Source organism: Sceloporus occidentalis, unplaced genomic scaffold (assembly GCF_023333645.1).
Source record: "Sceloporus occidentalis isolate IW3139 unplaced genomic scaffold, rSceOcc1.0.p SCAF_1, whole genome shotgun sequence".
Lineage (NCBI taxonomy): Eukaryota > Metazoa > Chordata > Lepidosauria > Squamata > Phrynosomatidae > Sceloporus > Sceloporus occidentalis.
Window position 1 is genome coordinate 280556739 of NW_028316981.1, and position 72089 is coordinate 280628827.

Genomic DNA, 72089 nt, shown 5'->3' on the forward strand with positions numbered 1-72089 from the left:
ACTCCTCTATAAGTAAGAGTTTATTCTAAAATATTCTTTATAAACACAATAAATATAAAAGATTGTCATTTTCTGTTTGAGAGCCAGACAGTGGTGTAGTGGTTTGAGCACTGGACTATGACTCTGGAGACCAGGGGTCAATTCCCACTCAGCCATGGAAGCCCACTAGGTGACTTTGGGCAAGTCACACACTCTCAGCCCCCAGAAAAGTCCATGATAGATTCACCTTTGGTTGCTCTAAGTCAGAAACAATCTGAAGGTACAAAACAACAACAACAACATTTTCTGACTGTCTCTGAGTTTTCTCTAGCCCCCATATTCACAGCCTAAAAGTATTTACAAAACTCATTAGCAATAAAGGACAAATGAAAAATATTCATCAATATAGTTAATTTTCCTAATGATGAACTTTCAGTCAGCTCCTTTTTTCTCCATACATTGTTTTAAAATGATTTGCAAATTATCAATAAAAATTAGTTCTAAGACTTCGATGAAAATTTGTTGGGCAGCATAGCAACCCTATGGAATCTAAATTATATTTTTTTCTAGAGCACCTTAAGGATTTGTCATTGTTGTTGCAGGTTAAATTTACTATCCCTAATTTTAATGATGACTACATTAATATCCACCTATTATCAGTTAAGGTGTTTTTCTGCAAACATCCATAAAATCGTGCCTTGTAGAGAAACATTAACATAATACTGACAGGAATGACACCCAAAACTTGCTCTCTGCATGAAGAAAGCAGGTGTGGTAAAATGTCAGTGTTCCTTGCTCTCACTAAGATGTCTCACAGTACCCTGATCATGCCAGATGCATTGCATCTCAGAATGTCAGCCTCTTTCAAAAGAGGGTGACTATATGTAATCCACTTAGATATCAGTCCTCTATTTGAAATTATCTTTTCTTTGAAGGCTGTTCAGTCCACACCCAGTTTAAAGAAAACCCAAAGAAGTACCTTCAAGGTGCTTACCAACAGTTAGACACAACATCTGGATTTACTCATTGTGCCACCTCCCTTTCCAATCCAGACATGCCAAATAAAATTAACCATAGTTTAGTGTGTCCCCTGAACCCTAACATGGTTAGTTGAACTGATATACCTTCACAAAGTAAGGTTATGTTGTATGGCACAGGGGGTTGTAAGTAACAGTAATTTATTAATATACTCTAGAACTCAGTCCAACATTACCTTGAAATAAATCAGCTACTTATACAAAATATGTCCAGGATTGTCCTGGCCTTTGAGGAAGTGATGAAGTTTTCAATTGCTTCTTTTAACTTCTGCCTAAAATTGAAAGCTAATGCCATCTCCTAGTGCTGAGGTCTTCTGAAACTGCCTCTTACAGTGGCTATGCACACCAGTTTGTTCCTAAAATAGTTAATCTCATAGCTAAAATTAACCACAAATTATATGGGTTTGGAGGAGATGGTGAGCTTTCACTTAATCTAGAATGGAAGTGAGAATTTCTAAACTTCTTGTGACTGCACAGGTTGGGGAATAGGAAAATCCACAGCATTTGTTCTCAGAATGTGAAGCAAAAGTTTAGCATAATAGCTGAACAAACCCATTCATGTTATTTCTCTCTTTTTCTGTTTCTCTCCCCCTTCCACTCCTTCCCTCTCCTCCTCCCACTGCCTAGCCTTCCTCTTGGAATTCTTATCAGTTTTATATGAAATAATTCCATCTATCTATCCATCCTGCTCTTTGGAGGAATGGCAGAACACAAATACAATCATATTATATTACATTTGGCTGATGCTGCTGGTGAGTCACAAAGTGGAAGACGATGGCATAGAAGTATCCATTTATTTTCAACAAGGAAGTCTTCCCTGTTCAGATAGAACTTCATGCTGGTTTTATTTATGTACTGTGTAGATATCCCAGTCTTCCCCTAAGGAGCACAGACTAGCAGAAAAGAGGCTAGCTCACTTTATCATAGCAATGCCAAGAAAAGTAGGCCATATTGAGAAATACTCATTTGCTTAAGACCATTTAATGAACTTCATGGCTGTGTAGGGATTTCAAGCTAATTCTCCTCAGTACAAAACAAATCCATAGCATCATACCAGCAGTGGTGACTGATAGCTCTGATATCAATGGGACAGTGAATCCACTTTGGGATTAAGTCCAGACTTGAAAGGAATTGTCCAAGAAGCTGAACCCTACCCTTAAAACAGATTTTACAACAGCAGCTTTAATGTTCAGAATAAAATCCAGAGTGGGTTTACTCTCTTTGCCATAACATAGAACTCATCATACTAGCTGATAAAATAGGAAATTTATAGTAATTATACAACCATAAAGATACACTGCTATATAGGTTTACAATGGGGGGGGGGGGGGAGAGGTTGCATCTGCCAGCATTAATGCCCATTTGCTAGCAGAATCCCCTTCTGCTGGCTGATGTCAGAGATCAGTCAAAAATCCGCTAGAGGGACTGCTCTGCTGGCTAAAAATATGCCAGCAGAGGAGGCCAAAAATGGGTGGGTGGGTGGGTGGCAAATGAGTGGGACAAGGATAGGCCAACTGAATACCAGGTCCAAACTGCCTCCAGCCTCATAAACAGTCACAAGGTTAAGCCAGGATGAGAGGGGTTGTAAAAAAAAAAAAAAGTCCAGCATCCAAGACTGGGGGTAGTATGGATTCAGCACTGCTTCAGATGGCTTCCTGGCCTCCCAGTTGGCCCTGGATCTTCTTTGCCCATTAGGATTGCATTCTTAGGCTTCAAACATGCACAAATTTGTTTTCAAATATGACTGAATGTTGTGTGTGGCTTGCAGGCAGGTAAAGCTGCTCAGAGCTGGCATGATAGGTTGGAGTCCTATTGAGCCCTATTCTTACTAAGTAGATGTTGGCCAGGATCCTACAATGGATTTGCATAGAGTAAATCTCTGCATGAGATGTTATGCAGCAATAGCAAGTACATTTCTATACTGCTCAGCAGTGAACTAGCACTCCCTAAGCAGTTTGCAATGTGTAAGTCAATAGCTGGGTACTCACTTTACCAACCCACAAAAGGATGGAAGGCTGAGTGGACCTTGGAGCCCCACTCTAGTATTGAACGTACAGTGTTGTGGCTGCAGTACCAGTGTGCCACCAGGGGTTCTTTAACTGTGCTACACAACTCTTGTGTTGAATAACAACATTATGCAACTGAACACACACACATATGTTCCACAGATTGCATAATCAAATGCATCTGTGCATCTGTATGTGCGTGCATGAGTAGAGGGACATTTCTGCTCCTGCAGCTTTGAACATAACACTGACTTTCTACACTGAACTAAAATGTCCAACTAGTTTTGTAAAGGAACATACACTTCCATAAGATGCCAACAGGATTCTGTCCAGTAATTTCCATGGGGCTTACTTTCAATTAAGTCTGCTTAGAGCCAGGTTGCACAGATATTTCCAAATGGAGGTGTTGTAGTGTTTCTAGCATGTACATTTGATTCATCCAAAATCTGTTGGTCACATGAGGATTATGTGTGACTTATCCTTACTCTCTGTTCATGAGAATTCCCTCTTTGCATTCTCCTGTTTCCCTATTCCTTTAGGATCTGTTTACATATGCCCTAAAGAGTGATCTGGCAAAGGCAGAAGATTTCAATATACTGTTAGCAGCCGCCAGCTTCTGTAGTTTTGTTTTACATTTTAATTGGTTATTTCACAGATTTGTTATCATTATTGTGCTCTTGGAGGGGTGTGTGTGGATCTAACATCTGGGAACTGGTTTTACTTGGGGAATGAATTAAGTGGTTGCTGAGTGAGTAGGAGTGGGGTGTGCTGGTGGCAGGGTGGATAAGCCCTTGCTTAGTTTATTCAGTATATCAGACATCTTCAGGGTATAAAAGACTTGCCAACCTGGATGAGCAGGCCCTGACAAGAACTGTTCCTGGAAGATCTGTGTTGGCGATGGCATGCACGACTTATTTATGTCTTTCATTGAGATTGTCACAGGGACCAAAGAGAAGGCTTTAGACAATGAACATTTTTTTCTGGTAAAGAGATTGTGCTGTTTGCATAGATACACATTATTGAGCAGATAGTTGCAGCCCTGGAGAAAGAGAGCAGTGGCTTTGATTCCATGAGGCTGAGGAAAAGGGAGAGAAAGAAAACAGAGGATCTTTAAACCATGTTGAGAATATGCCCACACTGGGCTTTGCCTCTCAACCAAGCGTCATCCAGTGGATGTTATATTAGGAAAGAGGTGGGCAACTAAAGCATGTCTAGGGACCAGTAGTAAACTCCTCAAATTTTCTGGGGCCTGCAAACAAGTGCTAAATCTCTCTCTCTCTCTCTCTCTCTCTCTCTCTCTCTCTCTCTCTCACACACACACACACACACACACACACACACAGACCAATTTTGAAGGTCATTGTCACTTGCACACAAAAGCTTGCATGCACATTTCTCCAGTGCAAGGGTGGGCACCTTGTGTTGACTCAGGGGCACTTTTCTGTCCCTAGGACCCTTTGGGGGGACCACATGGACTAACAAAAATGCCAGAAAGGGTGGTATTGGGGGAAAAAACAAATTAGCAAGTAGCAGAAAGACCACTTTTGGTTTGGGAAAACAGAGACTTTTTAAAATGATAAACAGAGTTGTTTATAAAATGTTAAACAATGCAGGGAGCACCTGCAACCCAACTGAAAGGTGAATTGTAACCTCTAGAGTCTTTCCAAAGAAGGAATTCATTCTTCTGGGGAGGGGAGGCAGTAAAAGGGCAGTTTGTTGACCTTGGAGGATTACGTGTATCCCTAGGGTCATACTGTGCCCACCATACTGCCCATCAGGCCAGTGATTCTCAAACTTGATCCCCAGATCTTGTTGGATTTCAAGAATCCCTAGTTACTGGCTATACTGATTGGAGCTTCTGAACCAACTATATCTGGAGATACACATTTGGCAAATATTGTTCTGGGCTGTAGGAAAAAAAGAGATAGACCCAACAAGGCCACCATTAGCTCTCTTGAGCATCTGGGTTCACAGGTCTTTGATTCTATCACAACTGTCATCCAGTAGCCATTCCAGCAGGCTGAGGAAGGAAAGCACTTGAAAAATCGGCTCCATCAGAGTATACTATTCCCCAACTGTCATCCAGCAGCCTTTCTAATAGGCTGAGGAATCTGTAGCCAAATTCTATATAGGGGGATTTTACTTAGCTCAAATTGAGAGGGCGTCAGCTACAAGGACCCTACGAAATTGTCACCTGTATACTGAAGGGCCAGTGGATCTAAGAAATGATGCAGAGGCAGACTTCTCCAATTAAAGTATTTCTTTATTTAAAAGGGAAAATCATACAGCAATTCACTGTCACACACTCACTCATTCAAGGCTCAGGAAATGAGGGGTTATCGAGGCATGCTTCCGGAATCCAATTGGGTGAAGTAAGGTGAGACACAACTGTTCTGAGAATGTTGGTTGAATGGAAGTGCCAGAGCTAGACTAGAGATCACAGTGACATAGAATCCCCATGAAATCTAAACTAGCACACTGGGGAGAGTCCCGGGCTAAAACTAGTCCCTGGGCAAAGGTGTTGAATTGTCTGGGGTGAGGTAATTTGGTATGTCAATAATCAAGGGAAATGGGAGGGTAGTTAAGTTGATAGCCGGCTCATCAGGTGAGACATCTAGACAATCATTGCCCATTCTTCTGATTATTGGAGGTGATAATGATTCCATTAACTACTCCCAAACTGCTTGTTGGGTGAGTCTGAGGAGTATTGTTCTCAAGAGATCTCATGAGGCTAGCCTCACCAGGGTGTAGTGTGTACATGTCCCATCACTTTGGGAATTATGGCGGGCTGAACAGCAGGGTCCATCTGGGGTCATATGGAATACCACACTCCCCAAAATTCAGAAAAATGCACCATGGCTAACAAATTCCATACAAGACTATGTACCTGGGTTTTCTTGTTTTTCTTCTTCTCCTTGTTGCTTTTTTGATTTTGTGCTCTCTGGCGGGATATAGACTGCCCAAAAAGGGCGGTCTACCCATGCCTTGTTTTGCTGCACAAGGGAGCCGTAGCAGACAAACCGTGCGGCTCCCTCGCGCAACAAAAAGAACCCACAAAAAGCGGGTTTTTCCTGGGGCGTGATTGTGATGCCGGGATGTGCGGATGCTAGGCGTGTGATGCCGGGATGTGCGGATGATGGTGCTTGTGTGTACAGGGCACCGCCATTTTGATGCCTTCATCACGTGCTAGGGGTGAGGCACATATGGGTGGTGCGCCCTCGGCCAATCCCTAGCACGTGACAAGGGTGCATTTTAGGCCTGTCTGGATAGGGCCACATTCTCTCTCTCTTTTAGACTGGAAGCTTGAGAGCAAGGCTTGTCTTTCTTTTTTACTGATGTGTGGAGCTGTTCTGAGAGACCTTTGAGTTATAGAACTAGATATAAATGAAGAAAATCAGTAGATATATAAATATGAATGACTTAAAATGATTTACCTTCACTAATAAAAAAAAGGCAAAAGATATTTTAGTTAACAAAGACCTTACTTTAAAAAAGTCCACTAACAGGCTGCCAAGGTTTGGCTATACAAATCTATTATCATATAAAATTGTCATTTTGATAACACCCTGACACTTTTGGTTACAAAGAATACATTTTATTAAGTCATTCTCTGAACTTTTATGATGATCAAAAAGGAGTGTGGGCTGCATGCTGAGTAAAGGTTACATTCAATTTGTATTTTATCCAAATTGTTTGCTTCAGATTGTTTCATCTTTCCTCCATTTACCATGCACCTATAAAGTTTTATTTAGTATATCATTAAACCTACCTCTGACATTGAAGTCAACATTCTGAAAACTGTTCTATACTTGTCTCCCTTCCCCTTAGCACAATTCAATAAGCTGACTGCTGAATGACAAAGAAAGTATAAGGACTTCCATTTGGCAGTATTTTCTTATGAAGTGTGAGAATCACGTAGAAAGCCAAAGAGGAATACACTCACCAGATCTCTGATGAATTTTAATGCTCAGGAAAAGACCAATAGGAAAAGTCTGATTCTGCCAAATTCTTCTATTCATCTCCTGCCTTTCCATACTTCCATGAAGGCAGCATGTCACTGGAATGTTAATGTTTTGATTGGATATCTCAGCATGAACACCTGAAGAAACACCTGTATCTATCCAAGGGAAAAACAACAAATCCCATTAACTAAGGTTATTAATGAATTTATCCAACTTATGGCCAGTGGGGTTGTTAACAATTTGTGTAAATAATTTTTGATTTCTCATTATTTGGTTATCTAAAATTTGAATGCTGTGTCATGCCATCCCATGTTCATCCTGTGGAGCTGAATAGAGTTTACTCCTTCTATGTGTGCATGGGAATGCAGCTTTACAGTTGATGACATTACTTGATTCTTTCAGTCCTGCACGCAACAGCTGAGTGGTGAATCCACTCCAAGTGGTGAATATACAGCCGGCTCTTGGTATCTGCAGAGGATACATTCCAAATCCACCCACAGATACCAAGTCCCATTGTCCTCAGTGGTGGTGTGGCGTAATCTATTTTGTAATTTTGTAATCTATAATAAATAATATGAAGTACCATGCTTAAGGAAGTCATTCATTTTCTTTATCCTAGTGCTGCAGAGAAAACAGAAGTCACTAGTAAGAATATTAAAACCCTTCTGAACAGCTTTGTAAGATACAGCAGTCTAGACCAAGAGTTGAAAATCTTGATCTTCCAGATATTTCAAATGATGATTCCCAGAACCCCTTACAGTTAGCTAAGATGGTTGGGATTTTTAGGACCTGAAGTCTAAAACATCTGGAAGATCAAAAATTTCCCACTCTTAGCAATTCTCAATTGCTTTCTAATTCACAGTCTTCAATCCTCCATTCTCCTTTGCATACCTGATTTATTCCTATAATACACACATACCTCATGACCCTAAGTCCTCAGTGAAACTAGGAGGTTCAACAGACCATTCTGACAGAGTGGTGTCCTGCAACCCTTTTCCTCACTGGATTGGGGCCGTGGCCACCACATGCTGTGGCCCTGATCTAACACTTTGCCAGCACTAAAAGAAATGGCAAAATGCCATTCCTTTTAGCACTGGCAAAAGGGTGCCCTTGCCACTGTAGTGGTGATATTTCAGCGCTCTTTTGGTGCAGTGTGTCTAGACAGTGTGCTAAAGGAGTGCCATGATGCCCCTGCCATGCAGTCAGGTGTGCGGTGTGATGCTGGTGTCGGGGCGGCATCGAGGCATGTGGTGTGCAGACGCCACACCCCCACTCTGCCCTGAGGCTGGTGTTAAACACAGGCCTGTTTAGCCCCTTTATCTTGGTACTACTTTCTCTTGGGGCTGTTTTACATCATACAAATATAGCACTGTCATTTTTACTTTAACTGCTATGGTTCTATCCTAGGGAAGCCTGGGATTTGCAGATTAGAGAGGAGTATTTAGAATTCTCTGCTAGAGAACTCTTGTTCCAAATTACAAATCCTAGGATCCTATACGATGGCACTATGTCAGTGAAAGTGGAATAACAGTGCTAGAATTGTGTAGACTGAAAGAACTCGCTGTCTTCTCCCCTTTTGTTAAACCCTATAATAATAATAATAATAATAATAATAATAATAATAATAATAATAGGATTTATTTATATGCCGCCCAATCACTGGGAATCCGGGCAGCTTACAAAAGAGGGGATAATAGACGGTTCCCTGCCCTCAGGCTTACAATCTAAAAGACACGACACAAAAGGAGAAGGGAATGGTGAGGGGGGGGGGGGGAGGTGATCAGGTCCAGCACTCTTCTCTCCCTCTGAGGCCTGGACCAAGACAGATGGACCGGAGGGAGGGCTCTTCTTCTTCAGGCTAGCCTGGTGGAGCTGGGCCAGCCTATTCTCTCCCTCACAGGCTGAAGGATGACAGTTAAGGAGGGAGGAGCCTTTCTTCAGGCTAGCCCTGATGGAGCTGGGCCAGCCTACTCTCTTTGTCCTGACCACCCATTGTTCCCCATTGGCTTGTATACTTTGCTCTTTTTCTTTTTGTTACCTCATATAGTCCTTCTGTTTACCTCCAGACCCTCCTAGGTGCTATGAAATTTCTTCAGAAATTTCAGTTTTGTTTCACCTCAGTAGTATTTCCTTTGCTTCTTTGATTAAGCTTTCCCTTCTTCCTCCAACTTTTCTAGCTTTTTAGCTCATTCCAGTGTTTTATGTTTTGAGCTACCATGCTTCTGAATTTCTTTCCATATTTTACCTAACTCTGGGGTTCTGGCTCAAACTAGATCTGAAACATTAAAAATGAGATCAAATTAAAAATTTAATAGCAAAAATGTAATACAGCGCTGCTCCAGTCCCTAGGGTCTCAGGCCTAACCAAACCAACAACGTCCCTTTCTCTCACAGAAGTGAACTAGAAACATTCACACTTTCATTAAACTATTGGTTTGAAGCAGCTTTTCTATTGTAATCATGACCCAGAAAGTTTATTTTTAACAGAAGTTTGGAACTATAGTGTGGGTCTTGTTCATTCACCCATTCATTCATCAGAACACATAACGCACTGACCGTACTAATCAATATGTGAATTCAAGGTGGCTGTGCGCTTACAGGCATAGAAGGAGAATTTTAGCACATATCAAAAAGCACACAAAGGGACATTTCTGAAGAACACCACTGTGAAAGACATCTTTTTATGTAAAATGTATAAAGCATTTTTATTCTCCACTACACTTTTTTTTTTTTTGCTGATGGCTGCAACATCTTTCATTTCAAATTTTATCTGAAAGACATTTTTAAGGAAAGAAAAGGAAGAAATATATGAAAGCTAAGGAGTTAATTTGAGTCATTACATTATATGGCTAAAAATATCTGATTTCTGGACAATTGACCAGGGCACCTTGAAAAAGCAGGAAAGAGCCAATTTGTGTCATCTACTATTAGTTTCTTGGAAGCCATGTTGAGATACAAGGTACTGGATAAGATGGACACTTGGTCTGGGGATGGACAAATCTGTAAAGTTAATCTCCATAGACTTTGTATTTTTCCCACCCCAAGACCTTTTTGTGTTGGCTCTGTGCAGGTTTTTTTTTAATGGAAAAATAAATCCCGTACACATTTTTCATGTAGACATATGTCCTTGTTGACAAAAGAATATTTGTACATATATTAGAAATGTGTGTAGTATCTTTCTCACACATAATTTGGTCTGATCAATCAGGGTTTCTATTCAACTAACTTGCTGCTGGGTCTACACTGAGATGGCTTCTCATGGACTCTCTCTGTTTTCATGGCTGAGTTGGAAGTCTTTTATGTGCTGGCTATCTGAACCTGTGCAAACAATAGATAAGAGCCTTTTTCTTTGGTAGCTGAAGGAAAGCAGCAGAGAGAGCAATAAGAGACAGAGAATGACTGGGTAACTGGCCTTGCAGATCTACTACATCAACCCTGCTATGCAGAAAGGAGTGAAGCAGCTCCCTCTTTCTCTTTGGCAGACAGTGTGCAGCTTATGATGTTTGTTTCCCGCCTCCTCTGGATATTTAGGGAGACACTAGGCATGCAAGATGTGTTGGTAAGTGGTCTGCCCCAAGGTAAGAGTAAACAGAATGCCTTCAAAACTTTAAAAAAATATTTTAATAAGTGGACACTCAAGAGGAATAAGAGTATGTTTGCCATGCAATATATGTGCCCCTCAAAAAAGGTTTGCCATGCCATACAAACAGATTTACACTACTAGTTCTAGATTAATCTCTTCACAAAGAGGAAAACCATCCCATTCACATCAGCTCCCCTCCACATCCACATCAGCTCCCCTCCCTGTGTAAGGATCTGGTATCACCACCACCTTTCCTGAAACCAAATGATTCTGCAAGTTCCCAGCAGCCTTGTGATTGGGGTATCTGTTTTCTCAGTTTCCTCTGATAGGGATTGGGATGTCTTTCATTCAAATTTTATCTCAAGGATTTTTTAAGGAAAGAAAATGAAGAAATATATAGAAGGATAGATACACACACATACACATAGAAAGTTAAGATGTCTGATCAGCTTGCACCATGGGATCAGGATCCATGCCCTCTAAATCGTTTTTAGACCTTCTGTGGAGTGACTGCTATATAAACAAACAACAACAACAAAAAACAAAAAACAAAACAAGCTTCATTTATATACCGCTTCATACTGCCTAAGCAGTGTCTAAGCGGTTTACAACTGTAAGCTAATACCTCACCAGAAAGCTATGTGTCCAGTTTTATGGTTTTATGGAGGATAGTCTTCTGTTCAAAGGTATCCTCTTGAAGGGCTTGCAAAGGACTATTGTTATTTTAGTGGGTGGGAAGCTTCAGGTTCTAGGGCCAAACCTAGACTCCAGGATGCTGAACCAAGATCTCTGGGTTCCTCAGATGCCCATACCTCCATCCTCAGGATCCTATTGAATTCTTCACTTCCTGATTTTGGAAAGATAGAAATGCTTGTTCTGCCAACAGTTAAAATGCATCTTCTAAAGCTCAGTTCCTGGCAGTAAGATCCTTAATCTAAAATACACTGGAGTTTATCACACGGGAGGAATTTATCTTAATTTCAAATGAAAAGAAAGTGGGGCCAGAACGCATTCACATGGAGGACCTTATCACACATGGGGGGGGGGGGTTGCAGCTCAGATCTGTAGTCACTCCTGTTCTAGCAATGCAAAGCGTGATGTTTTTTTACACCAGAGAGTCACTCCTCTCTAGCAATTCGGACTGAGGTTAAAACGTCATGTTTTTCCACACCTGGTTGCCTTTCTGTTGTCCTTCCGAAGTGAGGTGCAAGCAAAGTCAGTTCGATTCCAAGCAAGTCATGTGATGCGGACTCAAGCAAAGGGGAGTGAGCGCACATTGTATTACCACACCAGAGCATACTTTGAGGATTCAACGATTCGAATCGGCACCCTTGGGCATGCTCAGTGGGGCTCTGGATGCTGTCCTCCTTCCCTGCCCCCTCCTCAGCTGTCATCCTTCATCGGGGTCTAGGAGCAGTCAGGGGATGATGGGATAGGTCGCTGGGGGTCCCTGGGGCCAGGATCGGGATGCAAGAGCAGTCAGGGGATGATGGGTTAGCTCGCTGGGGGTCCCTGGGGCCAGGATCGGGATGCAAGAGCAGTCAGGGGATGATGGGATAGCTCGCTGGGGATCCCTGGGGCCAGGATCGGGATGCAGGAGCAGTCAGGGGATTATGGGATTGGTGTCAGGGTGAAGGAGGGGAGCAGATCGGGTTCTAGGAGGACGCAGGGGATGCAGGGGATGATGGGATCGGCTGGTTGGCAGAGAGGAGGAGATGGCATGAAGGAGGAGGAGGGGGATGACGGAGCAGGACGCAGGGGCCAAGAGAGGTGGCATTGGAGTGCTTTTCCACATCAGAACAAATCACAGTGCAATCGAAGGCAGCCTGGAAGTGAATTCTCTGGAGCCACTTTTTTCTCATTTTTACCAAAATGAGGGGTGCCTTCAGAAACACTGCTGAAGCAATTTGCAATCAGCTCCCATAGAAATCAATGGCGTCTGATAAAACAGTCAGTTTATGACATGAAACCACATCATTGGAAGTGCAATCACTTCGGAAGTGAACTGGAACTGAGCCACAAAGCCACCAAAAAGCTCCGTGTGATATACTCCTAAGTCGCTAGTTCAGTGAATTTACGTGAATGGGAATTGCGTTCGAACTGGTTCCCATTGCCCCAAAATAGCTTATCATTGCCGAAATTGCGTATGGTAGTCTATCACGCAATAACGTGAAACCCCATGATTGCGTTTGGATTGCCATTGGATTATACTTCCAATTTCCCTTGTCTGATAAACTCCGCTGTTATTTTTGGTCCCACCATTTTGACGGTGGCCCTGCTCCAACAAGGCCTCCAACAATTATCTCAAACTGAAAGGGGGTTCCCCATCCTTGCTTTATTTGAAACTGTCCTCTATTCCAGGAGTGGGAATCACATAGATCCCCCTGCAGCTCCCAGTATTCCAAAACATTGGCTATAATAGTTTAGGGCTACAGGTCAACAACAACTGGAGTGCCTCATGATACTCATCTCTGCTCTGTTTGAAGCATTGCCCAGTTCCAGTCTGTTCTTTCTGAGATCCTTACTTCTGAGTTTGGGATGGGGATACCCCAGAGGTGGGGAATATGAGGCTCTCACCAGTCTCAGCCAGCATATTCAATGGTAAAGAATGATAGGAGCTGCAATACAACAACATTTGGAGGGCTACACATTTCCATCCCTCTGCAACTTGAAGCTCTCAATGCTTTACTGTTTAGTATCCCCTTGATCAGGCTTTTAAGTACCAAACTTATCCAAATACTAAGTTGTAGCAGTCTTCATGCAGCAAAATTTAGACTGAGATCCTACACTTGTATGTAACCTTCACAATAAGATCTGGCAATGCCACCTCTCCCAAACCACTTTTTTCAACCTGGCAGCATGCTAACCAAAGGGTTTCTGACGCATTGCAGATCAGGTCAGGGCACTGGGGACTGATGTTTACAGTACAGTCAGCCCTTCTTGTACACGGATTTTTTAATACATGGATTCAATCATCTACAGTTTGAAAATGTTCCAAAAAATATACATTTCAAGCCTTGATTTTCCATTTTTTATAAGGGACACCATTTTGCTATGTCATTATATTTAATGGGACTTGAGCATCCACAAATTTTGTTATCCACGGGGGATCTTGGAACCAAACCCCAGCATATAACAAGGGACCCCAGTTGCTGGCTATGTCTAGAACAGGCATCTGAAAAGACCTCTTGGGTCTTACCACAACTGCTTGTTCCAATGCACCCAGTGACTAGGAGAGTGCTGCCAACATCATTTCCCAGTGCCCCACTCTGTAGCATCTTGGTCAGCTTTTGGCTGGGGCCTTGCCAGGTTAAAAAAGTATATTTTGATGTTACATTCAGTCATTCACAACTATAAACCTGAATCTTTAGCAGTTACAATATTATAAGTCCAGTTTAGAAGAACAGGATGCCAGCTATCATCATCATCATCATCATCATCATCATCATCATCATCATCATCATCGCCGCCACCACCACCACCACTACCACCACCACCACCACTATTATTTAATATTTATGGGTTGAATATCATTATGAAAAGGAATCTAGTGTAATGAAAAGAGGCTTTGTTTATCCTGATGTAATCATGAAGCGGTAATAGTAACTTTACAGTTTTCTGCAAGAGTAAAGTTTAGTATCTTTCCTTTGCGATGACATCAGCTTATAAATAGAGTGATTGCTATTCCTGCTGTGCTGGAGGCGAGCAGCCTCAGAAGAATAATACAAATCATAAGGAGATGTCAGTGTCTCTAATGGAGGTAGCTCCAAGCTTGAGACAGCCTGCTGAGATCATTCCACTGTAAAGTAATAGAGCAAAGGCAGCCTGGGTAGAAAAGAAAAAAAAACTCATAGAAAAGGAAAGCTGGCAAATTTCAAGGTTTGAGGCAGCCTCCAGTAGGTTTTAGTGGACAAAGTGACAATACCTCCATTTTGCATCTGCTGAGGATTTGTGTCAGAAACCATGGCTCCTGAACACACATGTCAAGTGCTGATTCACTTCCGCTGGTTTAAGAAGAGAATTTGAGGTGTTTCAAGCTTGCTAACACTGCAGCCCAGAATCCTTTTGGTTCTGGAAATTAGATGATCTCACAGCACCAATCTTGTCTCACTACCTGATACAAAGCTGACATTTCCACTATACTTTCTCAGCCTGGACATCTTGTAGTTGAAAGAAGTCAAATTTGCTAGATTGGATCATGGCTAACTGCCAGTTATTTCCATTAATCACCTCAGTGACCAGCACTTTTTTTAAGACTACAACTCCCATAAACCTAAATTAGCATGTCTGATGGTTATGATTATGAGAGCTGTAATCCCAAACATATGGAGGACACCATGTTCCCTGCCTCAGGGTGAAAGTATTTGCTGCTGACTCAGTTCATTCAAGGAGCCAGGAAACTTTGCAAACACCTATACCTGGATACCTAATGTTGTTTTTAGCTGCCTTCACATCAACCTCGGCCCGAAACAAATGGGCCGAAAATGTGGCTTCTGGCTGCTTTGGGGGTGGAGTGTGTGGATGAAGCATGCCCCTGGAGTGGCTGGAAGCTGCTTTGAGGTACCTAAAGTGGACTCAGGCGGCTGACAGAAAGAGCAGGGGAAGTCCTCTCTTTGTTGACAGCCCATTTGGGGTCTGTTTGGGACTGCAGCATTGAAGTACAACAGCCTCAGGTTAGTCATCTTGGCTTTCAGAGAGAGTTCAGGCTTGATTTGCTCTAGGGCCCAATTGCTTATCTTTTGGGCCATCCACGGTATCCTCAGCACTCCTCCGCAAAATCACGTCTGAAATTAATTAATTGTCTTCTTATCTTCATTTCTTCATTGTCCAGCTCTCACATCCATACACAGTAATGGGGAATACAACGGCTTGGACGATTCTAACATATAGACCTAATACCTGGTCTATATGTTGCCGGAAGTTTTAGCTGTTAGTCAGTTACTTATGAAGAAAAAAGTAGGATGATTTGAGTTTTAGATAAATCATATGAAATATCTTTGGTTTTTTTTAAATATATAAAATATATGGCACTGCCTTCTATAGACAACATATCTAGATGGCACACAATGATATATCTATAATATAACTGTATATTATTGTTAAAAATACAAATAAACATTTGTACATCTGTTCTTTTTATAAAACAACGACACAACTTCCCAATGGGCCATAAATTAAACATGGAATAGTCAGTGAATTGATGTTGTCAATTGATGTTGCCTGGACTATAGTACAGTCTTTCTTTCTTCCCTCCCCCCACTTGTTTTGTGGGAGGAGATAGTGTAGCTAGAAACTACCACCAGAGAAAAGCCCCCACTCATTTTTTAGTAGCTACCAGACTGTCTTCTATCAGATGTGGCACATTGAGAAGGCCAGTTTTACATGGCCAGATCTTAGAAGGTAAAATGTGTAAAAAAACCACCTGGTTCCCCCAGGTGTTTTGGACTTCAACTCCCAGAAAGCCCCAGTGAGCTTGGACAATAGTCGTGGATTCAGAGCGATAAAGTCAAAAGAAATCTGGTGGTACAAAGACTGAGAACCACTGGTGTAGTAAATAGTAGATAGAAATGCATATTGTTTGTTGAGAAAAACTGTGATGGCTTTTGCTTACTTAGCAGAATGAGAAATGGCCTGTGTACACTGGATATGCTCTCTTTAAAGGAAATTATTCAGATTGCGAAGATGTAAATGATCTAAAGATTCTTCATTCTGTCAGTGTCCTGAAATCTGCAGATGTTCCTTCTCATTAGCAAGCTGAATGGTAATGGTTTCAGTCACATCTTCTCTCATTACCTGCTCAGATTAGTGCTTTCATATACCTTCTGTCAGTCATCTCTCTTTCGACAGAATATGCTTTCCTTTCTGTCTGTGGGATTCAAGCAAAACTTAAAACATCCTTAAGTGGCAATTGAAAAGCAGCAAAATGAGACCACATGGCATAAGATCAAAGTTAGAATGGCATATTATTAAAAGGAGAGAGCAATCCCCTCATCCCCAGCAAATCAGAGTTGAATAATCTTGATATTTTAGCAATTTGGTGAGGTCAGGAAAAAAATTCCTGTAGCCATCTTTCTTACAGATCTCTCCAGCCAGCCAAAATTACAGAGTTTGCAAAAGTTGTTTATTTGGACTATAGCTCCCCAAATTCCCAAGACAGCATGGCCAGTGATTATGTTGGTTGGAGGATTATTGGAGATATACTCCAAAATAGTATTTCCCTCCAAGGTTTGATTTTATAGTGAACAATGATCCAAGAAATACAAGAAGGAAACCCACACTACAAAAGATATACAGTAGATCAAGTGTATATAGATTACAGAGATTTGGTTGAGTTTGATTGAATGAACTATTCCTTTGTTATGCAGCTTGGATGTAGTAGGGAAAGGATTTGAGACAAATTCTGTAGGTTTGACAGAATGATTTTGTGTGTGTGTGTGTGTGTTGTGTGTATCACAAGAATGCCAGTATTTACTATCCACAGCAAGGCACAAAAGGTATAGATGTAGAATTAAAGAAAAAAGCTGTCTAGAAATGTATTTTCTGTGCCAAACTTGAACTGAGCTCCCACCCATTTCCTGGCAAAAATCCACTTTATCCAAAATTTTTATCTCAGCAGACTAATTCAGGTCTCCTAGGAAAAAAGTATTAAAGCTGTTCCTGTTGTTAAACAATTGGGAGTCAGAGACCCTTACTAATCTACTGCACATCTACTGTAGTTGTTGTGAATTTATTTATTTATCTATTTCATTTCTATACCACTTTTCACCCAGAAAGGGACCCAAGGTGGCTCACAGATAAAACCGTTTAAATTTTTTTACAATATATTATATTACATTTAAAAATAATAATAATTAAAACCATCTATTTAAAAGACAGTATAATATGACATAAACATACAAAAGTTGAAAAAACACAAGTAGAGCACACACCCCATATAAAAGTCTCCTTGATTATATATTAAAAGCCTGCTTGAATAAAAATGTCTTTGCTTGCCGGTGAAAACAAAGCAGGGGGTAAGCCTTGCTTTCTGTGGAAGGGAGCTCCAGCGAGTGGGAGCAACCACTGTGAAAGCTCTCTCTTGAGTCCTCACCAAGCGAGCCTGCAATGATGGGTGAACCAAGAAAAAGCCTTCCCCTGTAGACCTTAGGATCCTTGTAGGTTGATATGGGGAGATACAGTCTTTTGGATAGTCTGGACCTGAGCCATATTGGGCTTTATAGTTTATGACCAGCACTTTGGATTGTGCACAGAAATGAACCAGTACCCAATGGTGCTGTTTCAACAAGGGAATGTTATGCCTCTTATAACTGGCCCTAGTCAGCATTTTGGCTGCCACATTTTGAACTTGCTGAAGTTTCTGAACAGTTTCCAAAGGCAGCCCCATGTAAACTGTGTTACAGTAGTCAAAGTAGGATGTAATCAAGGCATGTATCATCGTAGCAGATCTGACATCTGAAGGAATGGGTGAAAATTATGCATTAGTTTTAGCTGTGCAAAGGCACTCCTGGAATACCCTAGCTGTGAGCCTGAGATTTCAGGGGGAGTGTAACCCTACCCAGCACAGGCAAATTCCATATTCACTGTTCTGCCTTACAACTATCTGGCCTGGATTAAGTTTCAGTTTGTTTGCCCTCATCCAGTCATTACTGACAGCAGACATTGGTTCAATACCCAGACAGCTTCCTTGGAACTGGATGGAAAGGAGACAGAATTGGGTATCAGCCACATACTGCTGAAACTGCACCCCAGAACTCTGGATGACCTCTCCCAGTGGTTTTATGTTAAATAAGATGCAGGACAAAACAAAACCTTGTGGTTTCAGCCAGGGAGTAGATGAGGAGTCCCACAACACCACCTTCCGAGTTTACCCTTCCAAGAAAGCCTGGAATCATTGCTTAATAATTTCCCTAAGTCTCATCTCAAAGAGGCAGCTCAGAAGGATACCACTCTAGACTTTGGTACAGAATTTACAATGGCCAATGGTATTGAATGCTGCCAACAGGTCCAGCAGGACAAACAGGGATCAACAGGGATACGCACATCCCCTGTCCAGTTCCCTGCATACGTCATCCACCAAGGTGACCAAAACTGTCTCTGTCCCATAGCCAGGCCTGAATCCAAAGAGAAATATGCCTTTTGCTTATGTCCACATCTGGCCACTATGCTCCTTTGTGATCCTGTAGATATTTGCACAAAAATTGCACATGCTCCATATCTAAGAAACCATGGACATATAGTTCAACTGTCCTGATTTAGCAGTGACATTCCTAATTAATCCTTTGTCATTTCACTTTTTTGTTGATTTTAATCACCTTCTCTCTCCTCTCCTTCCAGTTTCCCCCTTTGTCCTTAGCTTACTTCAATTGCTGCAAATTGAGTGCAAAGTGCAAAAATAGTGGGAAGCACAGATGATGGAAGAATCTTGCCCTTCCCAGCAGGTGCAGGCAAAAGCAAACTGCTGCAACCTCTCATAGCCTTTGTGTTCTTCCACATTAAGAACTTATTCCATCTTGACCACACTGCAGGATTGCTTGGCCACAGGTGTCCTGGTTTTCCTCTGTGAAATGATGCTGGGGTGGGGGGGGATGGAGGCAATATGCATGGAAGACTTTACTGAGATGCCAGCAGCTCCAGAAAGCCACATGATCATTGTGTGTATAATAGAAGAGTCAGTTAATAGGTAGGAAGACCAGTAAGACAGGATTAATATCTTACTGCCTGAAGTAAGCTGCCACCTCTCAAAGAGGCATCCCAGAAGGATACCACTCTAGACTTTGGTACAGAATTTACAATATCTGCCTAAGGTGCTGACCCTTCTCTCTGGAATAGCTCCTATAAAGTTAGATAGGTCCTTTAAAGTTCAAACTAAAACCCAGAGCAGATTCACTGCCACCTGACATCAATGTCACCACCAGTGCTGATCTCAGTTCTAAAATACTAAGCTTTTAAAACATACCAATAATCTGAGAGTATAGCAAAATGAAATGTTAACAGTATTGCCCCCAACTGGTATATTTCTTAGCAAGTTCCAATATCAGAAGTAAATTCAGTGTGGCTGGAACTGTGTTGAAGACTTGGTGCTGTACCTTCATGTCATTTCTGATTTAAGGTGTCCCTAAGGTGAACTTGTGTTTCATGGCCAAGGTGGAAATCAAATCCTGGTCTCCAGAGTTGTAGTCCAATACTCAAACCATACGTCAAATTATGTCTGAGGGAATTACAATTGGGCAGTTCCGTAATACAGTATCCATATCCAGTAAAGGGCTGCTGTTATGTTACTATGTAGGAGAGCCAGCAAAGTGACCAATGTGCATTGTGACCAATTCACAGTGAGACTGATGTGCATTTGTCCCATTGTGCATCTGTCCTGTTGTGCATTAGAACACTGACTAAGGAGTGTTGATGCACACTGAGTTGCACTCACTGGTGTCCCATTACACATCTTTACAATTTACTAACATAGCATCTTTGTTATGTAGCTAAGTATATGCAAAGTTATGTAATGTACACCATGATAAAGGATTGCGGCCCTTATTCTAGCAATCTGTACACAGGACGTGTGTGTGAGGGAGAATGTACATGTAGTTTACTGGGAAATTTTTCACCAGCAATTCAAGAACCTGTAGTTAAGGAGATTGGGCTGTATAATTTCCTCATGAATTGGATAGGGTATCTCTTAAATAAGTGTAGCTGGAATATATCTTATCTCTGAATTCATTGGACCTTACCACACGGGGGCTTTTTGAGCGTCAGTTCGCATTGGCCGATTCGTATTCGGGTCATATCACATCGTTCATCCACACTCGCGCTCTCTGAATACGCTTTGCCAATTCGTATTCGCGTCATATCGCATCATTCATCCATACCTGGGCGGCCTTCCGGATCGAGGTCTTGCGCGTCGGCCAATGCGTATTCACGCAAAGCGAGGCCAGTGCAGATTGGATCACCACACCAGCCCAATACAATGTGTGTTCGCCGATGCGCATCGGCAGCTTTGTGCATGCTCTGTGGGGCTCTGAACGGGGCGCAACATTTTTAACTTCCGGGGGTGAAGAATAAGGTCACTGCTTAGCGCGGTATATTGCGAGATTTGCTGCCTTTAGCCACTTACGAAAGGGGTATGCACCATCTGTATATGTGTGTGTGTATGTGTATATATGCACACACATAAATACATACATACATACATACATACTTATATATATATATACACATAGTGGTACAGCCAAAAGTGTGATGCCTTTTCTATGTGTACACACACATTTGTCTGTATGAGAGTTTATATATATGTGTGTGTGTGTGTGTGTGTGTGTGTGTGTGTGTCTTTTTAGATTGTAAGCCTGAGGGCAGGGAACCGTCCAATTAAAAAGATTGTATGTACAGCGCTGTGTAAATTTACAGCGCTTTATAAATAAAGGTTAACAATAACAATAACAATAACAATAACAACAACAATAATAATATACACACAAACACACACATATATATACAAAAACACACTGTGCCACAGCCAAAAGTGTGATGCCTCATTTATATGTGTACACACACATCTGTCTGCTTGAGTGTTTATATATATATGTGTGTGTGTGTGTGTGTGTGTGTGTGTATGTGTATACACACACACACACTTATAGTGTTACTGCCAAAAGTGTGAAGCCGTATTTATATGTGTACATACACAGCTGTCTGTGTGTGTGTGTGTGTGTGTGTATACACATATATATACATATGCACACTCACACATACACACACACACACATACACAAACTGTGGAGCAGCTGAAAGTGTAATGCTGCATGTATATGCTTGCACACACATCTTTGTGTGTGTGTGTGTATATATATATATATACACACATACATATACATATACACACACACGCATATACACACACACACACACAAACTGTGGAGCAGCTGAAAGTGTAATGCTGCATGTATATGCTTGCATACACATCTTTGTGTGTGTGTGTACACACACACACATACACACACACACACATACATATACATTCCCCCCTCCCCGGACACAAAAGGTTTCTGCTTTATCTCGTTCAGTGGAAATAACGCTCCCAGCCCCAGCGGTTGTGCTAAAAGGGGAAAGGGCCACCGGAAGGAGAAGGGGGAAATTCCAGCGCAGCATCATGGGAGATTTGTAACCGGTGGTCTTCAGGAGAACCAGCGGATTGGATGTACACACCAGCCAAAGCAGCAGAGGTTCCGCACTGGCCATCAATGCGGATCCAGCCGATCCCCTAATTTTGCGGACTCAGAAAATGGAGGAGCCGGCTGCCTTCAGTTCGGAACCCAGCCGTGAATACGCATTGGCCAAAGCGTATTCACGTTATATCGCATTGGTCAATGCGTATTCAGAGCTCACAGGTGTGGAACTCCAATGCTATATAACGCGAATACGCATTGGCCAATGCGAACTGACGCTCAAAAGCCCCCGTGTGGTAAGATCCATTGTCAGTTACAGCTCAACCATTCTGCTTTTCAGTGCTTAAGCTGCATTTCAGTTGTTTTTTTTAAAAGGGGGGGGGGATAATTTAATAGCACAATCTTATTCATGTCTATTGCTACTGAATTAAGTTGGAGTCATTACCAGGTAAATGAGCATAGGATTGCAACCATTCATCTAATTGTTTGTAGGTCTTGATGAAGCAGTTTGAAAGCAGTTTCACTGAGGGGAAATTTTTCCATAAAGGCAGAGGGAAAGCTGACTTTGAAAAGAATTTACTTGTGCCACCAAAGAAAATCACCAGGAGAGTAGACCTTCTTATGGATTGAATTTCAGGGTTTGAACTTAGTGGAGAGTGGAATGAACTTCCTGTGAACTCAAATGAAACCTGGAGGGCTCAAGCTGCCAGAAGGAAGAAGAATGACTGCTCGGCTTTCTTCAAACTTTGAAGTTGGAACAGAAAGTGCTCCAGGTAGAAGTTGGGCAGAAGGAAGAGAAACTGAAGTTCTGATGAAATAGTTGCTTTGTTTTGCGGGCTTGTAAATCAGCATGGTGATTTTATCTGCATTCTGCTTTGTCACTGAGAAAGCATGGCATGCATGAAGTAGTTCTTTTGCATTACTCTACAGAATTTGGAAAAAATACTTTTTTGTACTGAGAAATTCTGGGTGAAAAAAGTAACATTTCCAAGCTCTGCTCTTGTACTCATTTGTTCATACATATTTTTGTCAATGTCAGCTGAGACTTCAACTGGCTTTGGTGTTCTCACTAGAGTCTACTTGATGAATACTCAGTGACCACATTCAGTAAAACAGTCATTGCCAATAGCCTGTAGACATATTGCATTACAACTCACATCATCCCTGCTTATTAGCTATGTTGTATAGCACTCATGAAAGCTGTATTCCAAAATATCTGAAGGTCACCATGTAGCTGAAGGTTGTGGTAAAGTCTTCGGGTAACAAAATGGGAATACATATAATGTTATAAGACAAATATAAATACTCTTGGTGTATGAATGAGTCTATTTACTTATTGATTTAGCACAGCAGTTGCATAATACCTTCTCAGGGCATTGGTAGACCAACTCGTGATAAATCCGGTTGTATATCATGTTGGGGGAATTTCCCCCCTACAACTGCAGTCATAAAGCAATATGGACAGTGGTCTTGATCTAGAGTAGCAAGCCACTTTACCAGCTTAGATCTCCACTGGGAACAGGTCTTTTGTAAAGCTAATGGATTTGAATTGGTCTTTTGAAAAGGTTACCCAAAATACTTTGTATTATAACAGGGATAGCCAACAAATATGCACTGTTACTGGGGAAAAGATTCCCTTCATATTACTGGGAGGAGTTCAACTCTCAAGAGTCATTTAGATCTCTCTCTCTCTTTTTTAGCAGAATGATGCAAATAATCTCACTCACACATTCCTGGTTTGTTATTCATGCTATGGAACCACATCTCTGTGCACCTCTGTGAGTTTGGTTGGTCACATGTGCCAGCACTTGAATAAACATGGAGTCAACAACGTGAATATGTTTGAAACACATTCAAGACACACAGAGTTTAACCCCGGGTCTATTCCCATTGGTTATTCACATTGCCGATGATGCAAATCTTAAAAAACAAACAAAAAAAAAAACCCTTGGAAAACACCACCAGTATCGATTATCCTGGGTTCAGTGGGTATTTTTGGCAGCCTCCCCCCCCCCAAAGAAAACTTGATCAGGAACATTTGGGATGTATGTGAACAACGGAGATACATCCTGGATTATTTTCACCATCTGGATAATCCCTCAAAGGGATTAGGAAACCTGGAGGTCATCACCAGCCTTGCAGAAGCTATCACCATGCTTGCTAATCAAAAGTTTGGGCACTTTGATCCTGTGTTCCCTGACTCCAGTACACCACAGGATATGATTTAGACAGCCTTATTGCAGGAACATTCTTTAATTGGTGGGAACTCCTGCTGTTATGACTGCTCCATATATAGGTGTATCACTTGCAGAAGATTTTGCTTCACTGAACTGCTTATACCAGCATGTAGGCAATGGATCTCCATGGATTTTCATCTTTTGGTTTTAATTCCCTCATCTTTTTAATCTTCTCCTTCCCAAGTTTCAAAAGTATCTTATCGTCTTGCCATCAGTGCTACAATATGCAGGTTGTTCTTTGAGCAACTCAGTACAGCTATGGATACAAATTATGTGGCTCTCTGGGTTATGCCAATAGTCCATCTGTATGGCTAGTACTACTCTTAAGCAAAGCAAAGATGAGTGCTGAATGGTACATGTGTGCTACATTTTTATCTTTGGTGTATTTTAAAATTATTTTATACTTTTAAAATTTGTTGCTGTTAACTGCTGTCAAGTTGACTCAGATTTATGATGACCTTGTGAACGGGAGACCTTCAAGTCACCCACGTCAGGTCTTGCAGACTCAAGGCCATGGCTTCCCTGACTGAGTCTATCCATCTGAAATGTGGTCTTCCTCTTTCCATTTTTAAATTAACGGTGTCTTAATATGATCATTTATTTAACTGTATTTTAACTTTTTGAAAATTATTCTCATTTTTTAAAACTCAATCTTATTTTTAACGTTATTGTAAGATACCTTGATTCTCATATAAATATGATATAATTAATTAATTAATTAACATGAGAAACTCAGGTGGTCGGTGTGAAGAAAACACTCCTTTATCTTATTTCTTTCTCTAGATGGCAGTCCTATGGGGTTTTCATAAATCCCACCGCTGCCACCCATTTATGTGATGCGAACACTCTAAACTCTTAGTGTTCAGTAGTGTGTTTTGTGTTTCAAAACTCAGGCCACGTGTTGCTTGAAACAATAACAAAAGTTTAATTAAAAATAGAATTGTATAAAGTATCAATGATATGAAGTTGTTACTATAGTTTTTCCTTGTATTACTCAGCTACATTTGTACTCTTTTATTCTTAGACTTAGTAGTGGCTTAGATTTCTTAGGAACCAACTGTTTCCAACCATATGTTTTCTTTGTTACTGATACCCTTCACTTTCACGTTGTGGGCGGTGCTGCCTTCAGAAGGCCTCCTTTGGGATCCATGCAACTCCCTGGTAGTCTCAGACCAACGACACGTGAGCTTTCGAAATATGTTTGAATGAACGAAACTTAACTTTAGTACCTTCCGTCAGATTGCTAGTGAGCCACAACAGAAAGAAAACAATGTCCAACAACTTCAGGGCAGGGCACCAGTCGCTGCCCTGGTCCTGCCTCCATCTCACTCAGTTCAAGTCCAGTTATGGTGCCCCTTCTTCGGAAGCCTCCGCTCGCCAGGGCCTGAAGGATCTCTCAGCCTGTTCTCTCTTGTAGTCCTGCAACTCCTGTCAGTGAAACCCTTTCCTTCTTTCCCACCAAGTGGTCTCCTCACCCGCCCGAGTGGGCGTGTCGCGTTCCACGTCGGGATTGTAGGGCTCTCCCTTCAGCACCCCTTCCCAGTGGGGATGGGCCACTCGGTGGGGCCCCACCCGCAGGAAGTGAGGCATGCAGCACTTGTCCCTCGCCCTGGGTCTTCGAATTCCTCACCTTGCCTTCGTCCACCTGCCTCTCTGCGTCCCCTTCTTCCGTGTCTTCTCCTCCCCCCAGACGCCTCTCTCTCCTCCTTAAAAGAGGCCTTTTGCTCCACCCCCAACCCAGGGGTGGGGTCAGCTGCCTCCCAGCTTGCCTCCAGCTGTGCCACCTCCCTCTCTCTTCCTCCCCCAGGTCTCCTCGCCTGTCTTCTTCCTGCCTTGCCCATTCAACACAGGCCTCCTTCTCCATCTCCATCTCCCTACACATGTAGGACTTCCCTGCCCCTCTTTGGACAACTCTTATGACTAACTCAGTCACCAAAGCTAATATATCCCACAGGATAATAAATAACTGAAACCCTCTTCCAGAGTTCAGTTATCTCTTCAGTCTCTCAATTTCAGACTCCAACTATATTACTGCTCAGGGATGGGTGAGTTACTGGCCAGTTACTCACTGGTGTGATAGAGAGAGATCCTCATCCCATTTCCATTAGTGGAAAATACTTTTCCATCATCACCACTAAGCTAATGTTCAACTTCCAGTCAAGTCAGGAAGGAGCAGGCACAATCTTTTCCTTTGCCACAGGCAACAAAATACCTTAGGCTGACCCTGGATAATAGGATTTGGCTGTCTTTATGCTATTCTGAATTGTACGTTAAATGGGTGTGAACTGGGCATATACAGTTTGGCTACTAGGCACATTTGGGACAAAACAAAACTGAGATATCAGCAACCTCTATTTCTGCTGAGCAGTGCTAGCACACAAACTCCAGGAATAAATATTTCAGGGAAAGCTTTACACATTTTAGAATAAACTACTTCCTTTTGTGGGACATGCTTTGGATTTACTGTGGGAAATGGGGTACAACTGGTCTATCATTTAAGAGTAGTTTATAAGCATTTGATGATTATGGTTTCTAATATCATCCTTGGTTAAAATAAGTTTTAACTCTGTGTCTGTAGCCAGAACATTGTGTTCCTTGGGCACATTCCTTAGGAGACCTCATGTGCTGGGAATTGATTTTGACAGCCAAATTATCTCAGCCATTCTGTGCATGCATGTCCATCACATCACCTCGACTGTCAGCAAGTTATTAAGGGTCCAAAAGAGAAGGGGAGAAGTTGCAGGATGTTGCAGTGAGCAGTATATCTGTTGTGGAAATAGATGGCATAGCACGTGCTTCATTTTAATTCTTCCCTATGGTGGTATGCCAACAAGCTATGCCATGTCACCGCTCGCTTGTGGCATGCTATCCTTGAAAAACAGGTGTGGGGCATCCTGTTTGCATTTATCTCTTACATTCCACATGCCATTAACCCCCCACCACCACCTCCTTTGGAGTTTTGGCTGTATCTCTTGGGCTGTGTCCTGTCCTACATGGAACTCATTAAGCTATAGACACAGAGCTGACAAGTGGAATTTCCTCACAAGATACAAGCCCACACAAGCAATTTACTATATTAAACTTTCCAAGGAATTCTTGCTTGCTATAAAATGTTGCTTGCACCTAACGTTCATTTGGTCAGATTTGCATAGCCTGAGCATGGTATTGTTGCTAACTCTAAAGCATCACTTTCATGTTTACCACTGCTTCCATGTAGTTGCTACCAAACAGAGTTGGGTAAGTTTTTAGTTTCAGTTTGCTTTTAGTAAAGATTTACCAAAATTTATGTTTTTTCATATTCATGACTGAAAGAACACGAAGAATCAAAACTCAGATTTATCTAGCCAGATGAAGAACTTTTAGTTTTTAGCTCTTCAAAGTCTGTGTTTAAACCCCTAAAGGGGCAGAAATGGGCTTCAATGTCATGGGTGTGTTTCATCTACTCAAGGTTTTATTCCAGATTTTGAGGGAGGCATCCATAGTGCTGAATCTATTTTAGGAATATCTTAGCTCCTTTAAAATTCTGGAATAAAAAACAGAATGAATTCATCACACTCTTTAAATAGAAGTTACTAGATGCTCCTGAAGTGCCCCCCTCTCTTCCTTTTCTCATTTAATTGTTCAGTAACAAAAGATTCATGAGAAGTAAATGTAAATGTAAATCGCAGCATCTTTGAGACTAACTGAAAGATAGAGGTTGGTAGCATCTTTTGTAGACTTGAGCCTACTTCTTCAGAGACATTTGGTGGAGTGGAAATGGAAAGCCCGGGAACAGACCTATAGAACAGTCTCTGTGTGAAGATGTCCATAGGAAAGCAAAACTGTAAATATAAATCCCTGACCATAAATAATAACTATAACTATGTTCGTCCTGTATTAGAATAGCCATTTCTTCTTGCTGGGCTGCAAAGAGTAGGTTTAGGTCCCAGTGGAAAAAAAGGTGTGCTCCTCCAGCTAGGGCTGCCAGGTTTTTCAAACAATGATAGAGAATAGTCCACTCTCCTGCCAAAGTCAGCTGAAGACTGGCTTGTACATGTGAGGCAGGCCTGTATAAATCCCACTTCAAGTCTCACGAGAGGCAGGTCTCTTGGCAATATTCCCAGTTCCCATAAGATTAGAGATCTTACTGGAACCTGGAACTCCTACAAGAGACCCTCCTTTCAAGAGACTGGGGGAGTGATTTATATCAGACACAGTCTATGGATGGTAGAGGCACCCTGGCTGGCAGAAGGGAAGGCTGGGAGGGTCTTAGGATGGATGTGTCAGCAACTCATCTGAGCCCTGTAGCCAATGCTGGCATATGGCAGAGTAGACTGGCAAATTCAGAAACGTGGTTCTCAGTCCTCAGTTGAGATAACAGCAGCTGGATGTCTTCCAGGAACTGAAGAAATGCAGGAACCTCCAGGGACTCTCAGCAACCAATGCCAGGCTTCAGCTGATAAATGACCAGACAAGCCAAGTTTCCTGAAGTGCTTTATTTACAGTGCTATAATACAGATCACAAACTAATACCAAATCTCCTACTACAACCCACAAGCAATCACTGGAAGCTCCTGTGTTTATATAGCCTTCAGACCATGCGGTCTCCCAGACCCAATGACTTCCTGTGTTACATTCTAAAGTGTCCCCCTGTGCAATCCAGCTAGATGTTTCATCATCCTGGCTTAGTGCATGCAGGCACCAGGGTGTCCTTGAGGCATCAGCTGTGCTTGATCAGCCTTGTCCTTCCAGTGCTGGATGCTTAGGGTTGCCATAACCCGGTTGCAACCGGGTTTTTCCCGGTTTTGGCTGCACCTGCCCGGTCACGGCACGGGTGCAGCCAAAAACCGGGAAAAGCCCGGTTGCAGCGGGGTTGCTGGGCAACCCTGCGGCCTCGCTGCCCTCCTCCTCCTCCCCCACGCATGGTCGCATGGAGGAAAAGGAGGGCAGCGAGGCCTGAGGCGGAGGAGGCTGCAGGGAGGCGGCGCCTCTTGGGCGCAGCCGCGCCAACCTCCACGCCTCCCTGCAGCCTCCTCGCCTCCTTCCTGGCCTCCGCTGGGGCCAGGAACGAGGCGAGGCCGCAGCGCTCGCCGGGGGGCTCCTCGCCTCCTTCCTGGCCTCTGCGGGGGCCAGGAACGAGGCGAGGCCGCGGTACTCGCCGGGGGGCTCCTCGCCTCCTTCCTGGCCTCCGATCGCGGCGGGGCCCAGGCGGGGAGGGAAAGCCTACTTAAGTGGAGGCTTTCCCTCGCCGCTTGGCCTCCGCTCCCCGCCGCGATTGCGAGGTAAAATGTAGGACATAATTTTCAAATGTAGGGCACAATTTTTTGTGTGTCCTACATTTGAAAATTTTGTCCTACATTTTTCCCGGTTTGGAGGTCCGGCACTATGGCAACCCTATGGATGCTCATGGTCAGACACACACACATCTAAGCATTTCCCAGTGTGCTGACTTTAACCCCTGACAGGACGAGAGCAACTGTCCCACCAGGTGTTCAGTCCTCCTCTGAAATGTCACCCAGTGTGGTTTGAATCCCCCACACCTCCTTATTGATGCTCCTGTTGGGGTCAGTCTGATGTGAGCACAGGTGATGCCCACTTTTTCTGCTTTCACTAGATCAAAAAGATGGGATTTGGAAATGCTTTTCTCCAAATGCAAAAACATAAGTGGGTTGCTCCAAGCTGGGATCTGTTCCAAGCTGGAAATAGCTGGTGAGTTTGGCTGGCCCAAATGGCAAAGAAAAAGTCATTTTTTTTTAAAGAATTCCCCTAACACATGCTTAGACCAGAAAGAACTTCAGATTTTAAATATCTGAATGCAAGAGAATGTTAAACTGAAGCATTTCTCTATCCACGCTATAAGTCCCAATCCTGGGAAAAGAGTGGGATACAAATAAATATAATAAATAAATAAATATCAGCTGGGTTGTGGAACTTGGTATTCTCTGACTTAGTATAAAGTAGATTCTATCTTGTTGAATGGGAAAACCAATTATTATAGTTGTATAAAGACCGACCTGAAAATTATGTATGTCTTTAATTTTCAGTATTGCTAATTTCAGAAATTTTAAACAAGCCTTGAGTGATTAATTGGCTCAGACTTTAAGATGATTAATCAATCAATTTAACAGATTAACAATGAAATATTTAGCATACCCCACCAACTTCAGTGGTACTAGCTCAAACACGTTTACTCAAAAGTAAATTGGATTCAATGAGACTTCTGAGTAAGGAGATTATTACACATTTGTTTTCACCCAATCCAGGTATGGGATGGGCACAGGCTTGAATGGATGAAAACGGGTCTTATTGCATGCCTTTTGCCCAACTCAGCCGCATGGCATACCCAGTCCAGACTCCTGGTGTACTTTTCAAAGAACCGGAAAGTATCGTAGGTTCGTAAAGTACATCAGAAGTCCGGATTGGGTACGTGATGCATCTGAGTTAGGCAAAAGGTCTTGCAATAAGATCTGTTCAAGCCCGTGCCCAGGCCGTGTGATAATCTCCTTAGTGTGGATAGAATCGGAACCTTACTTTTGCAGTCTCACTTAGTTTAAATTCTCCCAATGCTTTTCATAAGCAGACAGTAGTATATTATAGGATTATCAAAGACAGTAAAACGATTGCGGGGAATACTTAACCAAAACAAATACAGGATATTTTCTTGCTGCCTAATCTTCAACCAGCTTTTGGCTTGTATCTAAATACACACACACATATATAAAATCATCAAAAGCCTTTACGCCTACAGGAAAGTGGAAGCTCCATTACTGTAATGGTTTTAATGGTCTAAATGGTGCCAGGTCAAGCGACTTAACTGTGTGCTTAATTAATCATTTGTATGCATGCAGCTTAAAGGCGTTCAGCTGTGCCATTTTATAGGGATTAACTAAGTGGGCAGTAAATCACCTTTGCTGCATATAAACGTATTTATAGAAGAACATTTTCTTTTTTTCTCTTTTTTTAACAGTTGCATGTGTGTGTACTGGCAGAGGTCAGAATGAGGACAGTTGTATCAGCTTTTCAGATGAAGAACACCTAAAGAAGAAATAACAAAGCAAGATTTTGTTGATGTGAACAAGCAGTATTGTTGCTTAATGCATAATGTTTTTTTTTTTTGGGGGGGAAAGTAAGACACAGGAAGGTTCATGAGGTTCTTGGCAGTGACATATATTTTGCAAGTGGGGATGAAACAGAAAGAACATGAACATCAGGTAGTCCAAATCTTGTTAATTTTACTGTTTAGACTTCAATTTCCAGACTCCTTCAGACATAATGGCCAAACTGGGAGTTGTAGTCTAAAAAGGAACTTTCCCAAGCCATCAGGTTCGCCCTCTCAGTTTTGTTGCATGAGACACAGAAATGACAACTGTGATATGGTTCTTTCCTTGAGTGATAGAAAGATGTCATAGCATAAAACAGGGAAATAAAATGGTGCACAATGGAGGCTGGTGGTTCCTGTATCAATGGGGTGGTGAATCTGCTCCAGGCTTTTGTGTCTACTCTAAAGGAGCTATTCAAGATATTGAACCTATGTAGGGCAGAGGTTTCAGCACTGCTCATAGCTGTTTGTTGTTGAACTAAACACTTCCATACATTTCACAGATGAATACTGGGACATAAAGAATCATAATATCAGAATTGCGAGAGACCACCAGGGCCATCCGGTACAACCTCTTGCCATGAAGGAACAATCAAAGCACCCCTGACAGATGGACATCCAGTCTCTGTTTAAAATTCTTCAAAGAAGGAGACTCTATCACTCTCGAAGGCAGCATATTCCACTATGGAGCAGCTCTAACCATCAGGAAGGTCTTCCTAATGTTGAGGTGGAATCTCTTTTCCTGTAGTTTGACTCCATTGCTCCATGTTCTGTTCTCTGGAGCAACAGAAAACAAGCTTGCGCCATCCTTAATATGACATTCCTTGAAATATTTAAACACGGCTATCATATCACCTCTTAACTTTCTCTTCTCCAGGCTAAACATAATCAGCTCCCTAAACCACCCCTCATAGGACATGGTTTCCAGACTTTCACCATTTTAGTTGACCTCTTCCAGGCACCTTCCAGTTTGGCATGTGGCCAAGCAACATCAGAGTATGGTCAAGATGGCAAAAGTTATTAATGAAGAAAAACACGCAGGCCAAGAGAGACTGCAGCATTTTCCTTTTGCCTGAGCCTACTGGAAAGGGCAAGATTATGCTCCCTCCTCTCCTCTCCCCGCTGGTGAGTGAGTTACTTTTGCACTTTGAACTCCGTTTGGAGCAGGTGAAATAAGCTGAGGACAAAGGGGGACAGTGGGAGAAGGAGAGAAAAATTGGGACATTTGAAAAAAAAAAGCTGAAAATGTAGGATGACAAAGATTAACCCAAACTCAAACTGTGAGAACTGAAAGGTACAGAACCCTGTTAGCCTGGGAGTTTTCTATATAAACACATTGAATTCAAGTCTCGTTTTTTGATCCCAAGGTAGCTTGCTGAATGGCCTTTTAAGGATGTTATAAATGTACAAAGATGGTTAAAATACTTAGGATGCTTACTAAGCCCCCCCCCCCCACACACACACACAACACACACACACAGAATGGAGCACATTACACATTTTTCTTCAGTGCTAAGCAGTAACATTAATGATTAGATCATGTTTTTCAAAAAGCAAGTATGATCTCACCGCTATGTTCTCCTTTTCACTGAATATTGATTTCTTGGGAGCTCCTCCTTAGCATTACTAATGCAGAATTATTTCATTGAATACCTTTTATTTTAAATGATGTAGGCAAAAGAGTTGAATTTATGATGTTGACTCTAGAAATAATGCAGCTGCCCCCTTTCTGTGCAGAATCTGAATTGGTTTTTTATTCACAAAATGGTCAAGCTTTCCTGTCAGGCATTGCATTTGCTTTTCTTAACTTGATAAGGGAATAAAAATTTGTATCGGGGGGGGGGGGCGATAATACAAGGTAAAGACATTATATGGCTACTAAGCAAATAATTACTTCTTAAGGAAGATATCTTTGCACCATGTAAACAACAACAACAACAACACATATCCATACATTACTTTGAATTACCAACAGGATTACAGCCTTCATTTGAGAACCACTTGGTTTCCAATAGCACTTTTTTGTACATCAAGGATATTTATTTAGAGTTTTTGTTGCATTAATTAGGACCAACTAAAACCCAGTGTCAAGCTGCTTTCCCCTGCCTGTCTGCTCTGGCCCTTACTCGCTCTTAATTTCTTTCTAGACTTTTTTCATAATTGTTTTCAAATAGTGAACTATTATTCATTGTGATTGTAACTCCCAAATATTTATTCCCCCCTTTCTACTTTAAAATTTGAAAGAGCTGTTAATTCATTTTCCTCTTCTGATTACCTATTTTACTTAACAATTTTGTTTCACCACAATGCCCCAAATGTCTCATTTCCCCCCAGAAAAGCCTTCATTGAGTCCAATGGGTTTTGTGTCATTACCACAAGGTCATCTGCACAAACCCTCAGTTTATACCTTAACTCCACAGATGCTGTCATTTTGTCTGATATCTCTCAGTAGGATTTCCAGTGCCAAAATAAACAGGAATGGTGAGAGTGGACAACCTTTGAATTTTCACATTCTTCATTGAATGCATATAGTTCCCAGAATTGCATAGCATAACTCAGCAAGAGGAATTTCTGGAAATGACTCAGTCGTCTCAAGTTCCTGGAGCTATGGTTGGCACTGGCTGGCTTACCTATTTTGTGTGTGTGTAGGTGTGTAAATAAAATTAACAACCTTTGCCTGCCTATATCCACTAATTGTTTCCTTTTAGTTTCCTTTTACTACATCTACTCTCTTCCTTCATTAATTTAACTGCAGCCATTTTCTTTTCCTTCTTTCTCCTTTATTAGACAATGTGTTTCATTATAAACAAGTAATTCGTATATAAAGCCACTTTTATATACCTTACAAAGAAAATTAACCTTGCTTAGTTTCTTTCCTAGACCCACTGTGTACATAGATAGCAATGGTACTTGTTATTTTGACTTTCCTGCCGTGTTGAGTTGATCATGCCAGTTGAAAGATCCTGTACTATCTCTCCCATTTCACAGCTTAGGCAGGGAGGTGATCAGTACTGTGTCCATGGCACCAAGAATCTGTTATTGCACAATATGGATTGCTATATAATTTGCAAGAGATTCACACAAATATTTAGTGGTACGTTGGCTCATCTTTTATAAACTAGATTGTAGGATATGCATATAATTTTTGTGCACTCATTCATGTATATACCCGTACACAAATTGCCTTTGCATGCACACACATATATTACTTTTAAAATATCAAGAAATATATCATACATGCTTGTTTTGGATCCAAGAAGAATGCAGTTGAGCACCCTTACACTTAATTACAGTGACTGACACAACAGAAATATTTGTATTCTAAAGCAGAATATTTTGGTTTCAGCTTCTGCGTCCTCAGTGGCTTCAGTGGAGTGGTTGGAATATTCCAGAGTGTGGTATTTACTGTAGATGGCGATGTCAAGTATTATGCTCCAGGCTGAGGTGATGTGATCTTAAAATGTCACTTCTAAAATGTCACACTTTTAGAGATGTTTTACAATATTCTTGGATCAGGTGATATTTCTAGTGCATTAACTGGTAGATTAGACAAGCTCCCTCCCTCCCTGTAATTTTTAAAAATAATATAAACATGGCAAGGGGATGGTGGTGGAGTATGGAATTAGTAGGGTGCTGCTGGTGACATTTAAAGCTCTCTGTGGCCTGGGATCTCAATATTTGAAAGAGAGACTCTCCTTATGTAGATCTTCCTAAGCTCTTAGGTCTACTGGAGTGGTCTTCCACTGTGTCCCATCAGTGAATGGAATACATAATGGGAAAATACAGAAGATGGGCCACTTTGCTGTGATATCGCCACCATGGAATGGATAGAGCCTACTCAACACCAACCTTTCTCCATTCAGTCATATAATGGATAATGTGGTAAAATTCATGTTGGCTGTGCAACTACAGACAAGTGAAAATAAATTCTCTGTGATCTTTAGTGTCCAAAAAAATACTGAAATACTGGAGGACAAATGCACCCCTCTTATTATTCAGAAGGTTGAGGACCTTCACAATTCTTTCAGAATTTGACCATGTGGTGTAGAGATGACAATTTCGCATGGACATTTATCTGGAAGTTTGATTGCATTATACTGAAGTCAATGCATTTTTTTTAAAAAAAAGCATTCCAATGTTAGGTGCTTTTTATTTTCCTTATGTTTATATGAATTTGAAAAATAAAAAAGTTTTTTTTTTTTTTAGCAGTGCCAACCAGTGCTGTGTTTTTGCACATTTGGGGAAGAATGTCTGCACAGCAGGAGCATTTTCTCTGTTAATTTCTAATTGTCTCCTGGAGAAATTACTCTGACTCAGAATGTGATGATGTTCAATTTTTATTAAATGCTTCCAAAAGAATGTGTGGGATTGTCCATCAGCCTTCAGAATTCAGTTTCTTTTTCCTTTGGGAGATAAGAAAACAAAAGCATTATTCTGAACAGGAAGCATTTTTAGTTCTTCTGATCCTTACATTCTCAGTTCCAGCCATTGCCATATCATACGAGATTTCTTCTTTAATTTCCCCTCCCCATACTTCTCCTTTCAGTGGATTAACCCAATTTCCCATCTGGATGGCTAGGATTCATGAAGATTTATTTCCAAATTACTAGAAACTAAGCCCACTAGCCCTGAAAGGGGCTGCTTGTTCCTGACTTTGCCATTTGGTTTTCCAGTTGCCTTTAGTAATTGGGGTTAATTCCTGATTCCGGCCATGTGAATATCAGCTAGCTGGCTTTGTAATGCTTTCATTTATAAAATGTTTCTGTATTATGAGTGGCCACTACCAGACAGGCACAATTATCACCCCAAAGGCACTATAGGCCATTTTCTTTTTAAAAAAACACCATTGGGTTTTGTTAGTCCTGTAGTGATGCAGGGCACTTGCTTGGCAAGGAAGTAAAATCAATAACAAACATTGAATGTGGTTTTTAAATGTGAGCAACACAGCAAGCATAACAAAGTTAAGCTCCCCAGGTAGATCTGCCAGGGGGCATCCTTTGCTACATCCATCTGGGAGAGTCCCATTCCTCCAACCAGCTAGCCTAGCTTCTGATTCTCCAGCCATTGCTGAGGAACCCATAAAACCACATATACTCATGGGAAAGAGTTTTTAGTGCACCAGAAGGAAAATGGCACCCTGTCTGTGTTAGAGTTGGCAACCTTTGCATGCTTGTACTCCTATTTGATAGTTTACATTATGGTGAGTTCCTGTTTGCTTGTTTTACTGTACCCACTTTGTTCCTCTGTCACTCTAATGTGTAATTTCTCTGTCAGTCCTTTTTTCTTTCCCCTCTCACATTTCATCTCCCCTCTCTTTCCTCCATTACACCTGTATTTGACTATGAACAAACATTTTTTAAATTAAAAACTATTTTTACATATTTATAACGAAAGACTGGTTTGCACTGGAAAATTAATGAGGTTGACACTGCTTTAACTGTCATGGCTCCATCCCGTGGAATCCTGGAACTTGTAGTTTGTTGTAGCAGCAGAGCTCTCTGACAGAGAAGGCTTAACATCTCACAAAACTACAAATCTCAGAATTCCATAGCATTAAGCCATGATAGTTAAAGCCATATCAAACTGCATTAATTCTGCAGTGCAGAATAGACCTAAGATTGCTTCTTTCTCTGCTGGACTGTGTGGAGGTGGGCAGGAGTTTTGTTGTTGTTCAGTTTCTGCCTTGCTAATTTGATTACTCTGCTTGTGGGATCCACTACTATCTCTCACATTTCCCAAGAGTCTGTGTTTCTCTCTCCATCATAGGCACAAATGGGATCCCCATTGACTATGGGCACCAATTTTTAAAGCTTCTTTTGAAGCTGAGAGAGAGTGACTTGGCCAAGGTCATCCAATGCATTTCTGTGTGTGAGTAGGGATTTGAATCCTGGTCTCTCAGAGTCCTATACTCAAATGACTACACTGTGCTGTCTCCCATGTTGCTGCTAGAAGGCATCTTGTACAGTTTTGTTCAACTTAAAAATGATTTTATTTCCCAATTTTTAAATATCTTATAGAAATATATTATATAGAAAGCATTATATATTTTGTTGAAAATGCAAAATCCCTACAGAAAATTACTGGGAACCATGAGGGAAACAGAGCAGTGATGGGAGAACTGCAGTTGGATGGCTGTGTAAAGAGACTCTAGATATGCCATGTACTTTTATGTGAACTTCAGAATTCCCAAGGGACTATGGAAATTTTTCCAGTGGCCAGCTGTAATCAGCTCCTGTGTTTCCACTGCAGACTTTGCAGTCATGGCAGATGTAGTGCATTGTGGAATAAATGCTTGAGTTATCCACAGCTGGAGCAAAGTGTCTTGGGAGCCATTACCAGCTGGCACACTTTGGAGAATGCATGGGCTGGTGCCAACTCAGCTAGAGAATCAGGTACATGAATCCAATTGTGTTGTGATGTCACCTCTACTGTCTCCACTGTAGCAAGCAGAGCTGTGACAAATGACAGGCCAATGCCTGTGAGGCTGGGGATAGGAAACCACAACCCCCTGGAACCATTTACAACCCATGAGCATTTTTTATTCACACAGAAGATGTCATCACTGCTGAATCATAATGGTTTTTCACCTTTAGCTTCTTTTAGACTGAAGAGAGTGCAAAATAAGCTTGTGAAACAAAGGTTAATTTGTTCCTTTTGGATTTTCAGGTGTGCAAAGTGTGTGGACTTCAATTCATGCTGACAGGATAATACATCTGTTGTTCAAGTCAGGCTCATGGTTAGGAACTAGGGGTTTGCTGCCAAATCCAAGCTGGCACCCCATTTTTAGACTGTTTTCTGTCATCTTCTGTTCCTAGCAATAGCAATAGCATTTACATTTCTATCCAGCTTAGTAGTGAACTCAGCACCCTCTAAGCAGTTTACAATATATAAGCTAATTGCCCCCAACAAGCTGGGTACTCATTTTACTGACCTACAAAAGTATGGAAGGCTGAGTCAACCTGGGAGCCCTATGGGATCGAACTCACAATGTTGTGGCTGCAGTAGTGGCATTTATCCACTGTGCCACTAGGGCTCCTATAAAAAACCGGTGGCCACCTGGAGCATCAATGGCCCTTGGAAGAGAATAAGGAGAAGTGGCATTCAGCTGGCTCTGGAAGGGGCTGCATCCCCCCTAAATTAGAGGTGTGAATCTTGTGGCCCACAAGTCACATACAATGCAATGGGAGAGGTGACTGTATGGCTCAGGAGACCTGATGGAGCACCCAAATTCCCCTCACTGTTTAATTTTTTGGGGACTAAAAATGATTTTTGATGAGTATCTCATCTTTATATGTGTGTTAATATATAATGGATTATATATATATATATATATATATATATATATATATATATATATATTATAGACAGGTAGAAATATTATAGTTTCAAATCTTTATTAAGAAAAAATGCAAGATAAACAAGTACATTGTAAATAATCTGCTTATTTTGAATGTAGTTAGGAAGTCAGTAAGTGAAATAAGAACTTTAGGACAAAAGGAAGAATGAAATGAAAAGAAGAAATATTGTGTGCAAGTGTCATGTAATGTATAACTATTTGTCTATTTGTTATATTGTTTGTTTGTCTGTTTGGTATGGCTGTGTTCAATAAAATTTATAATAATAAAAAAGCCACAAAAATGCTTTTTAATTTTTAACTAGGAAAAAACCCCAAAGGGTTACATTTTTGTGACAGGATGCTGTTTCAGGAAGCACCCCAAAACAGTAAAAAATCCACTCTTTTGTATGCCTGTATGAACTGTATGGCTGAGGTTACATAAATGGTTCACTGGCACATGCTCACACCTGACTGAACTACTGAAACAAGGCACACAGCTTCAGATGTGAAAATGCAATCCTATGCACATTTCCCCTAAAAGATCATGTTTGTAGTTTGGGGAAAAGTGTATGATTATATCTCACTTGCAACAAAAATGTTCTCAGTGGCACAGACAGCCTTTTAGCTGCTTTAGAATACTAACTATAAACCTACTGGGATGATGACAGCAGACTGGAACACTTTCACAGTACAGTTATGGCACTATTATTCCATATTAGCTACCTATGAAATTTTCAGAGATTTGCATGTTAGGAAAGGGTGTTCAGAATTCTCAGTTGGAGAGCTCTGGTGCTTAACTAAACTACAAACTCCTAGGATGCAGCTATGACAGTTAAAGTGGAATCCAAGCCTTTGGTGCCAGTGATCCATCATCTGCTCACCTCCCACTTGGTTTACTGTATTGCACTGAATGTTGGGCTGCCTTTGAAAAGAGTCTGAAATTTTCCAATGGCAGAGAGTATGGTAGTAAGAGGGCTAACTAGAACTGGCTGTTATGGTTGTATCATACTAGTGTTGCATCACCTGCAGTTCATAGAGGGGACATCAATCCAATGTTTAGCTTTTAAATATATAGATCTTCCTAGGTTGGGGGCCACAACATCTAAAGGACCTCCTCTTTCCATTTGGCATGTGTTCCAATACAAACATTTTGGATTTTTTTTCTAATACAAACTAGAGTGCACACCCTGGCCAAACCCCTCTCTCCCTCCCTGAGCATACACACACACAGCGTTATATAATGCACATATTGCAAATAATAATTAAAAATCTTATTACAAATGAGTCAGTTCCACACTGTAAAACAAAGGCTTTCTCTCTTTCGCACACCATGTGGCAGTCTTATTTATTTAGACTCTCTAAATACTCATCCTATGACTCCTTCCACCTTCTTTTATCTTGCCGACTGAATTACAAAAACAAGGCACACAGATTAAAATATGAAGTTGCAGTCCTATGCACATTTCCCAATAAACTCAATGGAAGATAGCAGGAGTTTGCAGTGGAGATGCACAGGTACAGAGAAAGACAGTCATGCTGACAAGGTTTGATCAAGCCATGGAATTATAGACCCACTGAAACAGTAACCAGTGGTTACAAGATATTTTACTCTCTGTGCAGTGGTAGCTCATGGCTTCCATATCAGTGGGGTGGTAATTTCATTCTGGGCTTTACTTTTAACTTGAAAGGTGATGTAACTTTTTTTTGAGGTGGGGGGGGGGGATAAGGCTTAGCACCCTGGAACCTCCTCATGGATATGGAAGCCACCAGCCACTACTCTTCCTATGGCTAACAGCTGAATATGCACTACAATGGGGGACAGATCCTGTCTTCTTTTCTATAGCACATTCTCCAGATATGGCTCAAAATTCTGAAAACAGTTTCTGTTCACAGTATCTGCTGAATGTAAGGAAAGAATGGGCAGGGCCACTAGGTACAATTCTCTTTCCCTTCCTTTCATACTTCCATGTGTACAAATATAGTCAGCCTGCCATATTTACTGATTCTGTATCCACAGATTCAACCATCCATGGCTTGAAAATATTTTTTAAAAATTCCAGACAGCAACCTTGATTTTGCCATTTTATATAAGGGATACAATTTTATTAAGTCATTTTATATAATGGGACTTGAGCATCCATTGATTTAGTATCCACAGGGGGTCCTGGAACCAAACACCAGCAGATACTAAGGGCCCACCATTTGCCATGTGAACCTAGCAATTAGTAATAATGTATTACCTAACAATGGTGGATTGCTTAGCTTCCATTATCAGTGGTAGAGTTGTGTAACTTTAGACTGTGGACTTAGTGATGTTGTTGGGGTTATTCCATTAGATTCAGGACAGTGAACCTTTTTTTTTTTTTTTTTTTTTTGCTGAGGAGAATTCAAACATGGATAAAATCTTGGGGATTGTGATACAGAAATTGGCAAGACAAATGGCAAAGGTTGGGGTCAAAGCAAAGTGCCAGGACTGAATGTAATTGATAGCAATGTGGGCATTTTCTCACCATGAACACAAAGCAGAGCTGAATTCTAAATATATCAGGCTGGGACTAAGCATCAGTGTAGCCATTTCCCAGGCTGTAAAGCAAGCCTCACTTCTTTGGAACAACTTCCTGGGTTTTTAAAATACCTTTTTATCTCCTGCCACCACATCAATGAAGCTTGCAGGCCAGACGGATGCCCTCTCCCAGAAGCATATGAAGCAGAGATTCTCCATACTTGCTATGTATAACCTGCAGATCTTGGGGGCTTTTCTGAGTCTTCTGTTTTATCCTGACATCTTCATATCAACTGCTTTTTTTCTGTTGCAGAAAGGAGGAAATGTAGTTCTGAATTTTTACTCTTGGATTATTTGTTTTGGTTATATTCACTGTATAACACTCTAGTATCTTCAAGGATAGTGGGGCAATTTAAAGATGAAGGAGACGGAAATCACTATTATCAATGATTCTGCTGAATGGGGCTCTAGACATCTGCCCCAAAGTCGTGGTGAGCACCTATGAAGGGAGCAGAGGCCATTTTATCTGCCTGCTCCCCAGTAGGGGGGCCAACAGGACACAACTTGGTGGCCCAACAGGAAGTGGCATCACATCTCTTCTGGTTTCATGTTCAGCTGATTTTGGGGAGGCATTTTAAAAAGACTGGGGTATGTGAGAGGCTTTGGCAGTTATGGGATCAAGCTGCTTTACAGCAATTTTGATGCATTAGAAGTGGGTTTGTAAATGAGAAATCAACTAAAAACTTGGAGAAAGAGAGGAGCTTTGGGGGGCTTCAAAGAGTGCACTTTGCTCACCCCTGCTTCACCCTGATGCCACTACTCATTATCAAAGACAACTTGAGATAGCACCAAAGTAGATAATTTTATGAACAGACTAAATGCCTCATGCTCAGGACTATTTGAAATGAAAGCAGGCAAGTGGTTCACCCAGAGTTCAGAAAGAATGAGAAGGAAGAAAACAATTCTTCAGGCAGAACTTACCCTGTGGCACTCATTAATGCTAAAAGGCGTCAAAGCCAGATATTAATGTGTATTTTTTTATATACTGATAATGCCTTTTGCCCCAAAATGTTCTGTATGAGAAACATTCATAGCACACAAAAAGGGAGCTGCAGATAACCAAATTTCATGCTTCTGAGAGTCATCTGATTGAATTGAAGGCAAGTAAAGGCTTTGTGCCATGCACAGGGTTGCCTGTTGCAGAAGCACAATGCCGCTTCTCATGTGCATTCCATGGCACATCATTCAGATGTTAGTGCCGGAGGCAACACAGTCCTTTACCTCTTCTGTCACTGGCTCAGTTCCATCTTCCATTGGTGCTTTGTGCTTGTTTCCTTCAAGATGGGTGGATTTTTTTTTTTTTTTTGTGAAGAATGTGGCAAAGTTACTCTTGGACTACAACACCCAGTCAGAATTTGGAGTTATAGTTCAAAAATGACATTGCAGGAGTTTGAAGGATCTACCAAAATATGTGATTCCCCTCCCCCCACCCCATGTATAGGCTGGAAAGAACTTGAAAAAAATTAAAACAATATGGGAAGAGGAGCAACATTGAAAAACTGGTCCATTCCCAGCTGTGTCTCGCCTTCTTTTTCTCTTTCTAAAATCCTCAGCAATGTGTGAATTACAGCTTCTAGTTTTTGGGGCTTATCACATCATGTGATAAGCTGTCTTACCTCTTCACGCTTCAGTTCTGGATGCCCTCTGGATGCTATCAGATCTAAATCACCACCATTTTAGCCTTGATGCTGCCACCTGGATGCATCCTGGGTTGAAGCCTTGCTCAGCCAGCACTTTTTCAAAATTGAGGAGCTTCTGACTTCAAAAACTGACTGACTGAACAAGGCATCCATCATACAGTTGGAAATGAGAAGGCTGAAAAAGAAGTGGAAAGTGTATTAAATAGTTGTGTGTTACTTTGGAAGCCAGTTCCAGGTGCCATTCCTGTGGAGATGCCCACTGACCATGTTGGTTGGATGGTTCTGGGATATTTCCATGTTCAGTTGGGGCCTATCCACCCATAGTTTCCAGCCTTAGGAAAGGGATCTTAAAATACATTGGAAGATGTTTTGTAACGCAAGTGATTTAAAAGGGAAGGTAATTTTTCCTCAGGTTAGAAATAGCAAATAGCTGGGGGAGTGCCATAATTTCTCCCTTCTCTGACTAAGTAACTTCCAAGATTTTACACCTTTTCCAATTAAGTTATTAAAACTATTTGGCAGAAATAGTCCTAATTCTCTTTTGTCCCACTTTTTCAACTGCTTTTAAAATGTCTCAGCTTTTCTCCTTCCACTTTCCTCCCTTTGTCCTCAGCTTATGGCAAACTGAGTTCAAAATGCAAAAGTTGTTTGTACTCAATTCACTTAGCAAGGGGAGAGGAGCGGAGGGGTTGGAGTCTTGCCCTTCCCAGTAGGCCCAGGTAAAAGTAAACTGTTGCAGCCTCTCCCAGCTTGCATTTTCTTTCTCATTAATACCTTCCATCATGTTGACCACACTCTGATGTTGCTTGCTCTCATATGCTCTACTTTTCATCTGTGAAATGGTATGCTGATATGTGTCTATTGTATTTCTAGGAGTTTATTTCATGCAATTTTAACACTGACCCGGACATGGGATGGGATCGGGCTGGAACAGATTAAAACTGATTTCACCACATGCAAGATTGCTGCTGTGCTGCCACCTGACCATCACCTGTCCTCCAGCAGTGCCCTGGTGGCTGATTTTAGTATTATGGAAAGCCTCCGTACTACCAAAATTGGCTGCCAGAGCACTGCTGGAAGATGGGTGATGGCCTGGTGGCAGCACAGCAGCAATTTTGCATGTGGTAAAATCAGTTATAATGTGTTCCAGCCTGATCGCTTCTCATGCCCGGGTTGGCGTTAAAATTGCATTCGATAAACTCCCTAGTGTGTTTAATATGCACAGTTGTTTTATACTTAGCATCACAGGTACCTGTAATTTCTATTTATTCTCACTAACATAATCAGAAGGAACTGGAAACATCCAGTGAATCAAACATAAAAGAGACTGGGAGATTTTTCACACTACACAAGTTCAAGGTCAACAGGTTTTCACATTATGAATTAATTTCTATGTTAGCTCAGGAGAGAAAGGGGAAGGTTCATCCTAGGATTTGATTCAGTTTCAGTTTGACTTCCCCTTTCTCCTTTAACATTTTAACTTGAGTATGTTTTGGAGGCCTTTTAAAAAAATGTTGCTTGCTTGTTTGTTTATCGTCTATATTTATATATCAACCAATAACAAAAGTTCTTTGGGTAGTTTCTGAGTAAAAAATAAAATAAATAAAACCTCACCATACAAAAGTGCAACATGACAATAAAAATTATAAAGGAATTAAACCAGCACAGATACCAAATCAGCAACAAAGAGTCACACCAGCAAAACAGATACAAAAAGTGTTTAAATATATTTTAAGTGCAGTGCATCAGGCAGGTTTTTATGTTATGAGCTGCTTTAACATTGTACTGGAATTTGGAAAAGTTAGTTTTTGAAGTATAACTCCCATAATACTTCAGCTAGCATGAGTACTAGGATTGTGTCCCCATAAGTAACATTTTCAATTTACTAATCTGATTTATCGAGCCAAAAAGATGCCCTGCTTGGACTTCAGAATAAATGCAGCTAGCTGTTACAGCTCACACTTTTCCTTGTAGTCAAGTTCACATTCAGAGCTGGAAGAATGCCTCTGTGCTCAAAACTGGAGGAAATTACTGTCTTGGACTACAGTTCTCAGGCTCCGTTCCCAATAGCTCACAGTAGAAGGATGCTAGAACTGTAGTCCAAAAACATAAATCTCCCCAACTCTATCTATGCCACATGGGAAGTGAGTGGGCAAGTCTATCATGCTCTAGTAAATATGCCATATGCCTTTTGGAAAGGAAACAGGAGTTGTCAGAAAGGAAGGTGCACCAGAAATGGATGTTTTGCCTGGAGGCAAAAATCAAACTTTTGCTCTCTGACCATTCATGTGGGGTTTATGTGACTATCAGCATAGCAGTTGAATAAATAATAAAGGAGCTCTCATTTTCTAAGATAACTGTGAAAGGTGATCCAGTGGGACATGAAGCAAGTTTTATACAGCTGAAAACAAAGATGGTAACAGACGCCAGCAGTGGGGTCTGAGTATTTGCAGATTTAGCAGTCTTTCAGACAGTTATTTTTTAGTTGAAACCTTGTCACCTTCCAAAGGGATTGACTAAGAATGTGGACTGCATGCAATTCTTGTTTATTCTGAATGCAAAACCTCCTGCTGAGATTTGTTCATCTGAGAAATTAATCCACTCTTAACTAGAACTGGGAAAATAGTTTCTTTTGGGACATGGCAAAACACCCTGTTGAAAAAATGGTTGATTGCTACGAGATTTTTTAGCCCTGTGCAAAAGCAACAAGACCAGCTACCATAGCAAAAACAATTACCTGAAACAATCACCACAAAAAAGGGGTTGCTGTGCCCAAAATTGTATTTTGTATGAAAATACAATGTTGTATTTTACACAAAACCTATTCTTTATTTTTATTTCATTTTTTAGGCAAGAAACACTTTTTAAAATTTTCACCAAAAGAAGACTAAATATCCTTGAAAAATGCACAAAAGCTCTTGTAAACTTGTGCACTGAAAGAAAACTTTTGAAAATTTCATTCTTGCATGTGAAAATAAAATAAATGAGTTTTTTGTCGGTTTTTCGGGCTATGTGGCTGTGTAAGTGAAGTGAAGATTTTACACCCCTGTTTTGGTGAGGGACCAAGAATTCTTTCAGAAAGAGTTTTATTACAGTGTCTTGAACAATAACACTAGAGCTCTATAGTACCTCATTAAACTACAAATCCCAGGATTGCATAAGAAGGTATTGTAGCAATTAAAGTGGAATCAAACTGTTATTACTTTGTAGTATATATAACATACACATTCTCCTCATTGTTGCCTCAAAAACTAAACTGCCAACTGAATCTTTTTGGTTACTTTTATAGTTATGGGCATGTTGCCTTCCTAAATGATGGAAACAGAGTGTCCCATAATTCAAATGCTGGCTCACCCTATGCATCATTGTTGCAGCTCTGTGTTATTGTGGTGGAGATGTACATTCAATTTGCATTATGATGCAAACATAATGGAATCTGCAGCTTTTAAAATGATATGTGAACTCAAATGCATTTAATAATAATAATATTACAGGGGGGAATTGTATATATTGTATTTTTAAAGGTTGTACGCTGCTTTGATTGTGGTAACAAAAAGCAGGATATAAATTAAAGTTTTATTTATTTTTATATATTTATATTTATTTATTTACTTATACCCCGCTCTTCAGCCAAAAAGTTATCAGAGCGGCTTACAAATTGTTAATTGGACATTTCCCTGCCCTCAGGCTTACAATCTAAAGAGACAAGATACAAAAGGAGAGCGGAATGGTATTGGGGAAGGCGAAAAGTCCAGCAGATCTTCTCTCCCTCTGATGCCTGGACCAGGGCAAATGGAGGGAGGGCCCTCCTTCTTGCTCTGATTAGGCCCAATTAGGGAAGGTGTTGGGCCTACCTTCTTTTCCCCTCAGAGGCCAGAATGGAGTCAGATGCCTTCTGGGAAGGGCTCAGTTTCTTTAGGGGAAACTGAGCCCTCCCTCAAGGCACATCTCTGAATCTTTTGATGCTGTTTTCCTATCCAAAGAATGCATGCAAAAGTGTTCCCAGTGAAGGAAAATGTGCATGATAAAGAAAATATTGGTAAAAATAACATTCAGTACTACTTTCTATTAGGAAAAAAATAATGTCTGACATCCTGTTAGTGACATATGTCATTGTAAGTTGAGCTTTTTTGGTTATTGCAGAGAAAATAATGCGTTAGCTCTATCCTGCAGTGACCAAAACCAAAACCATTGCAAGACTGACCTTCCTCCCATGGGGCCTTCACACGCATGGCCATCAAGTGGCCAGTGGAAAGCAGAGGAGCATTAGAGATATAGACAGATGCAAAATGACAGGGCTTCATCTGGGGTTTTCAGGTGGTCCTGTGAAGGTCCCAGAAGATGATGTTGCCATTCGGAATGTGGTTATAGGTACATGGCCAGATGCTTCGCCAATGCCCACTCCTCTCCACCAGCCACTAAATGGCCATGGATGGGAGGGCTGTAAGATGCACAGGATGAAGGTGAGTTCTGTGGGAGGGGAGGGATATGCATTGTAGTTCTCCCTGGGCAACTTCAAACACATCTAGAAGAGCCCAAACCACACATAGCTTGGCTTTGAGAATGCAATAAAAGATACAATATTGTGCAGCCCAATTCTAACTCGGGTTTATTCAGCAGTCAATCCTGGGGCTGATCCCTTCTAGGAAATGAGTATATGACCATAGTTAGGGTTAGGAAAGTCCTAGGCTCCTCTTCAAAAACTGTCTTTTAAAAAACACACCATAATTCATTGAATCCATTAACTGTTATCCATACTGATAAATAAATATATTGAAGTTTAGTGGTCTATCATAGAGGCATCTCCATTTTACTGGATAATTAATAAGAATGAATAAATACCACAAGAACTCTTTTGTCATTTATCAGTCAAGCACTAACTTATTTAAACAAATCTGCTGGGTTAAAAGAACACAGTCCATTAATTACTGTCCCAGCCGATCCAAGTGGATGTCTGACTGTCTGATTATATTCAATCATTCAGAACTGAAGGGATGCCCAAGGGTGGTTTTGTTTGTTTGTTTCACTTCTTACTGACTGAAGCCATTTGTGAGGTTAAAGATTTTTTGTTTTAGTCTTTAAATGAAGTTCAACTCCATTCTCTGATTTCCAAGAAAGAAACAGAGTTCACAACATTAGTTGGAGAAAACAAGACAAATAGTATGAGTTAGTTTTATAACTTGAAAGGTGATCTTTGGACTTTTTAATGACTTGCAAGATGTTTTAGCAATACATCCAACCCAGACACAGAACTTTGTAAAAGCACCAAACAAAAGAGACTTTTAGATGAAATTCTATTTTATCTTTACTAAACAAAGGTTGTTTGTTTCTACACTCTCCCTTTCTCTCAGTCTCTCTCTCTCTCTCTTTTTTTTTAGGAAAGCAAATTCAACCTGTCAAATAAGCTTAACCATTCTCTCTCTATTGTAAACCACAGCATCACGTAATCAAACTGTTTAAGATATGTCATACTGCTGAACAAAGGCAGAGTCTAGGCTTCACGCTTTGGTGTGAACTATTGCTGACCTGGGCAATACAAATACTGCAGCTTGGAAAGTCAACTTGGTGTAGTGGTTTTAGCATTGGACTATGACTCTGGAGACCAGGTTTTGAATCCTAGCTAAGCCATGTAAGCCCATTGGGTGACATTGGGCAAGTCTAATTCTCTCAGCCTCAGCACTACCAAACCCCCTCTGAAGAAATTTGCCAAGAAAATCCCATGATAGGTTTGCCTTAGGGTTGACATAAATCAGAAATGACTTGAAGGCAAACAAAAGGTCTGCTGTCCCAGCCCAGGATTTCCTCTGCCCCATCTTGGATTCGCCCCTTTTCACTCACTGCCCCTCACTCCTGGAACCTTCTTCCCCCACGAACAAGAGCCATCACTTCTTTAACCAGCTTCAAAACGGAGTTGAAGACCATCCTGTTCAGAGAAGCGTTCCCAGGCATTGCATGACTGTCACTTGCTATTTGCCTGTTTTATTGAATCATTTCCTGTATTGCTATGTATTTTATATGTATTATCCTATTAGAGAGGCAGGCTAACTCCAACAGGCCTCCCTGGAAGAAGTTTACCCATCCATTAAGAAGCCAAGCCCTCCCTCCAGTCCATCTGCCTTGGTCCAGGCCTCGGAGGTAGATAAGAACTGCTGGACCTCATCCCCTTCCCCACAACCATTCCCTTCTCCTTTTGTGTCGTGTCTTTTTAGATTGTAAGCCTGCAGGCAGGGAACCGCCTAATTAAAAGATTGTATGTACAGCGCTGTGTAAATTTACAGCGCTTTATAAATAAAGGTTAACAATAATAATAATAATAATAATAATAATAATAACAACAACAACAACAACAACAAATCAGCTGGGCCATTTCAGAAATCTGACTCTGCAGATGGGAAAAGAGGTAATTTTTTTGGTTAATTTTTTGAATGAGATTCCAGCAATTTCATTTTGATTTTTTGGAGCCAGAGGCACAGTACTTACCTCCCCGAAAGGGTGGGCTGGAGGCATCTGTTTTAACTCTGGATGGATGCCACAGCAGTAAAAAGAACCCAGAAAAAATGGGTTCTTTTTAAGGTGCTGGGCTCACATCACAAGTGCACCATGGTGCACCAGTGATGTAAGTGATGCACAGTGACTTCTGTATGCTGCACTTCACTTAGGTCATCATGGCAGTGCCAGTGTAGACGGGACGTCGCCATGATGCCACCACCATTGCACGCTAGGGTTCAGGAGCCTGCAGTTACTGTGCGCTCCTGAACCCTAGTATCAGCAGTAACATGCAGCTTTTGGCCCATCTGTCCCGAGCCAGAATCCTTCTGATTCTCAAGATGACCTGGCTTCCTAGTTGACAATAAAGTGAAGCTTTAGATAGATAGATAGATAGATAGATAGATAGATAGATAGATAGGCAGGCAGATAGTAGGGCTAGGCAGTGAGTAGCCTACTAGATATTTGGGCCTTGACCCCAGTCAGCCTTAGCTTATGTAGCTGATGAATAGAGATGATGGGAACTGTAGCATATTAATGCCTGGAGCCTCACACATTCCTATATATATACAGTATATGATGATGATGATGATGATGATGATGATGATGATGATGATGATATAAAGATTTATTTCTAGCCCGCCCAATCATGAAGAATCTGGGCGGGTTACAACAATAAAATACATCAGATTACAATAGAGTTAAAAAATCAAACCCTAGACCTACCCCCCCCCAATTCCCAGTACTAAAACAGAATTAAACAGTGATAGTATAAAAACATTAAAAACATTAAACAACAAAAAATAGGCAGAAACATAGGCGGGGAAGAATAGACAGGTGAGGGGACAAATATCTCTATATTTGGGGAGGGTAACTAAGTTGGAAAGGCCTGCCGGAAGAGATCTGTCTTGAGTGCTTTCTTAAAAGCTGTCAGACTGGAAATGTGATGGATCTCCTCTGGCAGGTCGTTCCATAGTTTTGGAGCATATATAATGAGTTAAAATACAGTACTTACATTGACCTGTGGATAAGTCAACTCAGGTTTTCTGGGTCAATTTTTTAACCTAAATTTCTAGACATATACATGAGTATATACAGTAAGTCTACAAAATCACATGTTGCCAACTTTTTTCAGTTAGTCGCAAAGGTGCTACAAAATTCCTCTACATAATGATTCTACAGACTAGCACGGCTGTATCTTTGAACAGAACATGGTGGTTAGTCTTTCAAAATACTGGGGGTGGGGGTGGGGAGAATAGTTCCAGATGGCAGGAACCGAATAGATTTCATCACTCTATGGGCATGTTGGCTAGAGGATCTCACAATTTTAGTCCCAAAAAACTAACATTTCCAAGCTGTGTAACATGATATTGCCACATTAGCTACAGGATTCTGGGAGTTACACTCCTGGGGAAAAAAAGACCCATAATGTTTTCCAAGCTCTGGCATGCATAGGTATTCTGTCATTCATATTCTCCCACCCACATCTATTGAAACAGTTTAGTCATTTTATTCCTTATGTACAAACTGGAACACTCAGCATGGGAACAGAAGGAAGAACTATTTTTCTGCTTGTTCTCCCAGGGAGAGAGACAGCCAACAGTGAGGCAGATGCAGCAGATGCCACCGCTAAGAGGCAAGAAAGTGAAAAGATAGCTTTTTCTTCCCTTCCAGCTCTGCAAGCCTGCTGCCACAAATCCAGGGCCCATTTCCCAAATGGCATGGCAATAGAACCGGTCACTCTAACCAGTGTCCAATACAAAGTGGAAGAAAAATTGTCCTCCCACTGATTCAGTAATGAGAGAAAATTCCAACCATTGTGTTGTTCTATTGGTGTACAAGGAAGACAAGCATGGGTTGTGGAGCCCATCAGAATAGCTTCCCAAAGTATGTGGGTGACTCAGGTTTCGAAGGACAGGTGGATAATGTTGTAAGAAGCATCAGACTTCTTTTTGTAGATTAATTTCTTGCTCTTGTTTTTATTGTTATTGTTGCTGTTGTATGCCTTCAAGTTGTTTCTGACTTATGACAACCCTAAGGCCTCTATAATGGAGTTTCTTGGAAAGATTTGTTCATAGGAGGTTTGCCATTGCATTCCTCTGAGGCTAAGAGCATGTGACTTGCCAAAGGTCCCCCAGTGGGTTTCATGGCCAAACTGGGAATCAACCCGGAGTTGCAGTGCAACATTCAAACAATTACACCATGTTGGCTTCCCAAAGTATGTGGTTGGCTCAGGTTTTGAAGGAGAGGTGGATAAGTGGTATCGGACTTCTTTTTGCAGATTGATTTCTTGCTCGTGGAAGCTACCATCTTAATCCTACCATTTTATTTTCAGTGTTTTCAATGGGGTTTGTCCAGGTTAAATATCATCATATCTCTAAAGGCTGCATATGTGAACACCTGGGGCTATCCAGACTGGCCTGAAAGCCTGGCCTGAAAGCCTGGCCTCGGGGCAGAGTCAGAGCACAGCATCTTGATGACACATGCCCAATTCCACTCCCCCAGGGCATTTGGATGCTGCACGTCACTCCAGATGGTGCCTGGCATCATGGCGCACCTCCAGCGCTGCATCCAAATGATGCAGCGTTGAAGGGGCACCATATAGCTGCTTTTTGTGGCTCCTTTTTGCACCCTTTGAAGGCTGGATCGTGCCCCTGATGCAGCTGAAGAAGAGGTAGCTGCATGCCTCCCCTTCAGGGCTGTATGTACAGCCCCATCTGTCTTTCACACTTCCATATCCCAATCATGCCCTGTTTCTTCTGTTCATAGGGTAGGCTTACCTTTCTTTGCTTATTGCTTGTATTGCTTGAATGTCTCCTTGACTGTGCATTTAAAACATGTTAGGAACTAACTAATTAAAGTCAATAAAGTTATCAAGAAGTTGGAATTTTTCTAATTACAGGGAGGCATTTTTTTTCACAGATGGTATATTTCAGCTTAATTCTGATAAAGCTTTTAGTGCAGGCTTTTAATTTGAACTTAAATGGCAACTCAACATAAATATAATATAGTGGGCTGCTGGTATCTGATGGGGTTTGGTTCCATGATCCTGCGTGGATACCAAAATCTGTGACTGCTCAAGTCCCATTAAATACAATGGCATAGTAAAATGGTGTCAATTATACAAAATGTCAAAATAAAGGTTTGATTTTTGGAATTTCTCTCTTTTTGAAATATTATCAAGCTGTGAATGACTGAATCCGTGGGTAAAGAATCTGTGAATACAGAGGGTCAACATTCCCCCCTTCTAACATAAATATAGTTGAATGGGATTCTTAAAGTTTATTAACTGTTAACTAAATACATTAAAGCTTTTCCTACTAACTTTTCCATCTTCAATTTAAAATGTGTATGTCTGTCTCTGTGAAAATCTTAAACTACTGATTTCATTTGGACATGCTTTTAGCCATATGTTAGCTTGAGGATTTCAGAGCAAAAATTGCTTGTTTGTCCAGTGGACAGTCCAAAACTAAGGCAAGCCAGTCAAACCACAGTCTGAAATGGTATTCTTCACACATAGTTATTCTAGAATATCTCTCTACTAGTCATGCTACTAGAACTCAAAAGTAACAGATATAAAGTAAGAAATTTCCCATCTCTTAATGCATAGATGTGTTTCGAAAACATGCTTGACTTTCTCGGGAATTTCTTCCTGAGCTCATCATTTAGAAAGAATATTATGAAGTCAGGTGCAGAGGTGGGTCATGGCCAGATGTTGAGTATTTGGATCTTCTCTTGGGAGTTTATCAAACGGGAGGAATTTGTCTTAAATTCTAATGAAAAGAAAGTGGGGCCAGAACGCATTCACTTAAAGTCGCTAGTTTTGCGCAATTACGTGAATACGCATTGCATTCGAACTGGCTCTCCATTGCCCGAAAATAGCATGCCATTGCCCGAATTTGCGTGTGGCAGTCTATCACGCAATAACATGAAACCACATGATTGCATTCAGACTGACTTCCCATTGCCTAAATTTGTGTGTAGTGGGTTATCACGCAATAACGTTAAACCCCATGATTGCGTTCAGATTGCCATTGGATTATACTTCCAATGGTGTCAACAGATGGATTGGAACTTTGAAAAATTGCTGTTTAATTTGTGGAAAGGAGGAATTTCCTTGTCCCTAATTTTAGGCCCAGAAGAGGCCTTTTTAAAATTGGAAAGTGAACTGGAAGTGCTGGATCGCGTCCTGCTGTACAAAAGACTTCTCCGGGGGGGGGGGGGTTGTTAGAAAATGGGACACAAATGTTCCCCACCACCCTCTAGAGCAGTGATTCCCAAACTTTTGTCTTCCAGATGTTTTTCATTTCAATTTCCTGAATTCCTGACTGTTGGCCAAGCTGGCTGGGGCTTCTGGGACTTGAAGTCCAAAACAACTGGAGAACCAAAGTTTTGAAACCACTTTTTGCAGAGGGGTGTGGTGGGGAGATGTGATCCTCCAAGGTTTTGGGGTATAGTGCAACCCCCAGTTCCTGACTCTTTCCCACCCCTTGTTAAATAATGTGTGGGATAAGCCCGTAATATGTTTAAAAGAAGAATTGTCCTCTGAAAGGCTTCCAAGTGAATTGATTTACTCTTTTTCTCAGCCAGAAAAAGGGCAGTCCAAGAATTTTGGAAAAATAACTTCAGACCATACTTTGCCAACTTACTCACATATTCTGTACTGACTATTTCTCTACTGTGAGGAACAGAATGGCTGCTGCATGCAGGAAAAAAAAAACAATGGCAAAATGGGGCTTGGTACAAGATTTATTTTTTTGAGGAGGGTTTAAACAAGTTCCACTTACATTTGGGAATTTGATTTCCTTCCTCCAAGGACATTGCACATCACTTACATAAAATTAAAATGGGTTGTGATAGTAGCTGGTCATTGCTGGTCTCCCTCCAAATGTGGCTGGCATGGATTGTGATTTCTTTGAGACATTTTTCGACACTTTAAAAAATAGCATCTGTGGGAGCATGTAGATATGAGGATGTGCCTGCTTTTCATGTTTATGACTCGATTGCAATTGCTGAGGTCAAGATAAGTCTGTGAAATGGGAGACATATTTCTTGGAATTGTTTGGGGATGAGTTAATCTCCAAATGCTTTTAATATCTGTGGCCTTGAGTTGAATAAAAATAAAGTAGAAACTCCCAGGCCCAGAGTCTCAGGGTGGCTTTAAATGTTGCAGCTCCAACAAAGCTTATTAAAAATGGGAAAATGAAAAGCCGTCACATGACCGTCACCAAGCGTGATACAGCCACAACTAGGAATATACCGGGTTGTTATACATATGGTGTATGCAATGGAGATTGAGTGTGTGTGTGTGTGTGTGTGTGTGTGTGTGTGTGTGTGTGTACTACAACTCCCTGGATCTATCAGGCAGAGGCATTTTGTATCTGGCAGCAAATGGTTTGGGGACAGCAATGCCAAAAACATGACCTGAAAATCTGATTTGGCTCATTTTGTTTGTTTGTTTGAAGAACAGTAAATAGGAAGAGATAAAGAGGAACTATCTAGTTTTCTTCCATTTTTTTCACTCTCTACTCTGGTTTCTTATCATCAAGGGTACCAATTTGAGGTGGGGGGAACATATATGTGGATTTGGGGGTCTTAAAATGGTGAAATCAATAGGAAGTGAAATTGTCCCACTGCATGGTCATATAAAGGCAGCAATTTAGATCCTGCAGCCACTAAGAGAGAAATTGCAATGCTTCTTTTCAGACTTGGGTCAAAGACGTCAAGGAGACTCTGAATGGCGTGTCAATTTGCTAAATTCATTTGCACTTATTGCTTCATCTTATAAGGCTCTCTTGAGGGCAGCATGGATCAAAAGCAAATTGTGCAAAAATTGCCTTGCACTATGCCCAGAAGTGATTTTCTCTTATTTTCAAATCAATATAAAGGAAAGGGAAGCTTTCAGCCCTCAGAAGTAGTAAGCCTCTTACTCTTTCTCTATTTGGACTTGCCTTAATAAACCCAGGCTGTTGAGAAGAAATGGTTTATTACCTAACCAGTGTCTTACACAGACATCTACAGTTTGAAAGAAGCTTTACAAAACATCTCTTGAGATAAAGATATGTTTTATAATTGTGCCAACTACAAACCAGACTAAACCTTTTCTTTTGCATCTACATCCAATCTCAGAGACACCCACAAGCTTTGGAGTGTAAAAATTAAATCAGTATTCCTAAAACCCAGGTGCATTAAAGATCTGAATGGAATACCCCCCAACTTAGAAGTAGCATGTGGCATAAGTGACAAAAATGACACAATGTTTTGGGGTGGTGATGGTATTTGTATCAATACTATATCTGCCCACTCCCTCCCATTGTTAATAGCACATTTAGGAACAATTTAAAGTCAATATCAACCCAGCCTCAGAGGATGGCCATGGAAAACCCTTTGGAAGAAACTTGCCAAGAAAACCCTATGATAGCTTCACCTTAGGGCTGCCCAAGTAAAAAATGACTTGGAGGCACACAACAACCATTACACCACACTATTTTAGTGCTATTGATCCACTTTAATTGCTGTTGCTGCCTTCTGTGGAATTCTGGGGTTTGTATTATTATTATTATTGTTGTTGTTGTTGTTGTTGTTGTTATTATATTTATTTATTTGTATCCCGCTCTTTTCCCAGGACTGGGACTCAGAGCGGCTGTAGTTTAGTGAAGCCTAAGAGCTCTCTGGCTAAGAATTCTAAATGCCCCTCTCTCGACTGCTCATCCTGGGATCCATAGGAGGCAGCCATAGCAATCAAAGAGGAATAGTAGAGTTATAACAGTATGGTGAGAGATCTTGTAGCACATTTGAGACTAACTGAAAGAAAGAAGTTGGCAGCTGGAGATTTTGTAGACTTAAGTCTACTTCCTCAGATGCATCTTAGGAAGTAGACTTAAGTCTATGAAAGCTCATTCTGCTAACTTCTTTCTTTCAGTTAGTCTTAAAGGTTCTACAAGATTTCTCTATATACTGATTCTACAGACTCATATAGCTATATCTTTGAATCCTACCATAACAGTAAGTGATATTGGACAAAGGGCCTCGACACACCTGGGGGCAGAGTGGGGGCATGACATCCACATGGCATACGCCCTGACACTGCCCTGACACCACAATCACGCCTTGTGCCTGGCCTCACAGTGGGTGGCGTCATGGCACTCCTCTGGCGCTGCGTCCAGATGACTCAGGAGAAGGCAATAGCAAACCTCCTCTAAACAGATCTTGCCAAGAAAATCCTATGATAGGTTTACCTTAGGTTCACCATAAGTCAGAAATGACTTAAAGGCACATGATGACAATGACAAGGTCTTATTTATTCTGGCTTTTGCAGTTGGTTGAACTACTGGTAATTTTCTTTAATCCTTTGCCCTAAATTACAATTTCTAAGGTACCCCAAGTATCCACCTGTATACACTACTGCAAAAGTGGGAATCATGCAGCCTTCTGGTTATTGCTGGATGGCAGTTCCCAGCATCCCTAGCTACCACACCCCATGCTGAGGAACAGTGGAAGTTGCAATCCAGCAACATGGGTTGGAACTTGTGGGACAGCCTGATTCCGATCGCAGCACTACAGAAGTAAACTGATATAATCCTCAAACCTTGTATTCTCAGGTACGTTGACACCATCTAAATGCAACAAAACCATGCAACAGGATTCCTTAAGATTCAGCCATGGAATTAAATTGGTAATCAACCACTCTAACTATGTAGTACAGATACATATTTAACCATTTGCTTTTCGGAATCTGAATTTAGCTTCAGTGATGGCTTTAATTTATGCTGTTTCTTATCATTACAAAGAAAAGAAAGGAAGAGGGGGGAAAGAAAGAAAGGTGAGCTGTTGACCGGTTGATGTTATTGGGGAATGATAGTGATGTATCTTACAAGCAGAGTAATCAGCTTTCAGAAGCAAAAGGTGAGCAACAACCAATCCCACACCACCATCTCCTTAGCAGAGAAATAAAGCTGGCTAATTTTCTTTGTAAAAGCATATGAAGCAGGTTTACTGAAGAATACTGAAGGTTTCATAACATCTTGTGACAAGAGGCTCTGTAAATGTGGTGGCACAGTGGTTAAATGCCTGCACTGCAGCCACTCACTCACAAACTATAAGGTTGCAAGTTCAATACCAGCAAAAGGGCTCAAGCTCGACTCAGGCTTGCATCCTTCTGAGGAGATCGCTAAAATGAGTACCCAGATTGTTGGGGGCAATTAGCTTACACTTTATAAACCGCTTAGGGAGTGCTTAAGTGCACTGATAAGTAGTATATAAATGTACTTGCTATTGCTATTGCTAAATGTCTTCTTCAAACACGGAGGAAGAAAGCGATAGAACTACAGACTATAAAATGCAACCAAATCAGGGTGCATCTACACTATCAAAATAATGCCGTTTGACACCATTTTAAGTCCTGTAGCTCTCTGTTATGGAATCCTGTGATTTATAGTTTTACAAAGTCTTTAGACTTCTCTGCCAAAGTGTCTTGGTACCTCACAAAACTACAATTCCTGTAGGATGGAGCCATGCCAGTTAAAGTGGTGTCAAACTGCATTATTTCTACAGTGTAGATGCATCATCAGACTAATTGCAGACTAATCAATGCAGGAAGAGAGGGTGTGTGGCTAAAACCAACAAACAAGAAATGACATGAATATATGTGAGGCTTAAGATCTTAGACATGCAAGCTAGCAGCTACTGAGTATAGGTGTGCTAAATTTGCTCTATCTGACAGTTGTCACTTTAAACTACTAGGAGTAAATTGGTCACCGGTGCGTCCAGGTTTGACCATATAACACCTATTCTGAAAGATCTGCACTGGCTGCCTATTCGCTTCCGAGCACAATACAAGGTGTTGGTTATTACCTATAAAGCCCTACATGGCTTGGGCCCGAGTTACTTGAGGGACCGCATCTCCCCATATAATCCACCCCACACACTCAGAACAACCGGGAAGAACTTGTTGGAAATTCCACCTTCTAAATATGTTATTACTTCCCAGATGGCCTTCTTAGTAGTGGCCCCACAAATCTGGAATAGTCTTCCCGACGAGCTCCATCTTATCACCCCCCTGGGAACATTTAAAAAGAGGCTTAAAATCTTCCTCTTCTGTCAAGCCTTCCCCCCTGGAAAATGAAGTTGTGTACTCTGATCCCATTGACTCTCTACCTCACCCTATAGATTGATTGAATCATTGTTTTCAGATTGTATATTGTATTTAGTGCTCTTGGTTTTATCTATTTTATGATGTTTTTGTAATTGGTTTTAAACTCTATGTAAACCGCTTTGATCTTTTTGGAAAAGCGGTATATAAATAAAATGTATTATTATTATTATTATTATTATTATTATTATTATTAAATGAGACCTTGTCATTGTCATTATGTGCATTCCAACTTGTGGTGAACCTAAGGTGAACCTATCACAGGGTTTTCTTGGCAAGATTTGTTCAGATGAGGTTTGCCATTGCCCTCCCCTGAGGCTGAGAGCATGTGACTTGCCCAAGGTCACCTTGGTTTTCATAGAATCATAGAGTTGGAAGAGATCACAAGGGCCATGCAGGAACTCTCAATCAAAACATCCTCGACAGATGGCCATCCAGCCTCTGCTTAAAAACACCCACGAAGGTGACTCCTCCACACTCATAGGGAGTGTGTTCCACTGTCAAACATATCTGAGCGGGAAATCAAACCTTGTTCTCCAGAGTCATAGTCCAACACTCAGACAACTACACCACTGCCTGAAGTGTATAAAAATTAGAGGTGACTTGAAGCAGTTTGCCCTCCCTTTTACAACTTTTACCACTTTGTCACTTTTACCAACCTTACCAGTGCGGATTCCTTGATCTCGCATATGCAACAAAGCTTTAGAAAGTCATGGTCATGTTTCACATTCAGCTTGGTCAGCCATTTTGCTGAAAATACTTTCAAAATGCCCTTGTATATTTGGAGTGTCAGAGATTAATGCAGCTGAATCTGTCTTTGAGAAATTGGCTTACTCATAAGGTTGCTTTCATGCATAGAAGACATAGAAGGGAGGGGTAGAATTAGTCCCAGTATAAGTTCGTGGATTTAAACCAACATGGTGTGAATCAGGAAGCATTTGTGCAAATTTTTATTGACCTGCTTCCACGTGATCTCACCAGTGTCAAAATATGTAACAGACTCAGTCACATGTAATTCTCAAGGATCAGAGATAGACATATTCATCACTAGCACCTTCTAGTTAATGATAGATCCTGGGGAAACAATGTTGAAGCAGTGGGCAAAGTTGCAGCTGCTCATTTGAGACTGTACTTTCTAATTTTGCACTTTCCAAACAAATCCATAAGTTGAAATGCAATACTCCTTTTTGGTTTTAAAACTTCTTTTTACAGTGTAGTTTTCTGACACAAAATCAATACAGAAATGTATGTACTAGAGAAGACTGGGTGCAAAATGTCACTATTTGTGTGTGCGTGTGGGGGGAGGGAAACATGCTCAAGGCATGTATTGGGGAAATGGCTTGCAAAAATATGTGTATTAGGGGAGAAAGTTAGAACAAAAGTGTGCTTTGGAAATGTGAATCTTATAGAAAGCTATCAAGGGAAATATGTTTGTTAGCAACCCACCTTTCTCAAACTGAAATAAGACTGAGCTCTCATTCTGATCATAGATTGGGATGGGCTTTTATTGTGTCAATCAGGTGGCAAAATGCCTTGGGGTGGCTCTGTTGGATGGGAACCTGCTAGTAGTAGCCTACTTCAGTTCACAAAGCTTCTGGCAAAGAAGCGCCTCTTTACAAAGCCTTTTTACAGCACCCCAGCCCAGTCCAGCTTCCCTTTTTTGTCTTGTCTTCTGTCTAGTTTTTTGTTTTGTTTTTTGGCAGCATTGGCATTGGGAGGGTGGTAAAGATGGACTTTCAGTGTTGAGTTGCAGCTATGTATCTGCAGCAAACAATGCAATAAAATTTGGTCTGGGAAAGAATGGGTTTCTACTCAGTGATCCTCTTGTACAGTAGCTGCGTGTCCTTAGGTACAACAAGCAAAGCAAACACCAGCCTCCAGAATCACTTCCTGAGGATGTGTGAAGGGCAAAACAGAAAGAAAAGGGGAAAGTAGACTAGCCTGCTTCACCAGCTAACCCAGCATGTTGAAAAAGCCTAGATCTATAAATTTTGTCACCAAAGTGGGACTTGTAAGAAAAGTGGAGGCTGTTGAAAGAAAAAGTCAACTGTGATGCATTTTGGAGGAAGCTTTTAAGTGGTCTTAGAAGAGTCCAAATAATTTTGGTTCTTTATGCCAGGCTTATCTGACCTGATTGTTTCATTTTACATGCACATATTGTTAGTTTTGAATAAAAAGTTTGCTGAAACATGATGAGCTGCTGTTCTTTTTTGTGATGTACGAACCCATCCCTATTTTTATTCCATGCCATTTCTAACTCTGGTATTAAAGTTTTGGTTAAAGTAGCAATGCTTAGGAACACATCTATTTTGTTAACTGAGGTATATCTGTAACAGGTTTCCAGTGCAGGACACAGCGTTTTCTGTTCAGGAAGCACACTTGCTGGGCAGAAAACAGGATTGTTGTTGTTGTTGTTGTTGTTGTTATTGCACACACACACACACACACACACACACACACACACACACACACATCCATTCTTCTCCACACAATAATTCCTCTGCAACACTTCAGGATGTTGAATTTAACATTTTGGGATGTTGAATGCCAGGAGAAAATTACACAAAATTTTAGGTAGTCTGTTATCATATCCCAACAGGGTTTCTAACTATTGGGAAACCCATTAAAAAAACCTGGGAAAATAATTAAAAATATTATTTCCATTCCTGTTGTGGAATGGCTTCAGTATACACAACAACCATAAATTACATGAGATTCATATTGCAAAATGATGCAGTAAGGCCCTTTCATCCAGTGGTGGGGCTTGTCTAGACTTTGAGCTTATCCTTCTCTTTTGTTCATGGGCTGACTTGAAAAAGAGAGTGGGAAGGTCACTCTCTTTTCCTCTTGTTTGAGCTCCTTCTGTCTTTGCCCAACCAAAGGGATTTTTATGAGCACAAAAGGAGTCTGTTCTACAAGGCTAGTGTGACTGGTCTGATTAACTGGCAAGCTTTTAAAACCTGCAATTAGGGCTTTAGTTGATTAATCATACTGACAATTTAACTCCTTTGTTAATTAGTGATATTTTGAGGAACACTAGTCTCCTTGAGGCACTCTTTTAAAAATCATTTCAAGTTGCTGTTTTGTTGAGTTCATCACTGGAATTGCAATCTATTAAGGTATGTGCTTCAACTCTAGCTCTCCACACTGGACTTTGTGACCACCCTTCATACAGTTTACCAAAATAAGTCATTTGCAAAATTGCTCCACTTCATACTTCAGACAAGAAGGCTCCATAAGTGAGAGCTCCCTCCTGGTTATGGAAAACCCTCCATGGGCATTCGAGTTTATCAACCTCTACTCTGTATTTTTATTCCCTGCTAAAACTTTTGTGTAAAGTATTTTGCTATGTGAAATCTCCTAGGATTTGGAATCTACTAGTACACCTGTATGGCTCAGATCAAGGCTATTTGGCCACCATATCTCCCCCTACGAGCTGGCTTGGTCTCTGAGATCTCATGAGACCTTCTCTTAGTCTCAGCACTATCACAAACACAGGTGATGGGGATGCAAGAGATGACCTTCTCAATGTCTGCCCCTAGACTCTGGAATGCCCTTCCCAGGGAGACCACAATGGCCACATCCTAGGAGGTTATCACACAGGAGGAATTTCTCTTAATTTTGAATGAAAAGAAAGTGGGGCCAGAACACATTCACATGAATTAGCTAGTTCAGTGAATTTACGTGAATTTAAATTGCATTCAAACTGACTTCCCATTGCCCGAAAATAGCTTGCCATTGCCCGAAATTGCGTGTAATCACCTCTCACACAATAATGTGAAACCTCATGATTGCATTCGGACTGACTTCCCATTGCCTGAAATTGCTTGTGATAGTCTATCACGCAATAACGTGAAACCCCATGATTGAGTTTGGATTGCCATTAGATTATACTTCCAGTTTCCTTTGTCTGATAAACTCCAAAGTGGCCCTTCCATCAGCACACTTTTGAAACAGAAGGTTTTTAAAGAATAGACTAGGGGGTGCTGTAATGTTTTAACAACTGTTTTGAAGATCTTTTATCTTTTTAAATTGAACTGTATTATTTGACTGTGATTTTTAAAAAATATTGCAATAGTTTAATTTTATTCTAATGCTCACTTTTGGTATGTTTTTAACTACATTGTTCTTTTAAATTGTAAGCTGCCTTGAGTCCAAGTTTTTCAGAAAAAAAGTGGGATATAAATAAATATAACAACAACAATGATGATGTAGTTTGTGGTGCCCATGTCAGTGGAATGCTGAATTTGCTCTGGCTTTTAATATGAACCTTAAAAGAGCTATCTGAGAGTGATTTCTCACTATACAGGTATAGCACTATGATTTCAGAGTGGCAACATCGTATGAAATCTAGACGTTTGTAATTTGGTGATGCACTAGAGTTGCCTGGTTCAGAATGCTATAGGTCCCTCTCTAAACTGCAAATCTCCATATTCCATAGGATGGAACCATAGCAGTTAAAGGGGAATCATAATGCTATAATTATGTTTGGTGAAAGGACCCCAAGATGCCAAATCTCGCAGTAGGCTCTAAGATTTATAAGTAAAACCCAGAGCAAATTCATCACTGACCTGAAAGTCACAGCTGCTACTCCACAGTGAAGAATACTTGATAAAATTAGTCTTGGGCATTAGTGGAAATCTTAAGATCTCACTTGGAATTGAGTGTCTACCTGGAATTCACTATTGAAGTGTAGAGTTTGGAACTGTTGCTCTAAGAAAAATTGGCACAATACTGTTAAGAAAGGCTGCAAAGTTTCTTAATGGCACTGATAACTAGACTGGCTGGTATTACCAGTGTACACAAAACAAACTTCCTCGTTTAAGGACATCTGCCCTGCTTATAGCGTTCTTAGCTTCTTTTAAAACCAAGCATTGGAAGCTTGATGGTTTCTTCTTTTTTTACTTTTCTGTATAACTCCCTTTGGATATCCTCAGTATGTTGGTTCTCTGGATTTTTGTGAATTGGAAAAAAGTGTCTTAAATTCACCTTAACTGTCTTTGAAATGTTCATCTCTAGTTCCAACCCCAAACTTCCTCGGGAGCAGCAACTGAGGTTTCTTTGTGATGAAAGAAATATTGTCAAGTCTTTAATGGATCCATTTTCAACAAATAGCTTGCTGAATTCCTGTAGAACATCTTCACAAAAGTAATTCATTCAAGATCTGGCCATCTGTCTTCTGCACAGTTTTACAAGTTAGCACTGAATGTGATGGATATTCTGAAATGAAGGATAATTTCACATTTATATTTCTAAATGTGAAATAATGTGAAAATAATATGTTGCAAACAATGGTAGTGACATGTAATCAACTCTCTCTCTCTGTATATATAACTTATTTCAAGTCATTACCATTGTTTGTAACATGTTATTTCCTGTGGAGAGCCAGTATAATCTAGTAGTTTGAGATTGGAGATCAGAGTTCAAATCCCATCTTGGCAAAGGAAAATCCCTGGGCAACTTTCAGTGAATTACATTCTCTCAGTCTCAGAGGGTGGCAATGGCAAACCCCCTCTGAAGAAATTTGCCAAGACAATCCCATGATAAGTTTGCTTTAGGATTGCCATAATTCAGAAATGATGTGAAGGCACACAACAACAACACATATTTGTAATGAGAATGCAACAAAATTTCAAAAATAATGTAGTGAATGGGAATAAAGTACGCTATGCTAATGAACGGGGAAATTTATTTTATTGGTAACGTAATGCTTTCTAATTGCTTTTAAAAGTTGTTGTTACAAGGTGGTTGGAAAAATAGGGAAAATTAGACATACATTACTCATTGGAGATATTTCTCCAATTTCTAACAGCATGAACATGGGAAAACCCTTATAGATGTTTAAGAATCATTCCAGAAATCCTACCAATGAAAGATGTTCATGGTTAATAACAATTTTAAAAGGTTATTTGAGAGGAACCAGTTTTGGCAAGCATATATGAAGATACAATAGTAACTGTTACTGAAGTAAGATTATTATAAACAAATTGTTTCTTTATGGTAGGTAAAAGCTATTGAGATATAGAGAAATCACTACTGGTATGAAATTTAAACAAGTATCAATGCAAGTTTTATGTTCAACTTTTTTTTGGAAAAAATAATAATCTTGGAGCATCTGTGTAGTGAGAAAGTATGCTTTTTAAAAAAAACCTCTGGTTTTCTGAGGGGTGGAGGTGGGGTGTAGGAGTGGGGAAGATTTAAGTGCCACAATGCAGCCTTTATCTGAAGTCTCATGTAGTTATTGCTGACTGAAAAGCATTATATCTGATTCATCACATCACCACCAGATTTTTAAAGTGCTGCTCCTTTCATCTTTGTTCAGGTTCGGCCACCAGATTGTCAAAGTGGGGAAGTGAATCAAGCCTCTCCAAAGTAATTTAACCTTTCCACACAGTTTATAACAAAATTGGCCTTGTTTTGAAAAATGCTTTCATGCTGCAAATTTTAGATTTAAGTGGGTTTTCCTTGACAGACTTATAGCACTTCAGAAAGAGATATAAAATGATACCATCTTTTCATTTTGATGATACCTCTGCAATTGTCTGTCCTACCTTCACTACAAGATTCTCTATTTGGGCAATAATGCAATAGATTTTAAACTCGAAGATATCCCTCTAACTCTCAGGAAAGATAATAAACACCTTAAATAGAAAACAAATGATTCAATAAAACATGTTACTACATATTCAACTTTGGCATAAAGGCAGCTGTGGATTGCTATATACACAAAATCTCCCAACCCCGAAGCCATCAGTTAGTATATTCCAAGCCGCATCCCAGTAAACTGATCCAGAAGGATACCATGGTCAATTGTACTGTAAGCCAACAGGAGTTCAAACAGTACCAAAAGGGACACACTTGCTCTGTCCAGTAGCCTGGGTGTCCACCAAGGCTACTGATGCCATCTGCATCCCAACACTAGGCTTGAAATGGGACTGAAACTGATCAAGAGAATAATCCAGAAAACCCTGGAGCTGAGATGGCACCAAATGATACACCGCAATAGACAATTGTGGATTATAACAATCAAAATGAAGGACACCTTTGACTGTCTAAGGACAGAGGGCAATGCCTTTCTAGTAAAATCCTATAGCCAGTGCCTATATTACAATGATGTGGCTCCTTTACCTACTCCCAGTGGTTGTGACAAGAATACTGATCAAATGACTGGGATACTGAATGCCCCTAAACAAGGTCCTTTCTCTCCCAGAATGACAGCCTGCAATTAGCAAACAATGCGTTAAGGACAGGAAATGGCACTGATAGGGAAGGTCACGTCTGAGTCAAGGGTGATCAGCTCAATATTTCTATTCCTTTGTTAGTTAGAAAATGACCATAGCTTCCCTTCTAACCAGTTAGGTCAGGTGAAATGTTCTGTGATATCCATCTTAAGTAAATGCTTATCTGACACATCATTGGCTTTTGTTAACTGGGTAATATTTCTCAAGATGTCCAGAAGGACATTGTGTTGTTTGAGAGGTCTCTTTGTTCCAGATTAACTTTCTAACTTCAGGATTCCTTTACCACCTCAAATCCTTTGAGCCCAGATTGAAAAGGTATGTTGTCTTGAAGGGAGGCTCTGTTTCAAGCAACCTTCTTAGACCAAGAAACCTTCTGGAGGTTGAAAGCACTGTCTCACAAAGACATACCTCCTGCCATCAGGGATTATGGACAACGAATCTTGTTAGCTCATTGTCGGCTAACACAAATCTTCCCAGTCTTGCAAATCTCCACATCCTAAAGCAACTGTCCCCTGTTAGTTAGTTATTTGTATTTTACATTAAGTGTGTCTTTGTATGAAAACATAGAATTTCTTATTCCTCAACACAGTAATTATGCACATTTTGACTTTTGTGTGTTGAGTAAAAAGGTTTTTTGTGGATGTGTGTTATTGACTCCAATTTACTTATCAGGGTCACACAATTCCTTACAGGTGTGTATATTTAAAGCATGTATGAGTGCATGCATGTGCTCTTACCTGGTAACAATGGGTGGCTACATAGTGGTATGTGAGGATAATTTACACATGCAGCACACACAGCTACAATACACTGGGTCAGTTTGTTTGTATATGTACACACATGAGAGGAACCACACTAGACCACAAGAGGTTCTATGAACTCCAGCAAAAGATTATGGAGAATTAAGTACTTTTAAATCAGAAAAAGAGTGGGTGTGGGAAGAGAATCCCTTTGTTCCATGTGTCGTATATACTCAACTATAAGTCAACCTCCTGTATAAGTCAAGGATAGGTATGTATTTTGATATGACCCATGGATAAGTTGAGGGTAAGACCTAGGGGCATGTACAAAGTATTTGAAGGAAAATAATGCCAAAGATCTTTAAAAATCCCAGCAGTTATAAACTTTGTGCTCACACTAAAGTCTGGATGGATGAGAGAGTAGAGGGAATCAGTGCTTCCAGGACTCTTGTCTTTCACCAGGGGATGATTTCTTTTTAAAATAAGAGTTAAAGTCAGTACTTACATTGACCAGTGGATAAGCTGTCCCAGTTTTTGGGGGCTACTGTGATAACATTTTCAGTAAATTCAAAGACATAGCCATGTTAATCTGGAAATCGGTTTGCAAAGAGATGTTATAGTACCTTTGAAACTAACTGAAAGAGAGAAGTTGATAGCATGAGCTTTCCTAAGCTTGAGCCTCTTTCCTCAGATGCATGGGATGGTGTGGGAAATCCAGAGATAGACCTATATATGCCGGTCAATTTTTAATTGACATTTTCACACACAAACAGCTTATACTGTTGCCTCTCCATTTGTGCAGCCTTGGAATTTGCGCCCTCTCTTATGTGCAAGCAGCAAATGGAGGTGGGACATAATAGGGTACGCACCCATGGGCATGTGCCTCCATTCAAATCTATGGGGCTTGAATATCGGTGAGTTTCCATTTTCATGGGGGGTGGTGTTTGGAACAGATCTTCTGCGACTGTATATGTCTGTCTCTGGATGCCTGGTACTAGGATGAACTCCACGACATGCACCTGAAGAAGTAAGCTGAAGTCCACAAAAGCTTGTGCTCTTTCAGTTAATCTCAGAGATGTTACAAGATCCCTTCTCATACTGATGTTCAGTAAATGTAAATGTAGTTGATAGCATGTTACAAGCTTTCTCATGCTATTTTCAGATCTCATACTCTTTCCAAAATAAATAAATAAAAGTGCTACAGTAAGTAAAATCTGGAAGCTATTGCAACCAAGTCTGTTACTGCAAAACACATAGTGAATATAAGATCTTATACACACACACTTATATAATTCTGAGTTTATATTACTGTCTTATGTCCATAATATGCAAATTTGTAACAGTTGCAGAAACCATTTCATTATCTCAGAACAAGCAGCATTCATCTAAACCCCTTGCTGTCTCATGAAGACTCTTGGACTCTGAACAGGAGTTGTCTCAGAGATCATGCTAAACCTCTTGTGACTGATTGGATGTGTGTCAGTCTGGGAATAATTTAATTAAATAATTCAGTTAATTGTTTTAGACTTCTTGTGAGCCACCTAGGATCCCATTCTGAGAAAAAGGTGGGATATAGATATAAATAAATTAGTAAGCATGTAAATACATTAACAAGGAAATAGGGGGACTTCATACCAAGACATCTATATTTGTATGTTTTTAATTGTTATAATTTTTTTAACTTTTTGTGGTTCTTGTTGTGTGCCCTCAAGTCAATGTTTTTAATGATTTTGTATTTTAACTTATTAAACTGATGTGAGGTTTTTAATTCAGTTTTTAAAGTTGTACTTAAAAAAATCTTTTGTGAACCACCGGGTTCAATTTAGGAGAAAGGCAGCATATAAAATAAATAAATAAATAAATAAATAAATAAATAATAAAACAAGACCCTTATGGTCCAAATGCTAAAAGTCAACTTTATTGTTAGAAGTCCTGATGATAGCCTGCAGGGATGACTGGTTAGTTATATTTTTGGTGAATGAACATTTTGTTGTTAACTGCCATTGAGTCAGCCTCAAATCAAGGGGACCCTGTGGATGAGACATCTCGAAGACTTCCTGTCCTCCATTGCTATGCTTAGGTCTTGCAAATTCAGGCTCATGATGTCCCTGCTTGAGTCTATCCATCTGGTGTGCAGTCTTCCTCTCTTTCTGCTACCTTATACTTTTAACAACATCAACAACAATTTCTTACCCATCTTTCCCCATGGATCAAGGCACGGAACAACAACAAATAAACAATGCACAACATCAATTAAAACATGCAAGAGTTTAAAATGACCAATAAGACACACACATTCTAAGACATACGCAGTAGTAAGCCTGCTTTTGCACTTTCTTCTTTGAGATTCCTTAGATCCTTCCAGATCTTCATTCCCATTTTGAATGTATCAATGCAGGCAATATGAATAGTAATTCTTCCTTTCCTAAATATATCCACAAGCTGCAGCCAATATCGAAACATTCTTCACTCCACGTTTTTTAATGACAAAATGTATAAAATAATATAATAAAATACATCTTTTTTACTATGTATTTTGGAAAGAGATGGACACAAAGGTTAGGTAAAAGTGCTTAGATGTTTATGTAAAGGTCTTGGAGTAAAGAAGTACTCAGTTATAAATAATGAATCTGAATATAAAGCCATTACTATTGTCGCATAACCCACTCATTTAATTACAAAATGCACAAATGGAATAAAGGCCATAATTTGAATGTTAGCTCTCATGACACAATGTGATTCAATATGATACAGTACCCACAAATTAGGCATTAGGTAGATTAGCAGAATGCAGAGCAATTCAATTAGAAATGGAGTGACCTTTTTACGGTATTGTGTTTGCAAACAGTAAAAGCAACTTTGTCTGTATCAAACCCATAGTTATCTCTGCCTTGCTGCTGTTTTTCAAACATTATCTAAATTAAAGTGTCTCGTCTGTATTGCAGATGGATCTCGATGGTTTTAACCTTTCAGCAAGGAAAAGCCCTTCCTTGGCTCATTGCTCAAAATGTTATAGAGTAGAGTATAATGAGGTGATCCACCTATGGTACGTGATGAGATTATAGTTTCACATTACCCTAGTTATTTCTCAAATGAATAAGGTCCACAATAAAAATATATTTAAAATAACTTTAGAGCTTGGAAAAGTTACATTTTAAAGAAAAGTTATCTTTTTCTCCTGTAAAAAGAAATGGGCCTCACTTTGAGAATTCGTATCTTTGTGAGGCTTACAGGGCATTTCAGAGAAGTGAAGTCTACACCAAAGAAAAGGCACATTTCAAAATGTGCATGGCTAAAAAGATTTAATATATATATTTTTAAAAAATACAGCACGCTTAATTTAATGAGGAAAACATATACATTAGGAAAAAATATAGAGATAAAATGCACACCTTAGGAAAAAATAGTTTAAAATAGATACAAATTTCAGTGCAGGAAGAAAAAGTCTCACAACCTTATCAAAACCAAATACAAAAAGCAGAAGAAATTCAATAAAATCAAGAGTGAGAGATTTCATAATCTTGGACTGACAACCATCAAATCCTTCATTACATCCATCATAAAAAATATAGTTAGAAAAATCTTCTTAAAAGTAAAATGTTAGCTGCCTTGGCAGAAAACAATGGGGGTTATAATGGGGTTGTAGTGAGACTGAGCATTGCATCATTACAATGGAGCATAATTTGAAAAAGTGCCGTTCCTTTGGACAGGACATACCAAAGTTGCTGTCATTGTTCTTTCTCTGCTCCACAAATTACTTCATCCTTGCAGGGATTTTCCACAATCTCAGAGACATGTGATTGTCTCCACCTCTCCTTGGCCTGATGCAATGAGTGCCACATTTGTTGAAACACTGGATTGTTGGTTAGCTGATTGTACAGTTCACTAAGTCTGACCAACCCTGTCAAACTTCACATGCTGCTCTGGTGACCTTGTTGGTTTATGAGAATGCCTGTATCAAGTGCTTTCAAAAGTCAGTCTTAATCTATGAGTCAGCTGATAAGACTGTCTCCTTCACTGTACCAATAGGCATTCTGAGAGGCTCCTGTGAGGAAAAGACCTAATCCTCATTGTGTTTTATTGCTGCCAGTTTTCTTACCAGAATAAGGAGGCAGCGATCCACATCTAAAAACCTTAGGCAGATTACTGTAATGTTCATGTATCTGTAATCAAGAGGACTGTCTGCTAGTGCTGGGTTTCCCAGGTTGACAAAGCCAAGATATTATCGTAAAAGGGGCATATTTTGAAAAACAACATCAAAGGCCATTTCTGAATTTTTTTTTAACCCAAGCAGATTGAGTGCCTGTTGGCCAAAACAATGAAATTAAGCAAAACCCTGTTCTACTGACTCAAAATAAATATAGTTAAAAGTATATCTAAAGTATGATGTATAGATCTTCCAAAACTTGCAGTATGAACACCAGGTATTATGACTCATTGTATTTGATGCAACGAGTCAACAGTATTACAGTCTAAGGATGGGTGAGAATTTTTGTTCAGTTCATTTATGACAAGAATTTACCAATATTCACAAACCTCTAAATATTCACAAACATTTAGGATTTGAAAATCCCACTATGGGAGACACTGAAAGTGACAGATTCATTGATCTAGGCCTGGGGCTTTGCAACTTTGTTTGAATCCATACATGTTCAGTCTTGTTACTACTGTGTGAGGGTTGCCAGCTCTTTCTTTCTCAGAGGCACCTCATCTTTTTCACCTATATGTCAGGCAGATACAACTTGGTTCTCTTTGTACTGGGACCTATTGATCTGGCTGATGGGATGAAGAATTTGTATGTTTGTTTCAGTTTATATATGAAGAATTTAGTGAGATCTGCACATTTCTTCTTATTTGGGGTGGAAAGAATGTCAAGGTTAAAAGCTCAAATGAGGGAGAAATTGTAAATGACAGATTTTCCAGTAATGTATATCCCTATCCCTAGCTTCAACTCTGGGCTGACCTGGATTCCCCCATTATCCACACACTTTGGAGTGATGCTGGGTGGCTGTCTACACATGCATCAAACTGTGGTCCAAAACACGCTCCAAATAATCCAGTTTAAGACCGCTTTAACTGCCCTGGATCAGTGCTAGGGAATTGTGGCAACTGTAGTTTTGTGAGACATTTAGTCTTTCCTGTCAGAGAGCTTTGGTGACACATAAACTACAGTTCCCAGGATTCCCTGGCACGGAGCCAGTCAGTTAAAGCAGACTCAAACTGGATTATTTCTGCAGTATGTTTTGGATCTGTTTCACTCACTAACAGGAGCAGTGGTGCAGGTTGCTCCCTCTGAGGTCAAAAAGGTCGTTGATCATGTGCTTAGGTACATTGTTTCTGGAGTAACTTCTGCCAACGGTGGCAGCAGCAGATGGCACAGCCAATGGCATCACTAGGGTTGGTGTCACCTGGTGTGGTAACTCAGCCCCCATTAACTACCTCCCATTTCACACCATACAGAATCCTTAGCGTACCTTCAAATTACAATATCATATGCACAACCCAAAATGTATTTACATATATATACGTTTTTTTTGTGAGTTTTTTTGGCTATGTGGCCATGTTCTATAAGAGTTTATTCATGGCATTTCACCAGCATCTGTGGCTGGCATCTTCAGAGAATGCTAACCAGGAAAAGAGTGGGTATATATATACACACACACACACACACACACACACTGTGTGACCCTGGGTGAGGAGGAGTGATTCCCATGTTAATCTGTGTATTGTTCTGTTGTTGATGGCCTCCTCAGGGTAGGAGGATACACAAAAGAGGATTAGTGTCTGCTAGTTAGTGATTATTGTTTGCTGGGAAAGCCTCTGACCCTGAGTGGTTTCTCATTTGCATTTGCTGAGTCCTGGTTTTGGTGTCCTTCAGGACTGGTAGCCAAA